Below are 72,089 nucleotides of genomic sequence, written 5' to 3'. Positions count from 1 at the left end.
GAACACTGAAAGATCTATGTGAATTCGTGCTGAAATCCCAAATTAAGCAAGGCAGTCTCAAGCTAGAAATTCGAAGTTAAAATAACAAAGTGCCAATCCATTATCAAAGTATTACAAATAACAATGGACCTAAAATCCCTATGGGTGCACTAGAGCAAATATCACAGGGTGGAACATTCATCTGCATTTGTTCAGTGATGCAGATCCCATCCCAAATTGTAGGGGCAAATTACATTATGGGGTACATCAATCATGCTTCAGCAGCACATGCCTCTGGCCAGAATGCCTGGTGAGCCCTAGCTACCCAAATGGCTGAGAGGGCCCAATGAAGAATCTTCCCTCTCAGCCTTCTGCTACCAATGGAGGTAATCTATCCCACTGAAATTAATTACTGAAATAAGCTTAGAATACAGGACTAGTTTCCTGTTAAAAAAAACAGTAAACTTTATTTACAGACTCCTGATGAGGCTACATGCTTGTTCCAAGACCAAGGCTGATTAGCTCTGCCCTTAAGATTCCCTGCGCTTAGGGCTGATTCATCTATACAGTCACATGATCCCCATAATAGTAAGAAATGGTTTAACTTACAATCATTACATTCCTCCCCCTTTAATTTTGTTTTGCCCTCTTATTTACAAAAACACCTTAACCCATATTATATACAATTATATACAGTTCCTGCCTTTATAAGTTTAGTCTTTTGAAGAGGTTTTCAGATTCGGGTAGAGCGACGCAACTCTACAACTGGAGGTTCTTCCATTGGATTGACTTGCACAGTAACTGCAGCATCAGGGACATCCTTAGATAATGGCAGTTCAGAACTATTTACTTCAGCAGAGACATCCGATATGCCTATTGTTTGTTGATCTGGCACCTCAGGGGTCGAAGTTCTGACTTCGATTTCAGGTGGATTAACTGGTTATCGGTTCTCCACTTCTGAGATGATCCACATGTTTCCTAATAACCCGGTTTTCCAATTCGACTTGATAAGATAAAGGTCCTATTTCAGAAATGATTTTACCAGAGACCAATCTCGGTCCAGTTGCAAAATTTCGTACAAAAACTCTCTCTCCCACATTAAACTCTCAATCTTTATTGTGAATGTCATGATTCACTTTCTGACTACCCTAGTTTCTCTCCACCTTCCTCTCTAAATGAAGGAATACTAGACTCAGTCTTGTATTAAGTTGGCACTTCATTAACAATTCGGAAGGTGTTAAACCAGTGGTTGCATGGAGGAGGAGTTGTGTGATAGCTGAACAGAAATCTTGAAATTCATGTTTCTAACATTCCCTCTGATAGTTTCTTCATGCCTATTTTAAAGGTTTGCTCTGCTCTTTCTGCTAACCGATTGGACGAGGGATGACACGGTGCTGTTCACACGTGTTTAATCCCATTTAGGTTAATGAATCTTTGGAATTCAGTACTAGTGAAAGCCATACCATTATCTGACACAATAACTTCAGCTAAACCATGAACACTGAAACTTTGGCGCAGTTTTTCAATGGTTGCAGATGATGTAGGTGATCTCACTTCTAACATGTCCATCCACTTTGAATGTGCATCAATGATCACCAGGAATATGGTGCCTAGAAATGGATTTACATAGTCTATATGTAGTCTAACCCAAGGTCGACCAGGTCGCTCCCACGGATGCAGTGGAGCTGGAAAAGGGCAACTTCTGCTGTTGCTGACACTGGATACAGTGTGCAACATGTTTTCTATATCGCTGTCTATACCTGGCCACCAGATATAACTTTGTGAGAGCATCTTCATTTTCGAAATATCAGGATGCGCACTATGAATTTCTCTTCCTTGCACAGGGATAACAACTTTTGCTCCCCATAACAAGATATCATCTTGACAACTCAGTTCGGATCTACATACAAAGAATTATTTTAATTCTTCAGGGGCTTGTGCATTTGACCATGCTTGTAATACTTGATTACGGACTCTTGCTAAAAATTGGATCCCAATTTGTCCAATTCTTTATCTGTCACCTGCAGACTGGTGAGGAGTCCAGGAAATTCAATGCAAGTACTACCTCTTGAGGTACTGGAACATGTATAATATTATCTGGTGAAGGGAGAGGACTGAGGGCGCCTGTATTTGTTATATGCACACCCGGACAGTGCATAAAAATGCACTCATATATGTCGACAAAATTAAAGCCCATCTTTTTCAATTTGCAAGTATCCTTTCTCGGCTGTAGAAAGGTTCTGGATACGTATCCTACTGGCTTCTCAGATTTGATTTATTTTTCTTCTTTCTCTGTTTGCCACAGGGTTTTTTTCTCATCCTTCATTTTGATTTCACAGTCGGCCAAATCTCTCCCTGGTGAAATCTTCACTTGGTTCAGTACGGGGGTTGAGTTACTCATTCGCATCTTGGAAATTTCCGTGACTTTTCCTTCTAATGCCTCTTTTGTCTCCATCAACTGATTCTTCTGTCTCTTGCTGGTATCTTTTGGCTTCCTCCTGGAACATTGAACACTTTTTTTTTTCTTCCAACTGTTTCTTCAGTAGGTTCAAAGTGGCACTGCATTCGTCTAGCTTCTTTTCATGATTTTCCCGTGGAGCCAACTCTGTCCTGAGGGATCCTTGCTTCCTGTGAAGGTCCTTTCGTTCTTCTATCTCATTCCAAAAGACACCATCATTTCCCCTTGTCACCTCAGCGTTTCTTCCTGCACTGACCTGAAAAATTTCTGACCAGTTTTGTTTGATTTCTTTCAACCAATCATGGCCTAGAAGGCTAGGTCCTTCTCCAGTTACAACAGTTATTGGCAACTGAGCCATCTGTTGCCTGTATGATACAGGTACAGAGGTGATGCCTTTCACCTGTATTGCTTCTCCTCTGTAAGTTTTTGACTGAGCAGCGGTTTTCTCCAAACTCAATGGCTGGGTACCTTCGCTGAGGTATATAAAGACGTGTTCTCCCACCACTGTGGTTGATGCTCCTGTGTCGACCTCCATGAGCAGAAACTTTCCATTTACTTGAAGTGTAACAGTGATTCATTCAGTTTTCCTGGCCTTCAGATTGTGTAGAGAATAAGCGTCAGCCTCAGCAACTTCTGCCTCTTCTATATTCTGCATTTCATTTAACTTGACCTGCTGTCTGAATGACTGCCTTGATCTAGTCCTGTACTGTTTAACAACATGACCTTTTTTGTGGCAGTAGTGGCATTTTGCCTCTTTAAATCTAAGACTTCAGGTGCATGATTTCCCCCACAAGGATAATACTTTAACTTCTGGATTACTGGTGAGCTGTTTCCAGTATTTATTTTTATTTTTCTTGCGGTACAGACCGTGTCCTGCTTCGCTGTAGCCTCCCTGGTCTTCACGCCACGCCCGGCAGCAGGCTCCCTCCCTAGCTGCAGAACGGTGCCATGTTGCACGCTCTGCAAAGCCTTTGAATCCCTCTCAGCACTCTCTATTGCTCGCGCTATCTCCATGGCACACTTCAGGTCTATCTCAACTTCTGCAAGTTAACGGCACTGAAAGGCGTCATTGTTTATGCCACAAACCAAATGGTCATGCAACACGTTGTTTAAAGCATCACCAAAGCCACTGTGCTCTGTTAACTGTTTTAACTTTGCAATTTACATTGCAATTGACTCACCAGGGGGCCCTTACTCGAGAGTTAAACTTCAATCTTTGCATGATCACTGAGGTTTTAGGCTGAAAATGTCCCTTCACGAGGTCCACTAGCTCGGTGAAGGACCTGGAATTTGACGCGTTCTGAGCCATCAAACTATGGATTAGGTTATATATTTTGCTCCCGCAGGCACTTAGGAGAATTGCCGTCTGTTTCTCCTCCACCGTTATTTCGTTAGCTACGAAGTAGAAACCTAATCGCTCTATGTATTTACTCCAGTCCTCGACGGATTAGTCATACGGGTCAATTCTGCCAAAGAGAGGCATTGCAGGTGAGTATCCTTCTTTCCTTTCTTCCCTTAAAATATCGGAATACTCACAGTCACGAGGCGAGGTGCTGCGTCGGCGCTATTTATCTTCGTCATCAATATTAATAAACTTGGAGTGCAGGACTAGTTTCTTGTAAGAAACAGTAAACTTTATTTACAGACTCCAGTTGAGGCTGCATGCTTGTTCCAACACCAAGGCTAAATAGCTCCGCCCCTAAGATTCCCCGTGTTTAGGGCTGATTTGCCTGTACAGTCACATGATCCCCATAACAGTAAGAAATGGTTTAACTTACAGTCATTACAATTATTTTTCTGTATTAAACATTTATGGCTTTCTAAGGCTGCCAACAGAGCTCAAGCCCACTATCAGCTTTCCCTGAAAACTTAGCAGAGCAGAATGACTAGAAGTTTATTGGAATGGGGGTACACATCTTGTGGGGAAAATCTGCCCATATTCTCTCCACCAGAACTTAAAAGAGCACATTATTCTGGCCCCCTGGGAGAGCCTCGCATCCTCCCCAATCCCAGGAAATTGCAGAACCAATGTTACTGGAATAAGGACTAGCATACGGCTGTAACAACAGGAGGCACCATGCATCCAATACCAAGTGGTGGGATTAGATTCAATTTATGCTCAGTATTGAGTTTATCATTTTCAAGCTCAGTTGTTTTGTGGCAAGGAAGCACAGAATAATGCCTGGCATAGAGAGAAAGGGCATGTCATCAAGTAGGCATTTGTGTACCTACTGGAAAACAGAAATACAGAGGTTTCAGAGCACATGGCACAAGGTCATGCGCCAGAGAGATGAGACAATGATAAAGTGGTGGGACAAACAGTAGCAGTAGACCATATACTCCAAACAGAAACTTCAGGAAACATGCATTGGGAGAATTGCTTTTAAAGCCCATCCTCTGCCATTTTGTGTTTTATATGTCCAACATTTGTAGCCTCTATAGCCCTGAGTACAGTATTTATGGTTAAGAGGTTTAGTTACATTTCACTCCGCCTTCTGCTCCTTAAAGGTAGTTCTTTCCATTGTGCCTCTTATTTATAGTCTGCAGAGGTTTGTGTATGTAAACTGGGTTTTGTTACAATAGTGGAAAAGCTCATGTTTGGAGAGGTGTATAATAGGCTTTATGAGGCAGGTGATCACGTTAAATTTATTTAGTATTCAGTAGCTTTTATGTTTTATTATTTTTTTCTATGCATTTTCAGGAATTTATTTCATACAAGTAGGCAGCAGCTGAAACACAGGGAGCAATGTGCACATTAATCACAAGTGTGATTGGGCTTGTCAACAGTCTGCACATTCACTCTTGAAGGAGACCAAGTGAAGTGAAGAAAAGCACCATTCTTGTTCCAATACATGGATTGCTTGTTTAATTGTTATTCACATTCTTTAAAAATCTGGATGTAATTTGTATAAAGATGAGTAACCTGTTCAATACAATGAGAAAATGGAAACAAAGAGAGGTTTGTGTGGTGGCATCGAGAGTGGTAGGAGTCTGGTGAAGCCTGACTCGGGAGCAGAGTGACAGAATGTATTTATGCAAACATGAAACAAATGATCCACAATGTTTTTTTTTAAATTGAGAGATCAGCAGTCAGTGTAAGTATGGCATAGGAAACAGAATTTACTGGAGTTGGACCACAGAGTCAGGATAAGGGGACAGCAATAGCAACAAGCATTAGAAATATTTGTGTGATTGACCCCTTTCACCTCCAAGGGAAATTATAGAAATTAGAAATTGGAAAGGCAGTAGCAGAACTAGAAAGGCATATTCCTGAGGTCCCAGTATTAAAATAGAACCGTGCGAACCTTCATTCAAATAATTGGCTCTGCTGACCTACCCAATATTTCAAATCTATCAGCCTGCTTTACACATTGGACTGGACTAAGAAAGAACAATGATTGATTAATTTATTGGAATTAAGCATCATTAATGTCCAGCCACAATAAAAATGCTTTCATTCCCCTTTTCCATCTAACATTAGCATTTACACCTATAACATAGTTACTCCGTAGTAACCTGATGCTTGATACCTGATACACCTTTAAGACAAGTATTGTAATGTAAGGTCACATGATCTTAATACCCACTAGCAGAGTAGCACGGGTTATCTCTATCTGAGAGAGTCTTGAGTTAGCCATTGATGAGTGCAGACAGAGTTTTATGTTGTGAGCACTCAAATGTAGCTGTAGAGTTTAGTTTGTAAATAAACAACATGTCTTTATTCTAACAATGGCTTCCTGATGTTCTCTGTCTCTGTACTAACTCGGTCACCCCAAACAAAACGAGCAACCTAGATCCTTTAGCCCCAAAAAGTCAAGGGCACTGGATCCAGCATACCCACACACCCCAACATGCACATCAGGAAAAAGGAGGGGGTTATGAAGTTAAAAAGCAACAACAGCAATCTCTCTGCTCCTCCAATTACAGGAGGAGCTGAGCCTTAGACATGATAATCTGATCAAGGAGATTAATACCGAGGACAATACACCATGACATTTAATTAGGCTCATTAAACATGACCTATCATTTGCAATGCTTTTATTATCTCTGGACTCAACTATTCCAATGTTCTCTTGAACATGTTCCCAACTACCACCCTTCATAAACTTAAAACACATCTATAACTCCTTCAGTCCATATCCTAATCCTCACAAGGTCCTGTTCACCCATTGCCCCTGTGCTTGCTGAAATGCATTAGCGGGACAGGAGCCAATGTCTTTATTTGGTTCCAGTACAAAGGAGGCCATTCAGCCCGTTGTGACTGTTTAGTGCGATTTTAAAATTCTCACCCTTGGGTTCAAATACTTCCTCTCCTTATCTCTTTAACCTTCTCCAGCCCTTCAATCCCTGGTAACTCTGACTTCTTGTTCATTTCCCATTTACTTTGCCCCATTATTGGTGGTTGTGTCTTCAGCTTTCTAGGCCCTTAGCTCTGGAATTCCATCCTAAAACATCACACCTTTCCTTCTTTAAACCCTACTTCTTTGACTTTTCTCACCGCCTATCTGTCTTTCTGTGTCCTAGATTGGCTTGGTGACGAGTTTTGTCTGGTTATGTTGCTGTGAAGCTCGTTAAGATACTTTACTGTGTCAATGTGCTACATTAATATAGCTTGTTGTTCCTATCGTAATGCTAATGTTAAAAATCTTATGTTATACATCATATTTTATGACTCTTATCACTTACAAATTAAAGAGAGAATTTTCCCGTCAATACCCTTTTAACAATGTTGCAGTGAATTAAAATTTGTATCTCTGTGATGGCTTCTGTTGTCTTGTGTGATTTTCATTCTTGAATGCATATATATGTCTCAATAGTACTGCCATCTCTGGAGGGAAAGTTGACAGGAGCTGGGTAGCTGGGTAGCAGAAAGAAACTGAAGCATAACCTATTTAAAATGGCAATCTCATTTAAGCATCGTGGGATGCCTGAACCTACAGGTATTACATTAGCTCTGTGATGCTTTCAGTCCTCCCAACCAGTCTCAGCAAGCATGTCATGAGCACTCACTCCTTAAAATTTTTTCCTCATCTTCAGTTCTGGGGAAAGTGGAAGCTGTACCATTGGGATGGTCTTCACCTGAACCATGCTGGGCCCAGTGGTCTGGCGAGTCATATAACTAGGGTGGCAGAGAGGGCTTTAAACTAAACAGTGGGGGCAAGGGATCAAGTTTGGGAAGATGTGATAAATTAAACAGAGAAGGAAAGGCAAAAGAGCAAGGTAGGAATAATGGAAATGATGATCAGAATCTGGCAGGAAGGGATAGAGTGTACAAACCTAAGAGTGTACCAGCCGATAAGGCTAGAGATTACAAAAAAAAGTTGAAAGACAGAACTAAAAGTCTTGTATCTGAATGCATGTAGCATTCAGAAAAAAATAGATGAATTGACAGGACAAATAAGATTTGATAGCCATTACAGATACATAGCTGCAGAATGACAAAGACTGGGATCTGAATATTCAAGGGTACATGACAAGGACTGGAAGCTAGGAAAAGGTAGGGGGGTAGCTCTGTTAAGGATGACATTGGTACAACAGAGAGACAGGGCCTTAGTTCTGGAGATCAGGATGTAGAATCAGTTTGATTCTCGCTGAGCCGAAAATTCTCCCCAAGGAGGTTATCATGGGGGGCTTAGAAAATTTCAATGCAATCAAACAGAGTCAACATGGTTTTGTGCAAGAGAAATCATGGTTGACTAATTTATTGCAGTTTTTTGGATAAGTAACAAGCAATATGGAAAAGGAGAACCTGTGGATGTGCTGTACTTAGATTTCCAGAAGGCATTTGACAAGGTGCCACATCAAAGGTTACACAAAATTAGAGCTCATGGTGTAGGGGGCAACATATTAGCATGGATAGAGGATTGGTTAGCTAGCAGGATGCAGAGAGTATGAATAAATGGATATTTTTCAGGTTGACAAGATGTGATGAGTAGGTCAGTGCTGGGGCCTCAACTATTTATAATTTGTATCAATGAGTTGGTTGAAGGGGCTGAATGTAAGGTTGTTAAATTTGCTGATGGCAGAAAGATAGGTAGGAAAGTAAGTTATGAAGAGGACATAAGGAATCTGCAAAGGAACATAGATAGGTCAAAAGGGCCATAATTTGGAACATGGAGTACAATGTGGGAAAATGTGAACTTGCCCAGTTTGGCAGGAAGAATAGAAAAGCAGCACATCATGTAATTGAGGACAGATTGCAGAACTCTTGAGGTACAGAAGCATCTGGGTGTCCAGGTGTATGGATCAGGAAAATTTAGTGTGCAGGTACAGCAAGTGATTAGGAAGACAAATAGAATGTTGTTGTTTATTGCAAGGGGAATGAAATACAAAAATAGGGATGTATTGCTACATTTGTACAGGACTTCGGTGAGATCACATCTAGAGTACTGTGTACAATTTTGGTCTCCTCATTTAAGAAAGGATATAAATGTATTAGAAACAGTGCAGAAAAGGTTCATTCAGCTTATATCTGGAATGGGGGAGTTATCTTATGAGGAAAGGTTGAACAGGCGGGCCTGTATCCATTGGAGTTTAGAAGAGGGAGAGGTGATCTTATTGAAACATATCAAATCTGAGGGACTTGACAGGGTGGATGCTGAAAGGGTGTTTCCCCTTGTGGGAGAGACTAGAACTAGGGGACATGGTTTAAAAATAAGGGGTCTTCCATTTAAGATGGAGATGAGAGGAAAGTTTTTTCTGTCAGAGGGTCGTGAATCTTTGGAACTCTGTTCCCCAGGCAGTGGTGGAGGCAGCGTCAATGAATATTTTTAACATAGGGGTTGATAAATTCTTGACTAACAAGGGAGTTAAAGGTCATCAGGGGTAGGTGGAATGTGGAGCTCAGACCATAATCAGATCAGCCATGATCTTAGCAAGTAATTAAGAAGGCTAATGGAATGTTATCTTTTATCACGAAAGGGATTGAACATAAAAGTAAGGGTGTTATGTGTTATGCTTCAGCTATACAGGGCATTGGTGAGACTGCATCTCAAATACTGTGTGCAGTTTTGGTCCCCTTATTTGAGGAAGGATGTAAATGCATTGGAGGCGGTTCAAAGGAGGTTTACTAGATTGATACCACTGTTTATTTTATAAAAGTGAATACAAGATCCTGAACGGACTTGATAAGGTGCACTTTGAAAGGATGTTTCCTCTTGTGGGTGAGTCTAGAACTAGGGGGCATTGTTTTAAAATTAGGGGTCACCCTTTCAGGACAGAGATGAGGAGATTTTTTCTCTCAGAGGGTTGTGTGACTTTGGAATTCTCTGCCTCAGAAGATGGTGGAGGTGGGGTCATTGAATATTTTTAAGGCAGAGGTAGATTGATTTCCTTGCCTAACAAGAATCTAAGGTTATCAGGGTGAGATGGGAATGTGGAAATCGAAACACAAGAAGATCAGCCATGATCTTATTGAATGGCGGAGCTGGCTCAAGGGGCCGAATGGCCTACTACCGGTCCTAATTTGTATGTTCGTAGTTCTCTGCCCAAGCTCAGGTCTGACTCACGGCGCCGCAATCTCCACCGTGGATAGGCCAAAATCCAGTATAGCTGGAATGGGGTGTGAACCCTGTGCTGTGGGTACCAATCAGGTCCACACCAGCTGTCCAGCCAACTGAGCCAACCAGTCCCCCACGAGGCAGCCATGAGGCCTCTTTCAATTCTCCCCTCCCCCCATCCCTTAACACTGGAGCTACAGCCATCATCAGTCTACAACTGAGGCCACAGGCCATCCTGTGAAGGGGTATCCCATGTACTGAAGTGGCCTGGCAGCTGTAGCCACTGTTTATTTCATAAAGTGAATACCACTTCAGAAGGCTCCCTTCTTACAGCAGCGACTTCGACTTGAACATCCTTTACCTCATTACTCAACACCCCGTCTGGCTCACTCTCAGGTGTCACCCCCAGTGCCGGGCAAAGTGGAAGATGCCATTCGACAGCTGAGAAACAACAAATCCTCTAGAGCAGATAGAAACCCTGCTGAAATTCTGAAACACAGCCAAGATACACTCCTGGCATGGCTGCACAACCTCATCTCCCTCATCTGTGGAAAGGAGTGAGTGCCGGGGGATGCTGTGATCATGACTATATTCAAGAAGGGAATCAGGTCTGACTGCAGTAACTTCAGTGGAATATCCCTGCTGTCTGCCCAAAGGGAAAATCATTGCAAGAATGCTCCTAAATTGTCCCCTTCCTGCGGTTGAAGAGCTCCATCACTGTGGGGCCACTCCAAGAAAAATGCAAGGTACTGCCCAACCACTTTACATCACATGAAAGCCTTTAACTCAGTCAATTGTGAAGGCTTATGGTGAGTATCCTCCTCAAATTTGGCTGCCCTCAGAAATTTGGCACCATCCTCCGCCTTCTCCACAATGACATGCAAGCCATGATCCTCACCAATGGGACCACCACAAACCCTATCTGAGTAGAGACTGGGGTCAAACAAGGCTGTGTCATCACACCAACCTTCCTCTCCATTTTGTCCGCTGTAATACTGCACCTTACCTCCAGCAAATTACCCACAGGTGTGGAGATATTTTGTAGAACAGATGGGAAACTGTTCAACATATGCCACCTTTAATCCACAACCAAAATTTTTCCAATCTCAGTCATTGAGCTTCAGTATGTGGATGGTGTTTGTGTGCGTACTCACCCAGAAACTGAGCTCCAGGTCATTGTCGACTCCTTCACCGAAGCATATGGGAAAATGGGCCTTTCACTGAATACCTGGGAAACTAAGGTCCTGTTCAAACCAGCTCCCACGGCACAACACCTCCCTGTATCGATTATCAATGGCAAGATCCTGGAAAATGTGGATCATTTTCCATAACTTTGGGAGCCTTCTCTTGACAAAGGCAGGCATAGATGCCAAAATTCACCATTGCCTCCAATGTGCCAGCTCAGCCTTCATCCAACTGAGGCAAAGAATATTTAAGGACCAGGATCTCAAACCCAAGATTAAGGTCATGGTTTACTGGGCAGCTGATCCCTGCACTCCAATATGCTTCAGAGACTTGGACAACCTACAGCAGGCACCTCCAAGCACTGGAGAAAAACCACCAATGGTGCCCTCACAAGATCCTCCAAATCCTGTGGCAAAAAAGACGTACCAACAGTAGCTTCCTCCCCCAAGGCAACATTCTCAGCTTTGAGGTGCTAATCACTCAAAACCAGCTCCGCTGAGCAAGACATCTCGTTCTTATGCCTGACACCAGGTCCCAAAGCTACTGCTTTACTTGGAACAAGGTCACAGTAAGGGACTGCAAGAAGGACAATGGAAACATTTTAACTATGTCCTCAAAGCATCCCTGAAGAGGTCAAACATCCTCACCAACTCATAGGAGTCCCTGGCTTGTCACTGACCACACTGGAGATGGCTCATTCAGGAAGGCACCGAACACATCAAGAGACTTTGTCAGGAACACACAGGGGCAAAGTCGAGGTGTCGGTGAGATGCACAAACATCCCAACAACTCATTTACCTGACCAGTCAAGCATCACCTGCCCCATATGTGGTAGAATATGCAGACTGCACATTGAACTTATCAGCCATTTCAGAACCCATCCAACCGGAGGGGAAGCACATCATCCCTGATCCCGAAGGATTGCCTAAGAGGAAGAAGACGACAAACGCAGCACCCACCTCTGGCAGTGGGGCTGCTGTCCTTCCAAGGCAATCCATCCATTCCAATTCCCAATCAGATGGCCTGTAATCTCAGGAACCTGCAATCTTAGGAACCTGCAATCTCAGGAATCTGCAATCTCAGGAACCCATCTGCTCTCCTCAGTTGGATTGCGCGTACTGAGGCGCCATCTTAATTGGCCATGTCAAGAAAGATCTCCCAGGCGGCTGTGCTAACAGAAAGAGCAAGGTCAGGACACAGAAATGGTCCCGACCCATGATTATTTTTAAAAAGGACAACATTCCATCCTTTTAGTCCGATCTCTCATGCCAAATATTACTATGATAGCAAATAAAGCACATCACCAACCTACTCTTTGGGCACTGAAGTCATCAACCAGGAAGTATTCAAGAAGTTGACTTGCCCTTTGATTTTACTGAGAGAAGGCGCTTCAGCTCTGCTTCCAGGAATGAAATTATACAAATTTGCTGGACTGTTCAGAGGACTGAGCAATGAATGAACACAAGAATAACAATGTAGTACATAGTGAAGCACACACAGCAGACATCTAGCAAAATTTGGGGCAGAGTTAAGGAGGTGACCAAAAAGTCTAATCAAAGAGGTAGGTTTTAATCAGGCTGTCGAATGTTAAAGGTGGTCTGGCAAGATGAGCAGATTAGAAACCAAATCCCAGAATGTGGAGTCATGATGACTGAGGTCTCTGCTGCAGGTGGTGAGGAGGAAATAATTCTAGGTTTTTTTAATATCATGCTGTTGTGGAATCTTGCTGTGCACAAACTAGCTGTTGTGTTTCGTCCATTAAAACAGTGAGCGGAATTTTCAGTGCCCACTGGCATTGGGCATGTTTGGCGGTTTGAGCGAACAATATGGCAAGAAGGCCAAAAATCAGTTTCAAGACATGGTGAAACCAGTTTACAATTGTCCGCTCTGCCCGTCAATGGCGGGCCGCGATTCCCGCCATCGGGCGTCGGGAACCTCATTGTAGTACATCTGCATATCATAATAAGGCTAGCTCGTTGGAATCATCCCTCCATGCTGGATCATCCGAGCACGTCGGCAGGAAAACATGCTGGTGCAGAACATGTCTTGACAAGTGTGACTTGCAGAAGTCGGGATTTACTGTCAGGACCTTGCTTACATCGTAGCCACCTGATGGAGCCCGACAGCAATGGCACACTGGAGGAACGTCCATGACATGCTGGGTGGATTCTCATGGACATGGCTCTGCCACGAAGCAGCTCAGGGAAGTTGGAAAGTCACCGTTGAGGGTCTGCTCACAACGGATGATAGTCAACGGGGTGGAGTGGAATGTCCAGCTGTGTTTGGGAGAGGAAGATGTACCAGGGTTGGGAGAAGAAGGTCTAGGATCGACTGGGAGAGGAAGATGTGTCGGGGGTGGGGGTGGGTGAGGTTGATGGGAGGAGAATGAAGGTGTTGGGTGGGTGAGGTTGGGGCAGGAAGGAGTGGGGGGGGGGGGAAGGAGGGGGTAACGGGGAGAAGATGGCAACTGGGGAAGGTAGGTGTAAGGGGGGGAGGAAGGTGTAAGGGAAGGAGTTTGGAGAGGGGAAAAAGTCCAGAGAGGGAAGGAGTCTGTGGAGAGGAAGGAGTCTGGAGAGGGGAAGGAATCCGGTGGGAGGAAGGAGACCGGAGAAGGAAGCAGTCTGCGGGGACAAAGGAGTCCAGGGAGGGGAGGGAGTCTAAGGGGAGGAGGGAGCCCGGAGAGGGGAAAGAGTAAGGGTGGAGGAAGAAGTAAGGCTGGAAGAAGGAGTCAGGGAGGGGGGTAGGAGTAAGGCTGGAGAAAGAACTAAGGGTGGAGGCAGGAGTTTGGAGGGGGGAAGGAGTCCAGTGGGAGGAAGGAGCAAGGATGGAAGAAGTAGTAAGGATGAAGGAAGGAGTCGGGAAGAGGGTAGGAGTAAGGCTGGAGGAAGGAGTCGGGAAGATGGTAGGGGTGAGGGTGGGGAAGGAGTCTGGGGGTGTGGAATGTGACGGGGAGGAGTTCCAAGAGGGAAAGATCCCAGGGGATTGAGATGTCCAGGTAAATGTGCGAGGGAGGGCTCTGCTGAGACCATGTCTGCCTCCTGGGGAGCAAACTGAGGGTGGGCACGGTATGAGGAAATGGTGAGAATGACCGAGGGCAGAGTGAGGCTATAGGGTGGGAGGGTGATGTTGCGACAGTATCGGTAGAACAGAGTGCAAGGGTGGTTGGTCGGGACTCAGAGGCAGACAAGGACCCTGGGGGTGGGAAGGAGGAGGTCAAGGAGGGTAATGTGGATGGGGGCAGGATTTTTGGGAAGGTAGGGAATGTGCACATCCACCTGTACATCCCTGAAAGAGAAGGGTTGCGGCTGGTAGGTTTCAGTGGGGAGGTGGAAGGAGATGCCAGGGGGCTCGACAGTGATGGGCAAAAGGAAATGGGTGACTGGAGCTGGGGAAAGGACAGGAGAACGCAAGACAAGCTGTAGCACTACCATGCTGGCTAAATCGAAAGAGAAACGAGAGCGGTGGTGGGCGAGAACAGGTGCTGCATGGGAGTGTGATCAGTGGGTGGGCGGAGAGGCAGATCAGCTCAGATGGACAACTGAAAGCGAACCCCAGCAGGCAGCATTGAAAATGCTCAGGAAAGTGAGATGACTGTGATGCAGGAAGGACCCGTGTGCTTGGGGAGAGTGCTTGCACGAGGCTCCAAAAGGCCCTGCAACACACACACTTCTCTCTCCAGAATCACTTGTGGGCTGCCTGCGTGCAGCTGAACTGCTAGTGGCGGGAGTGATGCAGTGGAAGGAATCGCTAAGCCTGTAAATGAAGTTGAAAGACGCCATTACACATTATTCAGTGAAAGTGAAAGTGAATATATTTAAATGTGCTCTCCCATGCAACCAACTGTGATCAGAATTTCTTAGCTTTTGAATGCCGTAGACTTCTAATTTCTGCCCTGACATCTGCAGCAGGGATGGGGACAGCCTGTGCAATGGTTGGCTCCATTGCCACTGATCTTCTGGAGAGCTGAGGCCTTGTGGGCCCCATTTGCTTTGGCTGTCCTCCTGTGGGCCAGCTGCTCCCTCTGTGGTGACAGAGGACGATATTGAGGGGGGTCACAGGCAAAGGGGACTGGGAAGGAGCGAACAGCCTCTGAGATTCCTGGATGACCCAGGGGTGTCCAGCTGCCACTCTTCCTCCCTTCGAATGCCCGAGGGCCCCAGTCTGACTCCTTGAGGGGAAGGACCACCAGATGGATGTCGAGGTGCCCCGTTTCCTGCTCATGTTGCCACTGCGGGAACTCACCAATGGCGAGCGCAATGAAGTGCAGGTCTGCGCGCATTTCCGCTTTCTGCTGGACCAGGGTCTCCATAGCATCTGCCATCCCCTCCATGGAATCCTCAATGCACCACGGGCATCACTTCATCCGAGAGCAGGCAGATGCACTCCTCCGGCTCGCATGGCACTTTGTTGAGGCTTCCAACAGCTCCGCGTGATGTTCCCCCGCCTTCTGCTGACTTTCCAGGATGAGTTGGAAGGCCGAATTCAGAGGCTCATCATCTGACTCGGACCTCACACATGCCTCTTCTCCAGCAGTCCTCTGAGTGCTCGGCTGAACATGCCTCCTCCTGCTGCGGACATGTGTCCATGCGGTGGCCACCAAGTTGTGAACCCAAGCCTGCTCTAAATCTAGAGATGGGTATCTCTGCGCTGGTGGAGGGTGTGGGTAAGTGATGTGATAGGTCTTCCGGGCTGCTTATTTCCAGCTCGTCAGTGAAGGAGGAGTCCTCTTGGCTGGAGATGGCGACGTGGATGGAGCTGAGGGACTGGCTGGCTGAGAGTGTCGGTCGCTTGGCGGTGCTCCCTGTGAACCAAAGTAGAGATAAGTAGTACATAGCAGCAGAGTCAAATTCAGAAGAAAGAGCATTCACAGTTGTGTTGAGAGGGGGGTGATGTGGTGCAGGATCCTCAGGCGGGTATTCACCACTGACCTCACGGTCACTCATGCACAGTCCACGTCCTCACCAGTCAGCGCGTTGGCACGCTCCTCAAATTGAGTGAGGGGCCTAATGGGGGCCACCCCACTCCCAGTCTAGGACCTCTCCCTGCTGTTGTGAGCAGGCTTCTTCTGCATGAAAACAGAGAGAGTGTGAGCAGGACACATGGCACTGTGTGGAACGTTTGTATGGTGAATGGAGACATGGACGGGATGAGGAAACGGGTTCGAGAGGATATAAGCCTGATGGAGATGTGAGGGTGTTTGTGAGAGTTAGTGGTGTTGTCCCTTGAGTTGTGAGATCCCTGTGGATGTGTGATGGGTATGTGAGTGCGTGAGTTGAGAGTGGCAGAACTGACGAGATCATTCATCCTCTTGCGGCACTGGTTCTTTTGCTGAGCGTTGGCACTGACGACTGCTTCCACCGCCTCCCAAGCCAGATTGTTGATGTAGCTGCCCCTCCTGAGGCCAGAGCGGGTAGAGGACATCACAGCGGGCCTCCACTGCATCCAAAAGGAGCTCAAGGGAAATGTCATTAAACCAGGGAGCTGCAGTCATATTGCCTTTCGGGGCCATGTCTTCTTTGCAGCAGTCCTGGGCTAGAAGCACTGAGAGGTATTCATGCCACTGCACTTTAAATATAGCGCCTGGCGTGATGAAGCAGCGAGGTGGTGGCATGGCGGGCAAATAAGAGCTGTCCCGCCATCGAAACGCCGCTTTTCCCAGGAATGTATAATTAATAAGGCAGGATTGGTACAATACGGTGAAAAGCCACCATTGTGGCTGACGGGTAAAACGTCCTTATTCCTGCCCGCTACCGCACTTAGTGCAAATCTGGGATGATTCCACTCAGTGACTCAGCTTAATTGGTTGTTAAGCACTTTGGAGTATCCTGAGGTTATAACTGGTAGTGTACAGGTGCAAGCCTTTCTTTTAGATATTTGAGGGGGGAGAATGTGGTGCTGAACCAGAAGATATTAGAGACATAGGGCGGAATCGTCCGCTCCCATTTGTGGTGGGCGTCATAGCGACGGGAGCAGGAAACATCGGGCTCCACCCAGCAATGGTGGGTGCGTTTCCCACCACCAGACATTGGGAACCCAATTTACTTTAGTGTCTCATTATAAGTCCTGGTCACTGGAATCATCCCCCCACACTGGATCGTCCGGGCCGATGTGTTTCACAATTGTACATAAGAGATGTGCACCTGGCAAGCTTCACTTTGAATGGGACTTCAAGATTAGTTTGCCTACCTCACTTCAGGCAGCACTCGCAGTCGTCAACACCAGGCTTCACAGGCAGCACCACATCACTTTTAGGGGAGCTCACAGGCAGGCGTCTACCTACCAGACCAGCCATAAGGCTTTTTAATGGTTGCAGGGCAAAGGCTGTACTGGGGAAGGAGGGTATCCCAGAGTGTGTGTTGGGGCACATGTTGATCTGTGCAAGTGGCCTCAAGGTGGCGAGGGCTGAGGAGGCAGTCTCCAGCAGAGGTGAGGCCATGGAGGTGTGAGGGTGTGTGAGAGAGTGAATGGTGATGTCCCTTGAGCTGGCAGTGAGTGAGATGCCAGTGAATGTGTGAGTGTGAGGGTATGAGATGGCTGTCTTACCCTGCCAGCACAGATGAGATCATTCATCCTCTTTCTGCACTAGATGGCCAATCTCTTGTTGCAGCATTGGCACTGACCACCAATGCCACCGCCTCCCAGGCTGGCATGCTGAGAGTTCTGGGCCTCCTGTGGCCAAAGCTGGGGTGGAGGACATCACAGCGGCTCTCCAAAAGGCATTTCAGTGTTGGGCCTCTGAACCCTTCTTGGCTTTCAGGGCCATGTCTTCACTGGAGCAGTCCTGGGCTGCAAGCATTGAGGACTGTGTACACGGATGCAGTTTAGATATGGCACCTGGAATGAGGAAACTGTGGGATAACAGCGTGGTGGGCGATTCAGAGGCTGCCCTCTAGCAAGAAGGTGTGTTTCCTGTCGCTGCATGATTAATGAGGCTGCAAGTGGACGATATGTCGCAAAAAACCTGCCATGTGGGTTATTCATGCCCACTACCCACCTAGTGCAATTCTGGGCCGATTCTGTCTGTAGGCTGGAATATGAGAGTGAGGATTTTGAAATCAATGTTATGGGGTCAGAGAACTATTGGTGGGTCGCTGGAAGTAGGATAATGGCTGAGCGGCTTTGGACAGGAATGAAATGCAAGCGAAATGGTCATTTTACCCATCAAAACTCACCCCTTGAGTTGCCTCCATCCCACAATCTAATATCCATCAGCATTTTGAACATGCTTAATGTCCGCACTGCCTTGCCTGGCAAATAATTGTTAAAAAAAAAAGAAAGCTTTGAGTAACATTCTTCCTAATATCTGGTTTTAATTTATTTTTTTACTGATTTGAGCTGATGCCCTGTGGCTATACAATTCTATTTTTTAAGTAATATTGTGTTATCTGTACTCTTTATAAGTTTATGTGCTGAATGAGGTTGCCCCTTAACTTGATCTCTAGACTGCAGAGTTTGACATTCTACAATCATTCTTAATTCCCTTTGATCATCTCCTTTACACTCAGTATCATTCTTACTGTGCTTTATGTTAATTGTACATACATTGCGTGTTTAAGTTGTATTTAGGTGATGGGCATTCATTGGGGATTCACCTGCTGAAACTCAGCAAGTTGAAATTGTGGTTGTTGGTTTGGAGGTGCACAAAATATATGTATGCCTCTGTGAATAAAATCGTGTAAATGTATAAAGAATTTGTTGCACTGTTCAATCCTTAACTGCTTGGCTTTCTGAGCTCTAGCCTTTACTGCACCCTTTCCAAAGGATCTACATCCTTTCTGTGAACAGAGTTGAACGCAGTGCTCCAAATTTGGCGTGACTAAGAAAATTAAAAAGTCCAGAGAATCCCTTTGTGAGCAATTTTGATAGAAGAGGAACAGCAGCACAGGATGAAGGAAAAGAGAGTGAGGCTGTATTTGAGGAGAAAGTGCCCTACAGGATCTTACTCACTCCCAAAACAATTTTACAGAGCACATAAAGCCTGTGGCAATCTCAATGTGCAGCACTGTGTTGTGAGACTGTGCTTCTCCCTGCCAACTACAATGCAAAAACCTGGGGCCATGATCATCTTCCTGGACAGCTCTAACTGTAGCTGTGAAGTGATAAGTGCAATCCGCTTTTATGCTGCAGGCTCATTTCAAGCAATAACAGAAGATCTGTGCAACATAGCCCAGATGATATCAAGGTGAACATCAAAAATAGGAGCAGGAATTGTAGACCACGTGGCCCCTCGAGCCTGCTCTGCTATTCAATATGATCATGGCTGATACTCTACCTCAACACCCGCCCACTCTCTGTACCCCTTAATTCCCTGAGAGATCAAAAATCTTATCCATCCCATCCTTGCATATATTCAACGATGGAGCATCGATGACCCTCTGGCGTAGAGCATTCCAAAGATTCACAGTTCTCTAATTAAATAAATTTCTCCTCATCTCAGTCCTAAGCGATCAACTTTTATCCTGAAGCTTTGCTTCTGTGTTTTGGACTCCCCAGCCAAGGGATACAGCCTCTCAGTGTCGAACTTTACACCCACTTCTGAGGGCTAGTGCTCGCAAATGGAGCACTTTAAGATATTTAACGTCGCTGCCAACCTTGGGTGCTCCTAGGTTAGGTATAGCGTAGTTCACACCATAATAAAGCTTCCCCTCCTCTGTCCATAGAAGAACACCTTTTATTTTGTTAATTGGAATCGTTGCATTTTTCACATCAACCATCCTTATCAGTTCTGTGGGAAAAGTTGGCAACCTTGTAAAAGTAGCATTTCAGAGAAATTGGTGATGTTTTGGGTTCCGGCACCATCCTTTCACATCCTGTGAGTCCCTTCAGCCCAGAGCAAAAGGTGGAATGCCTGTGCATTCTGCTGGTTTGAATAGCTCTACACAAAATATGTTGTGCACCTCTCAATGCGTATGGAATTTAAGCTTTTAATAAGCACAGCCTTCATTATACATGTATACCCATTGTGCTTATTTTAGAGAAGAAGTGGATATATTAAAACAGAAAGATTGACAGTCTCTCATTCCATTATCTGGATAATCCAGCTATTCTTTGTAGCGCAATGCTTCTCATGTTGTGACTAGTAAGAGGTAGATGGCATTCCCAGCTGGTTTTTGGACCACTGATAAGTTGGAGGGGTGTTGTTACACTTTCTCCATGAACACTACAGGCATCTACTTTCTTTATGTATTTGCTATGTATCTGAGCTCGTCAAGGTGAATGCTGGCATTGTTGGGAAATGGAACATCTTTTCCACTTTGCACAAGTGGCAGCATCAAACACTCTCAGGTAAGATGTAATCAGAAAATACATGGAAGAGCAGATGGCCAGATATGAATTACAGATGTGCATGTGCTCCCATGTTGTTTGGGGGCCAGGATGTGCATGAGTGGCACAGTAATGAGCACACATACAAATCCCAAAACCAATGAGAGACCCCAAACACGTCCAGAATTCAGCCCTGACTGTCTTGTTATCTTGTGAAATATAGAGAGGGTACCCTTACTCCAGCATGGAAAAGATACAACAGTGCATAGAGATAAGAAGACTACCTAGGAGGCCGTCAGTAATGAAGAATAATGAGCAACTGCTGTTTGTGTTGTAAAGTAATGGAAAAACTACATGCGTGTTCTGATGTATAGGTGAGTAATATGTAAGATTATGTATAAAGCGTATAAATTCCAAAAGAAATGTCAATATAAATGTAAATACATTTCTGATACATGCAGAGTAGTGATAATGATGACCTCAATTATCCTTATATAGATTGGCAAAATAATACTGTCATGGGCAAGGGAGGGAGGAATTCATGAAGAAAAATTCCTTGATCAGGATGTTTCAGCCCAAGGATTCAGGAAGCAGTGCTGGTTCTGCTTCTGGGGAACGGAGTCGAACGTAAGCGGATCATGTTTCATTGGGGGTGCATTTGGGAAACAATGATCACAATATCATTAGGTTTAGATTAGTTATGAAAAACACATGGAACAAATGTGAAAATATTCAAATAGGCGGGCTTTTAGTGTGTTGGCCGAGGTGAAAGATTGGCAGGTAAAACAATGGGAGACCTTCAAAGAGGATATATTTTGGGTACAGGCTAGATACATTCTTATGAGGGTGGAACTCAGGGCATACAGAGCAATAACTCTGTGAATGATTGAAGATTTGAAGAGTAATATGAAACAGAGAATGGATGCTTAAAATAAATCTCAGACTCATAATACAGACAGAACTAAGCTGAATGCAGAAGGTATAGAGCAGATGTGAAAAGGAAAATTAGAGAATATATGAGAACAGATTAGTGGGTAACATAAAAAGGAACCCAAAATTTTTCACAAACACTTGAATAGTAAAAGGGTAATCAAAGGAAAGTTGTGGGGTGGAGGGCTCGATTCATGACTAAAAGGGAGATATTCATGTTAAGGGAGAGGGCATGGCTGAGGCACTAAATGGGTGCTTTGCATCTGTCTTCACTAGAGAAGAGCATTCTGTCAATGTAGCAGTAAAGTGGCAGTGTCGACAATGGATGGGATAAAAATGCATAAGGAGGTGGAACTTATAAGATTGGCCGATCTCAAAGTACAAAGTCATGCAGCCCAGAAGGGATGCATCCTAGGTTACTGAGGGAAGTAAAGGTGGAAATATTGGAAGCTCTGGCCACCATCTTCCAATCTTCCTTTTATATGAGTGCGCACAGAGGACTGGAGAATTGGGAATGGCACCCCTCTTCAAAAAAAGAGGTAAACCCAGCAATTACAGGCCAGTCTGCCTAACATCGGTGTGGAGAAACATTTACAGACAATAACCTGAGACAAAATTAATTGTCTTTTGGAAAAATACGGCTTAATTAATGACAGCGCCGATTTGTTAAAGGCAATTGATTGAGTTCTTTGCTGAAGTAACAGGGAGGATTGATGGAAGTGTAGTTGATGTTATCTATATGGGCTTTCTAAAGGCATCTGATGAATAACCACATAAAGTGGTTAGCAAAATGGAAGCCCATGGGATAAATGAAGCAACGACAGCATGGATAGGAAATAAGCTAAGAGGCAGAAAGCAGAGTAGTGGTGAATGGTTGTTTTCTAGACTGAAATATTATTGTTTTCCAGGTGTGGTTATTCGGGCCTGTGCTGTTTTGCTGTTTTTATATCTATTAATGAACTGGACTTGGGTGGACAGGACATCATTTCAAAGCATACATATAACATGAAATATGGAAATGTAGAAAGTAATGAAGTGGATAGGAACAATCTTCAGGTGGACCCAGACAAATCGGCTAACTGAGCAGGCACATGGCAGATGCAGTGTAATGAGGAGATATGCAAAGTGACGCATTTTAGTAGGAAGAATGAGGAGAGGCAATATGAACTAAATGGTGCGATTTTAAACAGCTTGCAGGAACTGAGAGACCTGGGGGTGAATATACACAATCTTTGAAACTGGCAGGTCATCACTTACTTCCAACTCCATAACATCAGCTGTCTCCACCCTAGCTCAGCTCATCTGTTGTTGAAACCCTCATCCATTCCTTTGTTGCCTCTATTCCAATGTTCTCTTGTCTGGCATCTCATTTTCCATCCTCCATAAACTGGAGTTCATCCAAAACAAAGCTCTGAAGAAGAGTCATATGGACTCGAAACGTTAACTCTGGGCAGAATTTTGCCCTTGATGGGCGGGCGGGCAGCCGAACTCTGCCGCCGAAACGGGCCCTGCCGCCATTTTAAGTGGGCGGGCCAATTAAGGCCCGCCTAGAGGGCCGCCCGACGGGAAGCACTATGTGTTTCCTGCGCAGGGGAGAGGAGGGATTCCCCAACTATCAAAGTGCGCTCTTTCGCGCATGCGCATGAAAGAGCGCACTGTTCCCTGAGACTAAGTGCTGTCTCAGGGAGATGCTTCAAAGTTTAAAAATAGAAAAATAAAAAAATTATTAACATGTTCCCCTCATGACAGACGGAGTTCCGCAGGGGTCAATGTTGGGACCACAACTTTTCACTTTATACATTAATGATCTAGATGAAGGAACTGAGGGCATCCTGGCTAAGTTTGCAGATGATACAAAGATAGGTGGACGGACAGGTAGTATTGAGGAGGCGGGGAGGCTGCAGAAGGATTTGGACAGGTTAGGAGAATGGGCAAAGAAGTGGCAGATGGAATACAAGGTGGGGAAGTGTGAGGTCATGCACTTTGGTAGGAAGAATAGAGGCATAAACTATTTTCTAAATGGGGAGAGAATTCAGAAATCTGGAGTGCAAAGGGACTTGGGAGTCCTAGTCCAGGATTCTCTTAAGGTTAACTTGCAGGTTGAGTCGGTAGTTAGGAAGGCAAATGCAATGTTGGCATTTATTTTGAGAGGACTAGAATATAAAAGCAGGGATGTGCTGCTGAGGCTTTATAAGGCTCTGGTCAGACCACATTTAGAATATTGTGAGCAATTTTGGGCCTCGTATCTCAGGAAGGATGTGCTGGCCCTGGAGAGGGTCCAGAGGAGGTTCACGAGAACGATCCCAGGAATGAAAGGCTTAACATATGAGGAACGTTTGAGGACTCTGGGTCTACACTCGATGGAGTTTAGAAGGATGAGGGGGGATCTGATTGAAACTTACAGAATACTGAAAGGCTTGGATAGAGTGGATGTGGGGAAGATGTTTCCATTAGTAGGAGAGATTAGGACCCGAGGGCAAAGCCTCAGAGGAAAGGGAAGACCTTTTAGAACAGAGATGAGGAGAAATTTCTTTAGCCAGAGAGTGGTGAATCTATGGAATTCATTGCCACAGAAGGCTGTGGAGGCCAGGTCATTGAGTGTATTTAAGACTGAGATAGATAGGTTCTTGATTGGTAAAGGGATCAAAGGTTACAGGGAGAAGGTGGGAGAATGGGGTTGAGAAACTTATCAGCCATGATTGAATGGCAGAGCAGACTCGATGGGCCAAATGGCCTAATTTTTGCTCCTATGTCTTATGGTCTTATGTGACAATATCACACAAGATGGGACATGTTAATAAATCTCACAAAGTTTATTAAAGATTTTTAAAACGGACATGAAACCTCATCCCGCCAGTGGATGAGGTTTCATGTTTTTTCTATTCCCCGCTGGGGCTCCTGGCCTGCCCGCCAACCTTAAGGTTGGACAGGCAGGGCCTTTAATTGGGTTAATTATCCTGTCAATGGCCTCAATTGGCCATTGACAGGTCGGGGGGGCAGACAGCTGATTTCGCTGTGCACCCGCCTTCTGGAATATTTAAATGGACCAGGATGCCGTTGGGGGTTCCTCCCGACATCATCCCGTGTCATTTTCCTGTCGGCGAGCGGGCCCCGCCCCCAAATCGCCAACGGGAAAATTCAGGCCTCTGTTTTTTTCTCTCCACAGATGTTGTTAGACCTGCTGAGTTTCTCCAGCATTTTCTGCTTTTGTTTCATCCAAACCTCTGCTATTCGTGTCCTAACTAGCACCAATTCCTGTTCACCTGTTATTCCTTTGCTTGGCTCTTAGTCAAACAACACCTCACTTTAAAATCCTCACCCTCATTTTCAATTCCCTCCATAGCCTCACCCCATCTATCTCTGTAACCTCCTCTAGCCCTAGTATCTCCAAAATCTCTGTGCTCCTCCAATTCTGGCCTCTTGCACATTTTAATGACTCCCCTCGTGATGGTTGTGCTTTCAGCTGCTTGGGCCATAAACTCTGTAATTCCCTCCCTAAGCCTTGTTGCCTTGCTAACTCTCCCACCTCCTTTAAGATGCTCTTTAATGCATAGTTTTAGGTTAGCTGTCCCAATAACTCCTCAGTGTTTGATAACACTCCTGTGAAACACCTTGGGACGTTTTCTTTATTAAAACTGATAAATAAATGCAAGCTATTGCAGTTGTTGCTGGTAAAAAAAAGCACATGGGATCCTTGACTTTACAAATGGAGGCTGAGCACAAAAGCAAGGAACTTTCATAAATCTTTGATTAGGCCCCAGTTGGAACATTGCATCGAATTCTGGGTGCTGCAATTTAGGAGAATTAGAAAGGGTGCCAAGATGATTTACTAGAATAGTAGCAGGGCTGATCGAGGCTTCAGCTATCTGAAGAGGTTAGAGAAGCTGGGGGTGATTTCCTTAGAGCAGAGAAGATTGGGCTGAGATTTAGAAGAAATGTTCTAATTCAAAGGGTTTTGATAGAGTGAATAAGGAGAAACTGTTTCCAAAGCTGGAAGGGTCAGTAACAAGAGGGTACAGGTTTAAGGAGATTGGTAGAAGAACAAGAGGTGAAATGAAAAGATGATTTTTTTTTATATATATGCAGCAAATTGTTCTGATCTGAATGCATCGCCTGAAAGGATGCTGGAAGCAAATTTAATAGTAACTCTCGATAGCAAATTAGCTAAGTATTTGAAGGGGAAAAATCCGCAGGGTCATGGGAAAAGGACAGTGGAATAGGGCTGCAATTAGGTTGCTCTTTCAAAGAGGCCTGATCGGCCAAAAGGCCTCCTTCTGTGATGTATCATTCTAGAACTTAATGTAACAACATTATACAGTAGGTAGATATTATAATGCTCTCTTAACCTAAACCAACTTATCTGCTTTACTGGCTCTATCATATGACGTTTGTCCAGCTGGGAATTTAGTACAACGTGAAGAAATTTTTCTACAGCCAAGTGTTCACCTTTGACATGTCAAAGAGGAGAAACAAAGAGGCAGGCAGAGAAATAGAGCTCTACAGTAGCAACCACATGAGCAAAAGTCAATAGAAGAGTAACAATCAGCAGGGATGGGCTGGGCAAAGAGATAATTGGTTAACATAATGTGAGAAAAAGGGAAAATGGTTGACCTAAAGATTTAGGTCAGTTCTGTTTCATTAAAAAGATTATACTCCAGAAAAATTGCTCCCAATGATGGATTTATTGTCAAGTATTCAGGTGCAAAATCATCTTGAGTGGGTGCTGAAACATAACCTTTCTTCACCATGCTACTATGTGCAGTGGTTATGTTACTGAATTAACAATCCAGAGGTCATTAGTTCAAATCACACTATGATAAATTGTGAAACTGAATTTAATAAATCTGGTCATTTGCAGGCTATTGTTACAAAAAAAATCAGCTGGTTCATTAATGTCTTTCAGGCAAGGGAAGCTGCATCCTCTGCATAATCTGGGCTGGCATATATATGACTTTTCTCCAAACTATTTGGTTGACTCTTAGTGGCCATCAAAGCAGCCTAATAGTGAGAGAAAACAGTACGATATTTCACCACAACGGTTCAAGAAGGAGCTTCATCACCAGCTTCTCCTCGCATTACTATTCGCTAATGCTATTACAGGTCGAGTATCCTTTATCCAAAACCCTTGGGGCCGATTGCATTTCGGTATTCAGATATTTTTGGTTTTCGGTTGTGACACAGCATACACAGCACACCTAGACCTGCTTACATTACAATAGCCTAAGTCGAGGCTCGCTATAGTCTATAAATACCAGGTTGTTTCTCCATCTGCCAACTCTCACATGCCCTTCTTCTTACTTGTTAACACTTATTACACCTGCAATATAATATTACATTGCTTTATTAACATACAATTTAACTACATAGCTGTTCAAAAAAACATCCGGATTTTGGATGTGTTTGGTTTTCTGATGTACGGAGAAAAGATATTCGACCTGTAGTTCATTTACTGGTCCATTGGTTAGTTTATTTGCACTCCCTCTAGGCTTATGGATTCACTAATCTTAACCATGACTATTGACAAATGAATTACAGACTGATGAGCTGAAGTAACCTGACTATTAAAAACCCAGGACTAAACTCTAATCAGTAAACCTGTTTAGATTTAGTAACTAAGACTACTGGTCAGGGCACAGAAATTTAGAAATCCCAACAAATCAATTAAATAAACATCAATATTTATTACTTAACATAATGTAACAAAGACAATAGGGTTGATTTTCCATCAGGTCTCCCAATTGTTTGTCATAATATCAGCAGAAGATCCAGTAACATTACTGTGGAGGATTGGGAGAACCCCCAAAGAGATTATGCCCCTAAATATTTATGTTATGTTATAAATAGAATAAAAAATGTTTTCAGATTCAAGAATTAAATGATGTAAGTAAATAAAATGCAAATTCTGAAATACGACATGGTAAATCCATATCAACAGGATTTGATAGCTCCTCCTTTGCCCATGTGGATTGCGATATAATTATTAAACAGTTATTTTAAATAGTGAAAATGTTGCAACTATATGAAGAACTGACTTGCATGTAGTAATTGGATGCATAAACCAACATGTTTACCATATCATAATAGCAATCGGGCATTGTAATTTATTCCAGGTGAAGTGCATTGAGACATTTGAGAGGTGTGAGAAGGAGCAATATTCTTTATATTAAACGTAACAACAACTTGGAAGTGTAAACTCAAAACAAATGCTGGATATATACAACAGGCCCACCAGTATTTGAGAAGAATGGATAAGCATTTTGGCAATGAAATCTGGCACCAGGAAAGCATAATTGCAAAGCACAAGTGTTGCTGGGGAAAGAAGTTAGGAATATACACAAAGTGGTAAATGGTGTGAATGGTTGTCAGAAAGGTGTAGAATTTCGCTGAGATATAGGTAACCACAAATAGGTCTAACAGAAGGGTAGAAGTTCAAGCGGAATACACAGGCAATGAGACAGAGTCTGAGGCCAGTGCTGAAAAAAGGCAGCAAACAAACAAGGAAAGGGGAAACACTGTTGGTGAATTAAATTAGTGGGACAAGTGAAGACATTGACTGTTAGAAGAAAAGACTAACACGTGTGGATGGAAAGTGATAGTAAAAATAGGAAGTGTTATGGCCCCCGAGGGGGAACCATAAACCAAAATAACCAAATTTACCAAATGAGTCCCAAACAAAAAATTATCAACAAGACTTCACTTGCTGCAACTTTTACTTTAACACGAATCTGAATCAACGTAAACTAAATATGCTTTAGCAGGCAAGCGAAACTCCAAATGAAAAGGTAAATTTCATGTCAAATAGTCAATACCAAAAAGATACACCTTACACAACCACAAGCATTCAGATTACTCCCTGAACAAATGTGGCACTATGTAGTTAAACAGTTCAATAATATGATGCTCTTCATTCATGCAGGGGAGGTCAAGAGTTCTGTCCAACAACACTTCTGAGTTTTATAGATACGGTCATTTTTAGCAAGGCACTCTTCTACAAACCCTCTCTCCCTTGAATCACAACAATCCCGATGGTAGCTATGGGGAGGCGATGGCGTAGTGGTGTTTTCGCTAGACTAGTAACCCAGAGACCCAGGGTAATGCTCCGGGGACCTGGGTTTGAATCCCACCACGGCAGATGGTGGTATTTGAATTAAATAAAAAGCTGGAATTAAAAGTCTGATGAAGACCATGAAACCATTGTTGATTGTTGTAAAAACTTATCTGGTTCACTAATGCCCTTTAGGGAAGGAAATCTGTCGTCCTTACCTGTGACTCCAGGCCCACAGCAATATGGTTGACTCTGAAATGGCCTAGCAAGCTGCTACAAAGACACGAGAAAGGAATGAAACTGGACAGACCACCTGGCATCGACCTAGGTACTGGAAAAGACAGCAGCAATCGCAGCACTGTCAACCCTGCAAAGTCCTCCTTACTAACATCTGGGGGCTAGTGCCTCACAGGCATAGTCATCCTCATGGAATCATACCTTACCAATAATGTCCCAGGCTCCACCATCATCACCCTTGGATATGCACAGTAGTATACAGTCAGGAGGGAGGGAGTTGCCTTGGTAGTCCTCAACATTGACTCTGGACCCCATGAAGTCTCATGGCATCAGGCCAAACATGGGCAAGGAAACCCCCTGCTGATTACCAAGTACCACTCTCCCTCAGCTGATGAATCAGTGCTCCTCCATGTTGAACATCACTTGGAGGAAGCACTGAGGGTGGCAAGGGCACAGAATGTTCTTCAATGTCCATCACCAAGATTGGCTTGGTAGCACCACTACTGACCGAGCTGGCCAAGTCTTAAATGACATAGCTGCTAGACTGGGTCTGCGGCAGGTGGTAAGGGAAAAGCATACTTGACCTCATCCTCGCCCACCTGCCTGCTGCAGATTCATCTGTCCATGACAGTATCGGTAGGAGTGACCACCACGCAGTCATTGTGGAGACAAAGTCCCACCTTCACATTGAGGATACCCTCCATCGTGTTGTGTGGCAAAACCACTGTGCTAAATGGGATAGATTTTGAACAGATCTAGCAACTCAAGAATGGGCATCTATAAGGCACTGTGGGCCATCTGCAGCAGCAGAATTGTACCCGAACACAATCTGTAACCTCATGGCCTGGCATATCCCCAACTCTACCATTACAATCAAGCCAGGGGATCAACCCTGGTTCAATGAAGAGCACAGGAGGGCATGCCAGGAGCAGCACCAGGCATACCTAAAAATGAGGTGTCAACCTGGTGAAACTATAAAATAGGACTACTCGTATGCCAAACAGCATAAGCACCAAGTGATAGACAGAGCTAAGTGACCCCACAACCAACGGATCAGATCTAAGCTCTGAAGTCCTGCCATATCCAGTTGTGAATGGTGGTGGACAATTAAACAACTCACTGGAGGAGGTGGCTCCACAAGTATCCCCATCCTCAATGATGGAGGACCAGCACAGCAGTGCAAATGATAAGGCTGAAGAATTCACAACAATCTTCAGCTTAGCAATAACCTGTTCACTGATGCCCAGTTTGGGTTCTGCCAGGACCACTCAGCTTCTGACCTCATTACAGCCTTGGTTCAAACATGGACAAACGAGCTGAACTCCCGAGGTGACGTGAGAGTGACTGCCCTCCACATCAAGGTAGCATTTGACTGAGTGATGCATCAAGGAGCCCTAGCAAAACTGGAGTCAATGGGAATCAGGGGGAAAGCTCTCCGCTGGTTGGAATCATACCTAGCACAAAGGAAGATGCTTGTGGTTGTTGGAGGTCAGTCACCTCATCTCCAGGACATCAATGCAGGAGTTCCTCAGGGTAGTGTCCTTGGCCCAACCATCTTCAGCTGCTTCATCAATGACCTTCCTTCCATCACAAGGTCAGAAGTGGGGATGTTCGCTGACGATTGCACAATGTTCAGCATCATTCGCGACTCCTCAGATACTGAAGCAGTCCACGTCCAAATGCAGAAAGACCTGGACAAATGCAGGCTTGGGCTGACAAATGGCAAGTCAGAGTCACGCCACACAAGTGTCAGGCAATGACCATCCCCAACAAGAGAAAATCCAACCATTGCCCCTTTGATGTTCAATGGCATCATTGTCACTGAATTCCCCACTATCAACATCCTAGGGGTTACCATTGACCAGAAACTGAAATGGACTAGCCATATAAATACTGTGGCCACAAGAATAGGTCAGAGGCTAGGAATCTTGTGAAGAATAACTCGCCTCCTGACTCCCCAAAGCCTGTCCACCATCTATAAGGCACAAGTCAGGAGTGTGATGGAATACTCCCCACTTGCCTGGATGAATGCAGCTCCTACAAAACTGAAGAAGCTGGACACCGTCCAGGACAAAGCTGTCTACTTGATTGGCACCGCATCCACAAACATTCACTCGCTCCACCACTGACGCACAGTAGCAGCAGTGTGTACCATCCACAAGATGCATTGCAGGAATTGACTGAGGCTCCTTAGACAGCACCTTCTAAACTCGTGACCACTACCACCTAGAAGGACAAGGGCAGCAGATAGATGGGAACACCACCACCTGGAAGTTCTCCTCCAAGTCAATCACCATCCTGACTTGGAAATATATTGCCGTTCCTTCACTGTCGCTGGGTCAAAATCCTGGAACTCCCTTCCTAACACCACATGGACTGTAGCAGTTCAAGAAGGCAGCTCACCAGCACCTTCTCAAGGGTAACTAGGGATGGGCAGCAAATGCTGGCCCAGCCGGCGAAGCACACATCCTGTGAATGAATAAAAAATAAAGCTTTCTAGAGTTCCTTTTCAAGCGACCAACCAATAACGCCCATGTTCATGCTTTGGCCACTTGTGGGAAAACACCTAGCTCTTTAGTGTCTCAGAACTATTCACTCAGCTTTCCAGGTTTTAGACTTTTTTTTAGCCATCTCGCACAGCGCCTCTAAAAGTTCCTGTCTCCATTTCTGCCGGACAGAAAACTGACCTCTTCCTGAGAATGATTTGCTTCTTCTCCTCACAAGAATTCTCTACATTCCTCTTTCTGTCTCTGTCTGCTCTCTCTTTGTGCCTGCATCTGTGCACTGATTGCCTTACCTCCAGCTCCTCTGCTTTTAGCTCTCCTTTGTGTCTGCCAGCACACAGCTTCTTTCTTAACTGCCTTCCTGTTGGTACTGCTTCCAGGTCAAGGGTTGCCAGGTCACATGGACCAGTATTTCTTATTATCCAGGAAAATTACAATTGATTCATTTACCATTGATGCAAATGCTTAAAAGCCCTTTCCAAACATTCTTAAAAACAATTGCTGATTCCAAAGAGCTTCGAAAGAAATGACAAATTTCCCTTAATGTACTGCTTCCAGGTCAAAGGTTATCACAAAAGGTAAACCTGAAATAAAAGAAAGATATTAGAAATACCTGACATGAAAAGCTCAGGTTATTTTGAGTTAAAACCTTAATCAGAACAGGAAAAAAAGACAGGAGTGTTTTTAGAACTGATTGAAATAAAGGGAGAGGGGAAGTGGGTAAAAAGAATTATCTAGAGTGATCTGTGATAATTGCTTGTTCAAAGAGACAAATATTGTGTTAAGTAGTTCATAAACAGATTGTTTAAAACAGAAAACAAACTACCTTGAATGCTGGAAATCTGGAAAAGAAAACAGGAAATGCTCACAGGCTGCATCTGTGAAACACAGGGTTAATGATTCAGGTCGATGACCTTTCGTCAGATTCTTTGTAAAGCTGGAAAGAGGTTAAAAGGAAATGTTAAATGCTAAACACAGGCCATCTCAGTCAGGTCGTGAAAAGTTGTTTGAAAGCAAGCGAATTAAATAGCTCCAAAATGCAAAGGAACAAAGAGAGACATAAATGGAGGATCAGTCTTCATTCGACAGTGTTTACCACTTTGTGTCACACAATCATGCATGAGTTATCTGGCTATCCTCACTTGTGATAAAATATCAGGTTTGCTTTCTGCGCAAAATCCTTTAACGACTTGTTGTGGTAATATCTATTCTTTGAGATCTAATTACAAACAGCTTAAACCTGTGTCTGATTTGCTGTTAACATTTCTCTAATAGCTTCAATATTTATTCCTGTTCCAAAGGTTCATGCCTTGAAGCCTTTGTATTGCAGCATGAGTCCAAATCAATGAAGTGGATGCAAAAATTGTATTTGCATTGATATTCAGGGTAGAAAGGAGAGATTAGATGTTAAATATGGTTTGCCGATCTTTCTCAAAATGTCAGCTCATATTTGTGCTATTATTCAAGTTCTTGGTTTTAAATTGAATTAAATATAGATATGATAAATCAGGCTTTTTTATCTGGTAAAAAGTAATGTAAAACAGTTCTTGAATTCCAATGTAAAATTAAGTATGCAAAAATATCATCCACCTCTCAAAAGTTATCAGTGTAACCATGGTGATGTGGGTATGTTGTTTAACAGAAGTGTAAAATGAGATAAAACTAAAAAGATTGAAGAATAATAAAGACCCTGAAAGCCAGTATCTAGAAGTTTCCAATACCATCATGTCCTTTTATTTATCAGCATCCTGTACACATAATCATGAGATAAGCATTGATTTTAGTTCATCCATCCAGAAAGATTCTACATCCCTGAACTGCAGCATCCAACTGTTTTCTTAAATAATTTCTGGGTTTTTAAACCTTCATTACTTCAAAATTATTAAAGATTTTGATAGAGTAAATAGAAAGAAACTGTTTCCACTGGCAGGAGGTTTTGTAACCAAAGGAAATAGGTTTAAAATAATTGGCAGAAAAGCTAGTGGAAAGATGAGAAGATTTTTTTTCACTCAGCGAGTTGTTATGATCTGGAATGCACTGCTTGATAAGATGGTCGAAGCAACCTTAGTAGTAACTTTCAAAAGGGAATTATTTACAAAGGAAAAGTTTCCAAAGAATAAGGGAGTGAGACTAGTTAGTGACTCAGATAGCCAGCATAAGCACAACGGGCTGAATGGCCTCTTTTTGTGCTGTATCCTTCTAACTAGAACTCTATTCCCAGAAGATCCAGTTATCAGTCTTATATTTATCTTTTAATTCTTTGAACCTGCCTTCCCTTCTCCTACTCTTTTAACTTAAGCTAGATGCCTTCTTCAACTCTACATTTTTCATACTGTTAGTGCTTACTATGTTCTACACTTCTGTAAGGTTACCTCGCATTCACCTCCTTCCCAAGATCAAAAGCCATGCATCTCCAGTCTTTTCTCATACCTTAGTCCTCTAATTTTGTGTATTGACCTAGGCTCAGTGGTAGCACTCTTGCATCTGAATAAAAAGGTTATGAGTTAAGACCCACTCCAGAGATTTGAGCACATAATCCAGGCTGATACTTCAGTGCAGTACTGAGAAAGTGATGGTGCCGTCTTCCAAATGAGACAGTAAAAGAAAAAGCCTCAACTGCCTTCTCAGAGAGATGTAAAAGATCCCATTACACTATTTGAAGTACAGAGGTGATTGATTGTCTTTTATCACCAGGGGCGGAGTTTTACGGTCCCTCCCACTGGTGGGATTTTCCAGTCCTGCCGCAGTCAATGGACTTTTGAATGGCACGCCACATTTTATGGCCCCACAGCCGCCGCGATGGGGCTGCAAAGTTCCACCCCGGGATTGTAATCCTAACACAGGCAACTGAGCATTCCTTTAATTTTAAAAATAAGAGGAAACGCTGCAACAGTTAACAGATCAGGCAGCATCTGTGGAGAGATGAAGGATCGGTTAACATATCAGGGTTGCTGACTTATGTCGGAACCCAGCTGAGTGTTTCCAGCATTTTCTGTTTTCACTTCAGATTTCCATCTTCTGTGCCATTTTGCATTTTCATCCTTTAATTTAAATGTTGCCTCTTGCCTCAGTATTAGTGTGCACACATGTGGCAAATATTTAACAGATTCATTTTTCTGTAAACGTTAAGGAGGTTAAGTTGGTCTGTTCCGCGCCCGTTTTTTGGTGCGGCACAACCGCCTAACCCTCCAAAGTGGGGGCCATGACGTGTGGCACGTACTTCAAACAGGAAGTGCGTAGGGCCCCATCCTAGTGAAGAGGTTTGCATGCGCGCAGCTAACGACCACCAGCAGCAGGTAAAGCAGGAAGATCATGGTGCGAATCTGTGTACAATGGTGATTTCACACTAGCACTTCCACCCTCCAACTCCTTACTCAAGGCAATACCCTGTCTTAACCTCACACAGCTGAACATGACATTAAACAGAATGAAGGACCCCCCACCAGCACTATTTAAAAGAGTCCTGAAAGACGTACAGGCTAGTTGCTGTCTTTTTTTGTCTGGTTGCTGGTGCAAGTGTGCATATTATTGGAGCTTTCAAATACTTGGCTAAAGTTTGAATAGCCTACAGGGAGTGATCTGGCTGTTGCTGAAGGAATTTTTGTTTCATTTAAAAGATTGCGCTTTAACAAGTTGTTTCCAGCCAAGGGTCACCATGTAGGGCTTCCTCTGGGAATCATGAGTGCGAGAATAAAGAGAGGCCCTCCAGGGCAGAACAAGCTGCTAGAAGAGGGTGGAGGAGCTGGGGGAGACAGGATCTCAGTAGGAGGACTATATTCACAGAGACACTTTAGGGAAGAATTGCCTTGCCTCAACATCAGCAAGGACCAATGCATGAGATGCTTTCCTTTCACAAAAGAGGTTGCGCAAAAGGAATCTGCCAAATGCTGCAGCCACACCTACAATCGCAAAGCAGGGCAAGGGCAGTACGCCTATTGGTAGTAAGCTGGCCTTGGACCTTAACCTTTATGCACCTGGGGCAGGGTTTTACCCTTGGCGGGGGCGCTTGGTGGGGGCGGGCGAGGGCGTTCGGGAAGTCGACTGCCGCCCGTGATCGGAGCCGCACCGCGATTTTACGCGGGTGGGCCAATTAAGGCCCGGCCAGCATGAAACACGAATGGTAACGCTCAGCGCTGCCTGAGCAGGCAGGGGGAGGAGGGCGAGCGGGCCTAACGCAATCTTCGTGCATGCGCGCGAAAAAGCGCTTCAATCTCCCTGAGGCACGGAGCTGCCTCAGGGAGATGAAGCGCTGTTGAAAAAAAAAGAAAATAAAAGTGTCTCTATCACATGATCAGGGACATGTTTTTAATTCAAGTGTGAAATTTTCATTTTATTTTTATTTGCTTTAGGAAACCTCATCCCACCCGTGGATGAGGTTTCCTAAGAAGTGCAAAGGCCCCTTCGCGTTTTTGCCTGTCCGCCAACTGTAAGATTGGATGGGCAGTGTAAATTTAAATTTAATTACCTTTTTAATGGCCTTAATGGGCCTTTTAATTATTGGCGGGTGAACTGCTGACTCTGGTGTGCTCTTGCCAAACGAAATATCGCGGAACTACACCATGACGTCGGGACGCTTGCCTGATGTCATCACGCGTCATTTTATGCTCGGCCGGGTCAGACGCACGCTTGCCCACTGAGCTCAATCTTTTGCCCCTGGTTTCTTCCGGGCTGCTGCTGGAGATATAAGGTGCCTCTCACAGTTCGCAGGGCACTGCTGCATAAGGGATGTCAGTGAAGTTCTCTCTACACAGAGAGACAGCTTCAGCTCTTGCCCTCTTTCCCAACACAAGCAGATGGAGCAAGGACAAGGGTCTGGACAAATTGCAGGCATTCCCATGGTGCACGGTGCAAAAGTGACTGCGCACACATTGTCTCACTCATGCCTCATGTGAACTCAGCCATTTTCATGAAGTGAAAGGGATTCCTGTCTCTCGGTGTGCACCTGGTGAGCATCCAAAGGCAGAGCATCACTTAGATGAATGTCCATTAACCTCACAGCAATCATAATTCCTCCATTCTTCAGCAGTCCTCTGTGTCATCTGTATTTGATCCATCATGACAACCCTTTTTTTAATTCATCCATGGCATGTGATCGTCACTGGCAAGGCCAGCATTCATTGCCTGTCCCTAATTGCCCTTGCTGAGTAGCTTGTTCGGCCATTTTAGCGAGTGAAGAGTCAACCACATCATGTGGGCTTGGAGTCACATGTAGGCCAGACCAGGTAAGGACAGTATATTTCCTCCCCTTAAGGACATTATTAAGCTAGATGGGTTTTTAATGATAATCTGGTAGTTTCATAATTATTATTAATGAGACCAGCATTTTATTCCAGATTTATTAATTAATTGAATTTAAATTCCCCCAGCAGCCTTCGTGAGGTTTGAACTTACGGGGGGAATTTTTCCTATGGCGGGCACAGAGCTGCCTCAGGGAGATTGAATAGATAATAAAAAAACTTTAATAGATGATGTTAAAATTTATTTAAACATGTCCCCTCATGTTACAGCGTCACGTGAGTTGGGACATGCTTGTAAAGGTGGGGAAATTATTTTATTGATTTTATAAAGGCTTCAGGAAACCTCATCCCACCCGTGGATGAGGTTTCCTGAAAAACGCAAAGGCCACTTGGGCTTTTTGCCTGCCCCCCCGCCAACATTAAGGTTGGACGGGCAGCGTTCTTAACTGCTTTAATTAATTTCTTAATGGCCTTAACAGGCCGTTGACATTTCGGCGGGTGCGCAGCTGACTCTGGCGCGTGCCCGCCGAACAAAATATCGACATGACGTACGATGACATCGGGACGCACGCCCGACATCATCGCGCATCATTTTACGCATCGGCATGTCGTGCCCGCCCCCGCACGCCGACCGGAAGATTTAGCCGTATATCTCTGGAACATTGGCCTGGTCCCCTGGGTTACTCGTCCAGTAACTTTAGCACTATGCTCAAATGCTGGCTCCTGAGTGCTGGGCGTTATCCACTCATGGCGTATATCACAACTCAGGCCTGGAACCCACATACAGCTGCATGACAGGCCTACAATGAAAGCCATGCTGCAACATTAAACATTCAGTGTCCTTAAGCAAAGTTTCCACTACCTGGACTGTTCTAGAGGAGCTCTGTTGTTCTCAAGTGAGCGAATACAAAGATCTATATTAGTATTTGCATGCTGCAAAACCTGGCCTTTTTGAGGGAACAGCCATTGCCACCACCTATCAAGCCAAGGCACTGAGGACAGGAAGTGCAACAGGAAGTGGAGGAACAGGAAGAAGAAGAAGAAAAGCTGCAATGTGGACAATCCCTCTCTGCCCCAGTTCTTAGGTGATCAAATAGTTCATGTGCAAAAACCAATAACCTCAATGACAGGTCCCCATTCACCAACAGATATCATCCTTGGGGGTGGGAGGAGGGGAGGGGGTAGATTTCCCAGGCTTTTGGATGTAGGTTTAGAGGTGGGGAGGGTGCAGCAGGAAAGAAGACAGCTGCCCAGTTCTCTGGCATGTTCCCGCCTTCTCCCGCTTTTCCCAGAGGTGACTTGTGTGCGATGTCAGAAACCAGCTTGGTAGTGACGGGAAGCCAATTAAACTTGTTAATGAGGCAATTAGCAGCCATTTTCCCAACAGAGCACAGGACCCACTTGATGCCCATAACTCGTCAACAGGGGGCAAATGAACAGCAGGAGGTCAGAGTAACATGAAAATAACAAGCGATCTGAATGGCAAATGGGGAAAACAGTAAGTCTGAGGTCATTCATAGGCAGAGGCTTACCACTGCAGGAGTATATCTCATTGAGACTGTTGTCACAGATGGTGCTTGGGGTGGAGAATGCCTGTTGGCTCCATTTCTCTCTGCTCCCTTTCATGTCATACACCAGCAGTACTCTCACTGCCCTCTAAATCATGCCAACTGATTCACCCTCCCACCCCTCAACCCACTTGCCGTCCCTAATTGGACACCGATCCCAGAGGCAGCTGGAAGATTGAACCAGAAGGTGCATCACTCTCACCTCATGTTTATGGACCCCGAAATAAAACCACCTCCTGTTTATGACATTAAGTGGCAAACCTCAGACCACTATCTTTTCTCTATCATTGACCATCACGTTGTACTCTCCCCAACAACACAAAAATAAAAGTCAACAGAAAATGCACATTCCAATTCAAATTTATAAATTCAATCATTACATAATGCATCCTCAAATAATCACCCTTGTGCATTCCCTTAGTGCTTCTTCCTTGTGCTTTTTGCCTCTCCTACTACCCCCACGAGGTGCTTTGCCATTTGCTGCACTATTACTTGTGGAAGGCTGCTGGCTTTCACTTGAAGGCTGTGAATGTAAGATCGAGTGACAGAGTCTCTTTATCTTCACTATCATCCTCCTCTTCCTCCTCTGACTGGGAAGCTTCCAGTTTTTTGGATATCCAAAATGTAAAAAGGTCAAGATTTGGATTGTTGTGAGGGGAGAGGAGAAAGTAAGAAGCATGTGCTTACATTCAACTGCAGCTTGTGAGCCATAAGATTGTGGGATGAGAGGAGGAGAATTAGGTGTGCGGATACCCTCATCATCGACCCCTCCAGTCCCCACCAGTGGCTAGCACTGTCTCCACCATTGGGGTTAAAACTTGTGCAGGCGCATTTGTCCTCCTCCAGTTCTTTCTTGTTGATCCTGTAATGCACCACCTTCTACTGCAATAAAGAGGGAAGTATTTCCGTGAGGGTCATGCAATATGTTTGATAACTATTCAACCATCCCAGCCAGATCAGTGTGAGCTCTGAGCTGTGGGTTTGAGGCCTGCAATGGTTCTGAGTGTGTGAGGGTGAGATAAAGCATATAATTGAAGAGTGGAGTACAGGTTGATAGAGATTGTTGGTAGGTGAGTGATGGGGGTGTAATGAATGAGGCCAGTGGTGCAGTGGGGGCATTATGCCATCTGAAGATGAACTCACTGATCGTGACAACTCACACCAGGTTGTTAAGCTTTTTTTCTGCACTGCATCCTTGTTCTTGGAGTATATGTCTCCGAGCATATGCCCAGAGGGCCTCATTCCCACTCCCTCTACCCCCACCCCACCTCCCACCACAGATACGGGATCCCTCTCTTGCTTGCCATGTCTGGCACAAAGACTTCCAGTGCACTGTCAGAAAACCTCAGTGCATGCTTCCTCACATGTCCTGCTACTCCTCAAAGCATTGCAGCCCAGCTTCAGTTTTCAAAACGTCCAGTCCGGTCCGGTCCGGTCCGATCCGATCCGATCCGAACAGATCTGATCCGATCCAATCCAATCCCTCCTTTAAGACTGTCTTTAAGTAGCCCTGGTCACTCTCAATTTCGAACCTGCCAATTATGTGTTCAGCCAATGAACAGTGAGGAGAGTGCTGGCTGCACGCAGAAATGATTGAAATCAGCAGACAGCACAAACTATCTGCAATGCAATGAACAGGTGAAGTTTAATCATGCAGTGTGATACTCGTGCTCATGTTCAGAGGTTAACCATTACTGTCCTTATTATTTTAACCCTTAATATAACATTCACCATTTCATTGTACCTGGCCGAATCTCTACTTTCCTGGGAAATGTCAAATTAGTAGGGCCGCATGAAGCTCAGAGCATTTGGAGCTGCAGTAAGATGACCTTTGATGATGGTGGGTAGGTCACAGGATTGATTCTGATGAGCCATGCTTTTTAAGCCAGTAACCTTTGTGCTAACCTGAACAAGCAGGCTGGTTAGAAAACAGCCGGAGTGTGAAATCTGAAATGACACCACTATTTATACACTGTCTGGTTACGCAGAACATTTACATTAGATGCTTATGGGCGTTAATAGTTGCAACACAAACGTAATTCAATTAGTGGATTACTGGCGGTGGAAGAATGGGGATGCTGTTTGTTAATCTACGTAATAGTGGGAAATAAATAATTTGTTATATTGACTCATTTCAGGGAGTGCAGAGAACGTGACTTGAATTAAATAAGATTGAACTCAAAGTTCAACATTAGTGGTGTAATTCTCCACATTTGTCCAGGTTTTTACCTTTAGGCGCAGCGATGGTGGACAGAGAACAGTCAGAAACTGGAACTGATTTCTTATTTGCTATCAGGAGCGGTGTGTGGATCAACTAATGGTGTTGCTAGTTTAATTAGCTACCAATATGCACCAGTGTACACTCCTCCAGCTATATAAAATGTATTATTGGACTCATTTATAAACCTTAATGGGTTCTGGCCATTTGCCAAAAGCCCAGCTGTTTCACAGACAGCGAGAAGGTGGTAAATGGCTCCTAATCTGTTTAGAAACAAATGCCATTGATTGTTGGGCCTGTGCACAAAAGACGACATGACAACCAGCAGAATATCAAACACTATCCATACATCATTTATTTTGCAGTGTTAGAATGAATTTCTGTTTTGTGGGCGGCACTGATTGTTTCCCCACCTTGTTCAGGTTTTATTCTCAAAAAAAAACTCCTCAGTTATTTTAAAATGTAAACCAGGGCAATCAGCACGTGTAAATAAATAATGGTGTACATTCTTGTCTGACAGTACTGTGGAATAGTGAAGAGAAGATGCTTCAATCCCTGCTTCTTTAGATGTATGCTTAATAATTAAAGAGGGAGCAGTGCTCAGTGGGCTATAGCGGGTTACTGTGAGCAGCTCTTCTCTGTTTCCCAGTCGAGCAATTTTTATCTCGCAGCTTCAGGGTTTTAGTTTCAGCTGAGTGGAAGGCCACAAACAAAAAGCAGTGCTTAAGCTGCCTGTTACAACTTCCGAGCCAGGGTCAGTGCCGAATATGTGCCAAATAGATGACGCTGGCAACAAGGGCTGAGAATTTTCTATTGGTGGCAATATTAAAGTGGATTTAATAGCCATTTGTATAAATGTTTTATAATGACAAGTCCAAATTAGGATGGAATTAATACCAAAAGATTGTGGTTGCTGGAGATCTGAAGTAAAGCAGAAATGATGAACAGTTCTAATGAAAGATCACAGACCTGAAATGTTCACTCTGTTTCTTTCTCTACAGATGCTGCCTTTCAAGTATATTCCAGCATTCTCTGTTTTCTGCTTTGGATTAATACCAGTTCACAGATACTACCCTTGATTGTTATCGCAATCATTAAGGCACAATTGGTTGAGTAATTAAAGGGTGGGCAGTGAGAGAACAGTTTTGACACAATTTCCAAATAGGAATAACAATTATAAACACATGAGTTGCGTAACTGAAAACAATAGAAAGATGTAGCAGGTCAGGCAGCAACCATGGAGAGAGAAACAGGGTTAATGTTTAATGCAAACTAGGCTTGCTCATCAATGGCCTTTCATTAGGACAGGAATATTTTAGAGACGAACAACCTTTCAGCAAGTACACACCCAGGAAGAACGTGAGCAGGAAAAGAGCAAAGGGGCAAGGCGCGTGATAGCCTGGAGAGGCCGTGTGATTAAATGACAAAAGCAATGATGGTGTAAACGCGAGTAAACAGGATAAAAGAGACAAACAAAAGTCCTGCAGCGGAGAAGAGCAGAACTTCTCCAAGGTGGGCATTCAAAAGAGAAATAGCAGTGAATCTAAAGCAAAATACTGCGGATGCTGGAAATCTGAAATAAAAACAGAAAATGCTGGGAAACTCAGCAAGTCAGGCAGCATTGGTGAAAAGACAGAGTTAATACCTCAAGTCGATGGACCTTTCATAAGAACCGGAAGATGGTCTGTCAAGTAGCCAGCTTGAAATAGTCCTCAGTGCCATGTTCTCTATGTGCAGCCAGCAGCCTTTGTAAGAATGGTTGTACAAATATTATTGGAACTTTTACAGAGAACAACAGCTTATTTAAAACTTGAGCAGAAATACAGAGCAGAAACATTGGTTAAGAGCTAATCATCTAATTCTTCCTCAACTTCAGTGCCTTTTTTATTCATGCACAGGATGTGGTCGTGTATGGCAAGGCCAGCATTTATTATCCATCCCTAATTTCCCTTGACAAGGTGGTGGTGGTGGGGATCTTGTGGTGCAGAGGGTAGCATCCCTGCCACTGAGCCAGAAGCTCTGGGTTCAAGTCCCACTCCAGGACTTGATGGCCAAGGAAGGTACATTCACAACACAGCCAAACAAGTTGAACATCAACTTGTAAGTCTTTCCAACATACACCAGCAGGAGAGATTCCTAGTCAGCCATGTCCACCTTCAATATCCATAGCTTCACACTACAACATGCATGTAAAAATGCATGTTGCCATAGCAACTTGGACTCCATGGTGGGGCCCAGTTGGCTGGAGAGCCAGTGTGAATCAGATTGGTACCAACAACATGGGGTTCCATCCCCATTCTGGCTGGGGTGGATTGGGGCCTGCCTCCTTGCCCTAGCTGTGGGGGAAATCATGGCACTGTGGGTCAGACCTGCCTTCAGGTAGAGAACTGAAAAGAAGGTGGTGCTGAGCTACCTTGACAACTGCATGGTTTGCTAGACTATTTTAGAGGGCAGTTAAGAGTCAGCTACATTGCTGTGGGTTTGGATCACCTATAGGCCTGACCAGGTAAGGGCCAGCTTGTGGAAATTGAAATGCCATTGAGTCTTGAGCTTCTACAAATATTGAATTTCAGAGGTGCAACTGTGGAAGAATTCACAAATGTATTTTTCCTTGAACTAATACCGACCACAAAGGTCACAGCAGCTATTAATTTATAGGCTATTTCCTTCTTCTGAGCACCTTCATAAAGTTATGCAGGTAACATCCAACCTTGTTAAACTGCATGACATGTCCCACATGTGCCTTGCTTAGGAGTTGTTACAAGTCATCAGCAGCAACCGGAATTACAGTAATTATTTTATACCAGTGATAATGTTGGTCTGCTACCTTCTTTTAGCTCCACTTGCCTCATTTATAAAAATCAAGTGGCTGATTTCTAGGTAATTAAACTGATTAATTTTAATTGCAATTTCCATTTGATTTGATGCCTTACTGCTGGCGGTACCTTGCCTATAAAGAAGCAGTGAGTTCCACATTAGTGGGCCTGTTTTAGCATTGAAAAATCATTAATACTCACTCAGAGCAGGATGCAGTCCAGCATCGCCACGAGGAGAAATGAAGCAACATCATCATGGCTACGTCCGGGGAAAAGTCATTGAGTCGAGTTTGTTTGAACTGGATGAAACTATATTGAGGAGTGGATTTATTCTGCTTGCATGCCTTTGATGAAAAAAAAAATGTTTTCAATAGCTATTAAAAAGGAAACACTTAAAACATATGGGGCAGGGTCTCCCCCCTCATCGGGCGGGCGTGGCAGGGGGGCCCAGGGAACGGCCACGAGACGGACCACCACCCGCGATCGGGCTCCGACCGCGATTGCACACTGGCTGGCCAATTAGCGACCAGCCGGCGTGAAATGCGCGCTCAGGACCTCAGCGCTGCCGGGGTGGGGGTCGGGGGGGGGCGGGAGGAGAGCGAGCGCTGAAGTCTGCGCATGTACGGGGGGAGCGCGCACTGAAAGCTCCCTGAAGGCACAGCGCTGCCTCAGGGAGCTGAAGAATTTTACAATGAAAAAAATAAATATTTTACAAATGATGTAAACATGTCCCCGCATGTGACTGAGTCACTTGAAGAGGGACATGTTAAAAATGATGTTCAAAATTTTTAATTTTTTTTTTTTTAGTTACCATTGGAAACCTCATCCCAACCGTGGATGAGGTTTCGCAAAAAATGTCAAGACCACTTGGCCTATTCACCCACCCGCCAACTGAACAGTTGAACGGGCAATGAAAAATACAAATTAATTGCTTGTTTAAGGGCCTTAATGGGCATTTTAATTGTTGGCAGGCGCGCTGCCACCAACCGAAAGATCACGAGCGTGCATGATGACATCACCCGACGTCACCATGCACTATTTCACTCCCATTTGGGTTGAACACGCACTTGCCCACGGGATGAAAAATTCTGCCCATGGAGTATGGTTCTTAACACTTAGTGCTCACTTTCATCTAACTGACCTTCAATTAATATGAGTCAATGTTTCTAATTCCTCAATTGCCCAAAGAAGCAGGATATGATGACTTGTGTGTGGTACAGACCTTGAAAATTGCAGAAAAAGGAGACATGCTGTTGAAACTTTTTGTCTTGCACTCAACAGGCACAAGAATACCAAGTTGTTGTTCTCTTTGAGATTTGGTATTCTTGCATCAGTCCTGATGAGTGCTTTGACAGCATGTCACCTTTTTCAGAAATACCGATGAGACTTTGGCCGGAACTTTCCGCTCCCATTGGCAGTGGATGAGTTTGGTGGCATGAACAGACAACATGACGAGAAGGCCTTACATCATCGTGAAACCAGTTTGCTATCGTCCTCTCTGCCCTTCAATGGCGGCTGCGTTTCCCGCTGCTGCACATTGGGAACCTAGGTCAGAACATTTCCGTTGGCGAGCTGGGGGCAAGGCCTGCTTGCTGATGCTAAAATGACGTGGGATGATGTTGGGGGGAACCCCCAGACGTCATCCTGCCCCATTTAAATATTCAGGAAGGCAGGCGGACAGTACGATCAGCTGTCCACCCGCCGACCTGTCAGGATAATTAAGGCAATTAAAGTCCCTGCCCATCCAACTTTAAGGCTGGTGGGCAGGCCAGGAGCCCCAGCAGGCTTCTGAAAAAACATGAAACCTCATCCACTAGTCGGATGTCAGTTTTAAAAAACTTTAATAAAGTTTTTGTGAAATTTATTAATATGTCCCATCTCGTGTGACATTGTCACATGAAGGGGACATGTTAATAATTTTTTTATTTTTCTAGTTTTAAAGTTTCAAATGCTGTCAGTGATCTCCCTGAGGCAGCACTTAGTCTCAGGGAGATGTGCGCATGCGCAAAAGAGCGCACTCTGACAGTTGGGGAATCCCCCCCCACCCCACACAGGAAGTGCTTAGCGCTTCCCATCGGGCAGCCCGGTGGGTGGGCCTTAACCCACTTAAAATGGCGGCGGGGCCCGTTTCGGCGGCGGCGATCGGCTGCCCGCCCGCCGCCAAGCTGGTGGGGCCTGCCCACCAACCAAGGGCAAAATTCTGCCCCTAATTTCAATACTTCAGCATCTCATTATAAGCCCTGCTGACCAGAATAATCCCCTCATTTTGGAACATTTGGGCAGGACGGTGTGATTGCACCCTAACGTGTTTCACAACTGTATATAAGCGACATGCACCTGCTGAGCTACACTTCACTCAGGACTTCAAAATTTGTTTGCTTAGCTTGCTTCAGGCAGCACTCGCAGTCATCAGCGCCAGGCTTCGCAGGCAGTGCCACATCACTTTTAGTGGAGCTCACGGGTAGATCTCTACCTACCAGACCAGCCATAAGGTGGGTGTGGCTTTTCAACGGCTGCAGGGCTAGGGCTTGCTTGGGGAAGGGGGAGAAGTGGCCTCAGGCAAGGGCGAGGGCTGTACTGGGGAAGTAGGGTATCCCAGGGTGTGTGTGGGGACACATGTTGATCTGTGCAAGTGGCCTCAAGATGGTGAAGGCTGAGGAGGCAGTCTCCAGAGGAGATGAGGCCGGATGGCGATGCAAGGGTGTGTGTGTGAGAGTATGAATGGTGATGTCCCTTGAGCTGGCAGTGAGTGAGATGCCAGTGAATGCTTTGTGAATGTGTGAGTTTAGAGTGATGAGATGGTTGCCTTACCCTGGCAGCATGAATGAGATCATTCATCCTCTTTCTGCACTGGATGGCCAACCGCTTCTGCGTAGCATTGGCACTGACCACCACTCCCACTACCTCCTAAGCCAGACTGGTGAGATTGCTGGACCTCCTGCGCCCAGAGTAGGGGGGTGGAGGACATGACGGCGGGCCCCCAAAAGGTGTTCCAGTGACCGGCCACGGAACTATTCTTGGCTTTCAGGGCCATGTCATCACTGGAGCAGCCCTGAGCTGCAAGCATTGAGAACTGAGTGCGTGGCTGAAGTTTAGATATGGCACCTGGAGTGAGGAAGTGGTGAGGTAAAGACATGGAGGGCGATTCAGAGGCCACCCACCAGCGAGGCGGTTGTGTTTCCTGTGGCTGCATAATTAATGAGGTGGGAAGCGGACGATACAGCGCAAAAACCCGCCAGCCTGTCGTTTTTCAACGCCCACTACCTCACTTCGTGCAATTCTGGGATGATTCCGCCCTTTGTATGGTATATGACAGGAATTGTTCTACAGGCAAGGTGCTAATCCAGGCAAACTGATCATTATGGCAAAGGGTTCAATTCCCAGGGATGCTAGTTTAAAAATTGGGAAGCGAGGAATAAGGAAGAGACACAGAGAGTTTTGATGTATAGAATAGGTCGGAGAGGAATTGCCTCACAGGTGCTCCCCAATCAATCAGCATAATTCAGGCACTAAGCCCCCCTCCCCCACCACCACCACCTTGTGCTCAGGGTTTCTGCCTGTGTTCTGCTGAACTTACAACAGCTGACCAGCAGTTCTAACTCACTAAAGGAATTTGAGTAATATGGTGGAAAGGGGCAGTGATTTATCAGAAAGGATGGTTTCTCTGGATTCAATGGCCTTTTCCAAAATCCAAAACCTCTCAAGACATTCTTTGTATTTCCACTTATGCAAATAAGGCACTGAATGTGTCCAATTACAAATTCTGCCACACATAATAGAACATTACTTCAAAATAAATTTAAAAACTGATTGGAAAATCATTTTTACTAGATCAGTAGGTAGATAGCCAGCGAAATATTGACCAAATTGGGTTACGCCTTGTCCAACATGTGCTTTGGATGGATTACAACATATATTTGCTATACAAGTTTTATTCTACTTGGAATGATCCTAATTGCAGTTGGGAGAAGGTGTCAGCTTTAAGACAAGCCTTTCCATGAACTTCCACAGATCTTTAATTAAGCCAAGTTTGAGTCCGAATTTAGTTTCTTGAACACTGACCTGTTATCTTTGTAAACATGCGTTAACATTGAAATAAAGCTGTTCTCTTCATCTACGTAGATCACAGGATTAAAGTTTTTCAACTGTATATATGAAATCTTATACATACATCATAGCAGAGAGCACAAACTAACAGGTTTGTTTTACTTAAATTGCAAAGTCAAAATATCAGTTTTCTCCCAATCCTTCAAGCACAGCTTTAGCTGATGGAATACATCAATCACTCTGGATGTGTGTTCTTTGGAGCCTTGTGAACTAACGGCCTCTTCCTTTTGAGCACTGATCCACACACTCATCATCAAATAAATATTTACCTCCATTTGCACCTTGCAATATCCCCCACTACAGCATCCACTAATGATCATCTTTCATCGGAATTATTTTTGGCATGTTGTCACAGAGTGAACCACTGCTGTGGAGTGAATACTGATTAATACACACCCCTGCTGATTGAAAGACTCTCACAATTGAGCTCTTTCATTTATGAAGGAGACTCTTTACTACAGTTCTACCAAGTTTAGCATCAGTACAAAACTATTCCCAGGAGTGCAAATTCAGTGTCAAAACTGGACCTCCTTCCCAGATTAAGGAGCAGTGAATCTCCTTGGAGTGTAAATCTGGTGTGGCAGCATCATTGCTTTGTGGAGTCCTCAGTGGATCTTTTGCCACCCACACGAGCTTTGCAAACACAACGGATTTTCATTTACATTCTCCTTTCCCTGCTCTCTAAACATTTACATTTCTAACTTTTGGGAGACAATTTACAGATACTGTTATTCAGTCAAGCACAGAGTTCTCTCCAAAACTGGATAGTTCAAGCTATGGACAGGCATGAGTCAAGCATTGTAAACAGGGTCTGTTCAGTTGGAACACAATGACTGGTCTCGGACTGGAAGCATCGGCGTAAATGCACTTTAAAAGGAAGCTCGAGTAGGTTTTGAACATATGTGCAATGTCACAATGACTTGCATAGTTCCTGTTCAGAAAGTTACTTTGAAAGATCATTGAACAACCATGCCAATGTGACCACCCTTAATGCCACCATTAGCACATTCCTTAGATAATATCACCACCGTCAACACCCCTTTGTCCTTTTGTCCATGACATCTTTGGCAATCTCTTCTTTGCCTCCACCTATCACTGGCCCCCTGTCCAGCTCTACCTGTCCCATCCCTCTCAACCAGCTTATATTTCACCTCATTTCTAGATTTCTTTAGTTCTGTTGAAGAGTCATACAGACTTGAAACGTTAACTGTGTTCCTCTCCGCAGATGCTGTCAGACCTGCTGAGTTTCTCCAGCTATTTTTGTTTTTGATGCCAATGTGACTGCTGTATTCAATGAATATTTTAAATCATGCATAAATATCACACCATATTGTTGAAAACTGGGAAGGAATAACAGGAATGGCTCGTCCACCGTTATAAACGATACAAACTATCCTCATTTCCAAAAAGTACATAATAATACTTTTACTAAGCTCCAGTAATAAAAGTTGATAACATCTAATTTCCCCAAATATGGGCTGGTTTTACACCCTTTTTTTAAAATTGCTTTCCACTCTGTTCATCTGAGCAGGAAGGATGGGACAGTTTGTTCCGCATACCTTGTTCTCAGGCGTACTGGCATTTAAAAGTTATCCAAGTTGCTGCTCCACATTTCACTGTCTGCCTCACTCACCGTTGCAAAACTTTGAATGTTGTGAAGTTGCTGTATTTGTGTGGCAGATACAAGCTAGCTCATCACAAAAATGTGATGTGATTAGTAGTCATGTGAGTGGTAGTATTAGTACCCTGTTAACGATGGGATAATTGTTAATTAATGGTAATCAACCTTTCATCAACTGGAAGTGTTAACTCTTGTTTTTCTCTCCACAGATGCTGAATGACCTTCTAAGTGGTTCTAGCATTTCCTGTTTTTATTTCAAATGACCATCCTGAGCCAACCTATTTTTCTGGGTTGGGCCAGGGGAGTAGTGGTGGTTGTTGGCCATTCACCAAACCCAGTGGGAGCCCCATCACAAAATGTTGCCTGGCACTGCTGTAGTGGAAATTGTCCGTGCTACTGTAGTGGCATAGCCAATGTTGGCAACACCTACTTCAATGGATATGCTGGAGGTGAACCGGGAAACCCATGTTTTCCTCCTTCCACATCTCCCTCTCCTGCATAGAGAGGTGCAGAAGTGGGTTAACTCACTTTGAGAAAATCATTCATCCAACTCCAGATCTCTCACTGTGGCTCAGATGTCACTTGTTGACAGGTATATGGCATGAGCAGAGCACAGGACACCAATCCGAATCCACCCCTATCCCACTGTAAATTCCTTCCAAGGCCCTCATTTACCATGGAGGCTACATAACACTGCCCCTGATAGGTTTATTGCCATTGAGAGGGAGGAAAATACAATTCTGCTGCAACCAGTTAAGGGAAAACATCACATTGCTACAAGAATTACAGGAAGAAGCACCATAGGCACCTCGGGGATGTCTGTAACTGGAAGGTCTCCCAGGTTCTCACCCAATGCGAAACAAGAGCAACCTGGCTGAGAACACCAAACTGTGAGTCTACCAAGCATGCTTTCTCAGTACACTCCTTTAGAGTGGTGAGACCTGGACAAAATGTGCATCAAGGCAGGAGAAAGGGCTGAACAGTTTCCACCTTCGCTGTCTCAGTTGTATCCTCAGCATCTCTTTGCAGGACAAGTTCGGGGGTCTGCTAATTCCGTCAGCATGCACTCATTGCTAAGCCAATGACATCCACGCTGGTTCGGCTACATTCATCAGATGGATGATGGCCATATACCCAAAGACCTTCTGTACGGTGAACTGGCCACTGGCTCAGGACCTTCTGGACATTCACATCTCCACTACAAGGATAATTGGAAGCTAGATATAAAGAATAAAGATAGTGAACATTGACACTGACAGCTGGAAGAAAGTCACTGATGGCTACGACCTCTGGAGGTTGACTGTTTGGAAGGGACAAGCAGATATGAAAACCTCAGCTGGCCCATGGAAAACTGAGGTCAGTGAATCATGCACCTTTTCAGCCCACTGTCTTCCTCTGCAGCAAATGTGGCAGATACTGCCATGCCAGAGTGGGGTTCCTTAACACAGAGTTGACCACCACAGCGCAAGCCATCATTTTATGAGTTGGAAGGCTGCCACCATCTTCTTTGAAATAGTACCACAGGATCTTTCACATTCACCTAGGGGGGCAGCCGGGTCCTCAATTTAATGTCTCATCCAAAAGACAGCACGTCTGACAGTGTAGCACTCCCTCAATACTGCACTGGAGCGTCAGCCTTGTTTTTGTGCTCAGGTCCTGGAGTGGGACATGAACCCACAACATTTTGACTGAGAGGTGAGACTCCTGTCAGCTGAGCCATGGCTGACACACAAAGCTGGAGATATAGTCATACAGAAAACTGGAGCTAAGAGTAGAAAATGAGGGCAAGTCTATAATAGATTGGAGGAGCTCCCCAATAATTAAATAAATTACTGTTTTTAGACATTGCGTGGAAAACATTCTCTATGCAAATAAGCAACATAAAACATTTGAACTGGTGAAAAATTGGCCAAAATCCAAATTGGGTGGAGAATTTACCAAAACCAGAAAGTAATCCGATGGATGTTTGAAGGATGCAATAGGAAGGAATAAATGAGACTGTAAAAACATTGTATTCACTGTTCTCACATAAGAAAAAGGGCTGGACCACAACAATAAATGTTGCATTTATTGATGAAACAAAATATGTTTTGTCAATTCATGCATCAACATAGGTTAAAACAAAGACTGCAAGACTGTTAGGTACAAAATATTTTATTTATTTTATCCCTAAATAGATTGTCTGTCATAAGTGTGATCTATCCTAGTGTAAGGGCTATGGCTTTCAATCATATACAGATCCAAGATTCAGTCGACTCAGCTAATTTATCAATCCAATTGTACAGTTGAAAAATAATTTGCATAACATTATATAACACTGAAATTTTACTTAAAAGTAAGAATTCTTGTATATGTTACTAACTATCTGAGTATCACATAATTAAGCCTCTATCGGCTTGCACCAGATACAAATCTTCAATTAATGTAGAAAGCTGAGGAGCACTGCTGATTGAGATTGAATTATTTATGCTCAACCCTTCCTGCCTCAGGCAGGTCATGGGGCCTTTTCTGCACTTAAAGAAAATTACTCCAAATTATTTCTTAACATTTCATCTAAAATAGGAGTCACTGAGAAGCACAACTGGTTGTTTCTGTTACTAAAGAAGAAAAATTATTTTTATAACGATGAAACCCTTACATATAAAATGCAAATTGCACCATCCAGGAACTGAGAGATGCAGCCTGTTAGATCATTGCAATTTTAAAGTTCTACATTGCCACCTCTCTGGACTCTTGACTACTTCTTGTGCTGCCCAACAACTGCCTAGCAATATGTTCTGGTGAGTCACAACTTTTATAGCTAAAAATCAGGACAACATAAGCCATCCTTTTTGACCTCTATCAACCTCCCTCTGCTGAAATCCTCATACTTACCTATGCCATCTTCAGACTTGACTACCCCAATGCTCTCTTTTTTGGCCTCCATTCCCCAACCCCCATAAACACCAAATTAAGACTCAGCTCCATGTGTTTTGTTTAGAACTAAATCCTGCTCATCCTTCAACGTCGCTCATCTATATTGAGTCCGGATCTTCTACTTAGAATCATTGTACTCATCTAATTAATTCCATTATTCTTGTGCAATTTCCTACAAACCTCTTTGCCTCAGAACCTATTTCTTTAACTTCAAAAAGACTCTGAAAACTTGATCAGAGAGATGGGATTTCAATCACACACCCAAATCTCTTTCTTTCCTTTACATTCATTTTGTTCCTCCCACCTTTTCGTGAAGCATGCGGAGAATGTTTCTTTGTGTTAAGGTACTCCGTAAATACAAATTCTTTACTTTTCCCCTGCCACATAAAATTCTGAAATACAAAGGACTTGCAAGCAATCCACCTCCGCATCGGGCTACTTTGCCCTTTTACTGACCACTAGGATGGGTTGGCCCAATTACAGCCTGGGGTGATTAGTTCTGGAGAAACATTAGTCTCCACATGGCACCTTCTGCCATCAAGAGAGGCGTGGATTCATGAGATGAATTAGTAAAGAGATGCAGTAAGATTCCTGCCAGGTGATTTTCACTTTGCATAAACATCGGGCACCGAAGGTGGTCATGCCACCCACCTGATGTCCTTGGTGAGGGGCCCCGGGTCAGTTTGAGGGCTAGGCCTGGCCTTATTTTCATTTGATTGGCAACTGAAACGTTGCTCACAGGCAGCTGTCGATCAATGGTAGATGAATAATCCGGCAGCCCCCAGAAGTAATGAGTTAAAGGAGGGAAGGTAGAGTGGGCTTGGGCACAGGTGTCAGCAGCGCATAACTAAATTTACCTGGGGCCAGAAGAATTCCATGAAATAAGCAATTGCAGCCTAGGCTTTCTGGCCATCATTATTTTAATACTAGTGATAATCCAATCTATCTTTGCAGAATTGATTTTATGGGTTTCATGGTATTGTTTGAGCTGAGGAGGGGGAGGGGGAGGAAGAGCTTAATCAAGCTTGTGCTACTCTTTTAACACTGAGCCAAGTAAGTGCACAAACAGGGACTGCCACTGGTCTGCAGCCTGCTCTGTTATTATTGGGGAAAGAAAAGGGCCAGTAAATAAGTTTGGAAATTATTTTTTCTACAAGAGCAATTAATTTGCCTTATGTAATAAGACTTCTTAAGAAAGATCCTTATGTAACAAGCTGTTAGCAGAATGCTGTGCAATAATTGCCTTTTACTAAATTCATTCTTATTTTGAAATCTTTGGCAGCTATTAAATATGTAGAAAGGGAACCCAAGTGCAGAACTCCCACACAGCTTTCCCCACCTACCATTGCAATATCATCAGAAGGTTTTCTGACTTCCCACGGGAATGGGCCATTTACGACATCCAAGCTTGAGTGGAGTTTACAACAAACGGGAGAACCCACAAAAATTCCATGCATCGATCTATGAAATTAATGTATGTTGCGCATGAATGATCTTGTCTTTGATAACTTGATCCATTACTAATTTTAATTTTCTGATTTTAAACTTCCCTTTAATTTTTTCATGTATTTTGTTACAGATAACACAGAAGTAAAAACCTAACAGAAATTGATATTATAGATCATGCAAATTTACTGTTCGGGTTACTTCATCCTAAGAGATCTGTGCTTTTATTTCAGTTTATGTGTTCAATAGCTTGCAGCAATGTCTAACAACAGTTATAGAGTCTTAAACAAAAATTATAACTGTGGATTCTTTTCCCCTCTTACGGCTCCAGAGACCCTGCTTTTGCTTTCTTTATCTAGCCTTACTGCGAAAGCTGTTTTAATTTTCCCGCACCTTTTGTGTGTCTCAAGTAAAAAACGCGCTTGAGCATTTGCAGAAGTTTCCAAGTGCAGAAGTGAGTTCTGTTGACACTCAGATTCAAGGAGTAAGATAACGTGGTGAGTGCAGGCTGACTAAGTAGTAGCTATGCGTTGACACCAGTGCCCTTGTGAGGTAAGTGAACTTCTTTCTGCACAGTGTAGCAGTTCCAGGGTGGTGGATGTAGCAACGTACCATGGACTGTCCCTGACACTTCCTTCCATCCAGCTTGCACCACTCAGTTCTGAAGCCTCCTGCCCTCAGCATCTACCAATTTTCTTCTGGCCCTGCCTCTTCCGGAAGGACACATATGTGTCTCTTACTCAGCTTGGACATAACAGCTGCAGCTTTTGCAACGCGTGTGTTGATTTCAGCGTCAAGTGACAAATAATGCTGGTGATTGTGGAGCCTGGATATGTGAAGCTGTCAACAGCCTCCAGATCACATTGTCAACGTTCATAGATGGCAGTATGGCAAGGTCTTGGACCATGACATTTGCCTTCCAGATGATGATGGTCAAACCAAACTCTTTACAGGCATGAGAGAGTCTGTCTATTTGCTGCTGAAGGTGTTTCCTGGTATGGAGTCCTAGAGAACAGGGGAGTTATCCCTCGTGTCCTGGCCAATACTTATCCCTCAATCAACATCACAAAAAACAGGTCATCTGGTCATGATTGCATTGCTGTTTGTGAGGATTTGCTGATCACAGTTTGGCTGCTACATTTTCTACATTACAACAGTGACTACACTCCAAAAAAAGAATTTCATTGATTGTAAAGTGCTTTGGGATGTCAGTGGTCATGAAAGGTGCTATATAAATGCAAGTCTTTCTTTCTGCCTCAATGAAAACAAGTTCCAAAACCCAATGATGTTTCAAGTAAATAATAGGGGTTTTCTTTTCTTAAAATTTAGCTTTGATTTATAATGTGACACTGTGTATACCTTTTGTTTCTTTATAAATAATAGCAGCAACTCCAACGTTGCTAAGTATTAACATAACATAAATCTTGTCAGTACTGTGCATTATGAGGAATGCGTATTTGCAAAATGTGCACATGAAAATTTATAGGTGTGACAAATAAATTTCTATATGCATGAAATGGCCCCATCCAAGCCAGACGCTACAGTATAGTAATAAAGGTAGGAACTATGCAGTGAAGGAGAATCAAGGATCATTACACACACACATCAATCGCAGTGACAGGCTAATAATAATGCTTCTTTTAATTGAGTTGTGAAAAATATTGCATAATGATGGGAAAAAAATGCAAGAGAAGGAAATGATGGATTCAACCCAGAAGTCTTTCTCGTTGAAAGAAGTACTTGTTTGTATACTGATTTAAGGTTAAACACTCATTTTACTGATGAATAATGTGTCATGCCCCAATATATTCTGAACTCAAAACCAATTGTTGTATTTTTAAAACTGACTCAAAGGACTGCAAAATAGGATCACCTGACTTCCTTTCTGGATTGAAACCACTCTCTTGTTTCAAGAGGGAACAAAAGGAACCTTCCAAACTGATGTTGAATGAAAGCCTTTTCCCGAAACTAATACAAAATGGTCATTTCAAATTGAATGGGTCATTCAAACACAAAGACACTGGCTGTTTCAAACTTTCAAGGTGTGAAACTCACAGCACAGGATGTATAATCCAACTAACTACTCACTTTATTTAGAAAAGGACTTTGAACTTGTAAAAGTTCGCAAGATGAGACAGCCATTTTTGTTGCCTACCTTTAAATCAGCAAGCAGCTGCTTGGAGAGACAGAGAATTCTACCAAAAACTTTCTAACCAGCTGCAAGCCATTCAAGCAGACAAGGAAATAAACAGAAGGGCTCCTCCTAACCTGTTCCAAATTCAAAATCATCTGAGAACCAACCTCATAGAAATTTGAATCCAAGAAACTGCACAGCTTACTGAGAATCCTTTGCTTTATCAGACTTCCACTTGGCGTTAAAGCCTCCTCTCCATCTTAGAAACTACAGGCCTGCCACAAAAGGGGCTGAGTTAATTATAAGTTGCAACCATATTGCTTTATTTTCATCTGTATCTAACCTTTGCGTGTGTGAGATACTGCGTTTTAAATTCCATGGCAACTGTGTGATGATAAATAGCCTCCTTTATTTTTAAATTCACAAAAAAACTTGCTGATTTTTTTAAAATTTGGGATTCTCACCCTGAGGGTAAGAAAACTCTTACACAAGCATACTGATTATGGGCAGTGAAAGGAAACTCATAAATTCTGTCCGTGACAAATGACTATAATAAATACTGATGTGGAAATAACACTTTTTATCCCTTACAGCATCATCCGATCCAGGGAATTCCAGGCTCCCTGGATCAGCCATTGACTAACACTTTCAGCTTTCGCAAATTGCTGTTAAAATGTAAACTTGGAATAAAGTGTTAAAACTACTCAGATGTCAGAGGTAATTATAATATTTAACCCAAAACTACTAAACTAAACAGCTAATCAATTCTAAATACAAAAATTCAATAACATACTTCACCTGATCTAATTCTGTCTTCAACTTATCCCCAGTCTGTCCCTAATCACTTTATTTTACTTTTTGCTGATGTGACCCCTTATGATGTCATTAGTTCTTTCTTTTCAAACTTTAAGTCCTTTTTATCTTTTTCTTTCTGAGTTTTCTAGAGGTGAAATACATGGGCCTGAATCTTGCATTCCCAGTTCAGGTGTGCACCCGACCTGAATGCACGTGAGATTGTGCAAAAAGATGTCAGGCATGCGTCCCGATGTCATCGCGCATGCGTGCAATATTGAGGTCGGCGGGTGCGCGCATAAGTGGGAGCAGCGTCTGCCAACAATTAAAGGGCCAATTAAGGTCATTAAAAAGCCTGTTGACCGCAATTTTATGTTGCCCAATTTTTAGCTTGCCGCACGGGCAAAATGGGTGGGTGGAATTCACGTTTTAATCATTCCCTCATTCACGGGCAGGATAAAAGGCCCCCTTCAGCAGCAGCACTTTCTCTGTCATTACCAGTTCTTTGCTGTGTGAGTACAGAGTTGTCCAAGAGTTTCTTGGCAACTCATTTGATTGTTAAGCCTGTCTTTCATCGTTTCAGCTCCTCATCTTACCTGGAAGGTTCCCCTGAGTATTGCAGCTCAGTGCTCCTTCATTTTCAAGGTACTGCTCCTCTGCATCCCATCTAATGGGGATAGTGTATTCTGCTGGTGGAATCTCCTCTGAAGAGGGAGGGAGGGGGAGGACGGAGAGGAGGCCAAGTGGGAGCGGGCAACATCCCAGGGTCAGACCTTTAAGAGGAGAGACACAGGCTCACTTGGTGCAGGGTCAGCAGGGAGGCCAAGGTGGGAGAGCACACCAAAGACACTACTACCCAGCGTCTACAGTGTTCAGGCAGTGCTCCAACTACCTCCAGATGTCCGAGGTCCAGTGCCGCAGGAGACTCCGCCTCTCCAGGGACACAGTGATGGCAATATGTCACATGATAGGTCCGGAAATCACCACCAGCTGTGTGGGCAGATACCCCATGTCAATGGCTTTAAAGGTCACAGTGGCCCTCAAGTTCTCTGCCTCCGGTTCTTTCCAGGGACTCAGTGGGGGATCTGTGTGGCATTTCTCTATCAGCTGCACACAGTTGTGTCAAGCTCGTGACTGATGCTATCTTTAGACACGTCCACACGTTTGTCCACTTCCGGACAGACGAGGCGAGCCAGACAGAGAGAGCACGAGGCTTCGCTGTGATGACTGGGTTCCCCCGTGTCCAGGGTGTAATAGATTGCACTCACGTGGCCATCAAGGCGCCAGCAGGTGAGCCGGGAGCTTTCGTAAACACAAAGGGCTTCCACTCAATGTTCAGATCGTCTGTGACCACAGGACACAGATTCTCCAAGTTTGTGCCCGTTACCCTTGGAGCTCACACGATGCTTACATCTTGTGGCACTCACTTGGTGACTCCTGCACGAGTGGATGGATGGCTCCTGGGTGACAAGGGCTACCCCAAGATGAGGGACTGATGACCCCACTCGATCACGCAAGAACTGAGGCCGGGGAGAGATACAACAGGAGTCATGCCTCCACAAGGGTGGTGGTGGAGAGGACCATCGGGCTGCTGAAGATGAGCTTCAGATGCCTGGACTGGTCAGGGGGAGCATTGCAGTATCCTCCAGAGCATGTCTCCCTCACAGTTGTCACATGCTGCACCCTGCACAACCTGGCTCTGACATGGGGGCCCACTGAAGGCTGAGGAAAGTGAGGCAGCTCCACAGGCCACAGAGGATGGCTCAGCAATGGCTCAGAAGAAGAACCTGGGGAGGTGCAGGGTGAGGACCTCGAGGCAGAGGACAGGAACCCTCATGGAGGCAGAGACACCAGGGATGCTTTGATCCAGCGAACCTTCTGCCAGGCATCCAAGGGACTGATGCCTCGTCAAGCCAATGGCACCGCCTGCTTTGCTAACAATCAATAAATGAGAACCCAACCCAGTACGCGAGCACCACACAACGCCATACTTTTACAAGCCTGTGCTGCATCTGGCACCAATTCATACCATCCAGCCAACTCAGCCCATTTAAGCTAAATAAATTTTTATTTTATTTTTATTTCACATGAACAAAGAACAAACAAAGCGTCCATCCCTAACACAAGAGTCAAAATAATTAATACAAAAAATGTCATTGGCGACACACCCTACGGGTGCTGCGTCTGGGTGTCCCCCCCATTCGCTGACAGTGGCGTTGGAGGCAGTCTGCTGACTCTGCTGTCCTGGTGACCCTGGTGACCTTGGCAGTCATCCTCTGACTGCTGGAGCCTGAGCAGGCTCCGCCTGGGAGGGTGCATCCAGCTCGATGGCTGGGCACTCCTCAGTCGTCGTGGCATCATCAGATGCAGCGGACACTGGCAGACGGGCGGAGGAGCTGGTGCCCTCGTCCAGAGCGCCCTGAGAGAAGCTCATAGAGATGACAGGCAGCTTGTCTGCCAGCGTGAGATGCGATTGCACCTCCCTGCTCACCATTGATGGACAGGGAGACTAGGTGCCTCATCCATCTCTCGCTGGTGGAGGCTGTGCGCTCAGTGTTCAGGGTCAACACAGAACACATGCTCCGCAGACCCTCATGGATCTCCACCAGTTCTCCCTGTGCATCCCGCTGGACATCCAGCATCAGCCGCTAGATGGAGGACTCCAGAGGCTCGCCATCTGCCTCGGACGCAGCATTGTCCTGATCTGCTGCTGTGACCCCACTGTCGGCTCCCTGGGACCTCTCTGCCTTTACTAGCTCCTCATGTGAGTGTGATGTGCCTTCACCGCTGTCCATTACCTGCGGAGCCGAATAGCTAATGCCCACTGACGTGTGAGTATTTGCGTTGATAGCTGGTCCTGGGAGGCGGTGTGACACTGCTGCAGGTGCGATGTCTTCCTCGGAGCTCAATGGGGGGGTCCTCGGGGTCGCCGGCAGCCCCTGTGGATGGTGCGCCTGAGGGAGGAAGGCCAAAGATTTAATCGTAATAGTCACTATGCATGTTAGACAGGCTGAGGAGACAGTGGAGACCTGCGGCATGGTGCCATCTGCATTGGAGCTTCAATGGGCGCTCTGGCTACGACAGCTCAGTTTCTGATGACAGGAGACCGTTATGTTTCCAGTACTCACTGCACACGCATCTGTCACCTGCACTCTCACCTTCATCCGAAACCCCCACCTCACCGCGACCGGAGGAGTGAGCTGGCCGGTGGTGTTCCAGCTCCAGTGCCCCTCTTTTGTGCTCCGTGAGGATGTACAGATTTGGCACTCCTCCTGCGGCACTCCGCAGCGTTATGACTGATCTTCTCCTGACAGGGAAAAATAGCCTCATTATTGATCTGTCTCCCTGAAGGTCCTTTCCTGGTTCCCCCCCCACCCTCCCACTCAGGCATTAGGTGGGCCATGTCACTGTGGCACATCTCACCCTGCAACGCACTGAGGCTAGTTGTGCTGACATCCCAGCCGTGGCAGGGCAGGCTTAAGTGCCAGTTGGCATCCACACTCTTAGGCCCCTGAACGTTGCACACAGGTCCGTGCCATCTCTGCACTTACCCTTGCTGAACGCAGCAGATCATTGAAACTTTAGCGACACTGAAGCCACGTGTGGCGAACCACGTCATGCCCACTGACTTGGGCAGTGACCTCTGTCCAGACCTTCTTTGTCAGGTGGGGCGGCCTTCTCTTGCTGTTCATGGGCCTGGCACTGACCTCCTCGACCAGAACTTCCAGGCACACATCTGAGAAACGGGGGGGGATGAATGCCCGACTTGGCCTCCGGCCTTCCATGACATCACTGCAGGAGTTCCCCAGGGTAGTGTCTTAGGCCCAACCATCTTCAGCTACTTCATCACTGACCTTCCTTCCATCATAAGGTCAGAAGTGGGGTTATTCGCTGACGATTGCACAATGTTCAGCACTATTCACAACTCCTCAGATACTGAAACAGTCCATGTCCAAATGCAGCAAGACCTGGACAATATCCAGGCTTGGGCTGACAAGTGGCAAGTAACATTCGTGCCGCACAAGTGTCAGGCAATGACCATCTCCAACTAGAGAGAATCCAACCATTGCTCCTTGACGTTCAATGGCATTACCATCACTGAATCCCCCACTATCAACATCCTGGGGGTTACCATTGACCAGAAACTAAACCTGACTAGCCATATAAATACTGTGGCTACAAGAGCAGGTCAGAGGCTGGGAACTGTGCGACAAATAACTCGCCTCCTGATTCCCCAAAGCCTGTCCACCAGCTTCAAGGCACAAGTCAGGAGTACGATGGAATACTCCCCACTTGCCTGGATAAGTGCAATTCCTACAGCATTGAGGAAGCTAGACACCATCCAGGACAAAGCAGCCCACTTGATTGGCACCACATCCACAAACATTCACTCCCTCTACCACTAACTCACAGTAGCAGCAGTGTATACCATCTACAAGATGCACTGCAGGAATTCACCAAGACTCCTTTGACAGCACCTTCCAAACCCACGACTACTACCATCTAGAAGGACAAGGGCAGCAGGTAGATGGGAACATTAGCATCTGGAAGTTCCCCTCCAAGTCACTCACCATCCTGACTTGGAAGTATATCACCGTTCCTTCACTGTCGCTGGGTCAAAATCCTGGAACTCCCTTCATAACAGCACTGTGGGTGTGCCTACACCACATGGACTGCAGCGGTTCAAGAAGACAGCTCACCACCACCTTCTCGATGGCAACTAGGGATGGGCAATAAATGCTAGCCCAGCCAGCGAAGCCCACATCCCATGAATGAATTTTTAAAAAATGACCACCAGGTGCTGAGGCCATGACTGCACACCAGGGCATTTGTTGGATTGCTTCCAAACAGCTCCCTCAGCCTCCCCCACAACTCCTGGCAGCCTTCAGGGAGCTGCCTCTTCGTTTCTTGAACACCCCGCTGGGTCCCCATTGGGCCCGGCACCTCACGAGCTCCCACCCTGGTGCACAGAAAACACACCCGGCCTTAACTGGCCACCCAGTGTGAGATCGCGCTCACACTGCGAACTAGGCAGGGAGTGGGTTTTAGATCTGCTTTCAGCCGCACCAACTTCGGGCGCACCCCGAGGGTAGAATTCAGGGCATGGGTATGATTAATAACTTTTCTTCAGCCAATCAAGTGCGAGGCATCTGGGGTGGAATTTTTCGGCAGCAGGATTTTATGTTCCCGCCTAAGTCAAATTAGCTTAGAATGGCTCGCCACATTTTACTGCCCCGTCCACTGCGCAACGGGACCGTAAAATTCCAGCCCTGAGGTTTGACTTAGTCAAAAAAAGTTAAAAGGTGCTAAGTATGAACTGGGCTCAGACGGTAGTTCTCTCGTTTCTGAGTCAGGAGGATATGTATTTAAACCTCTCACAGATTCGAACACATAGGCCCCATTGTGGTGGGAACGGGGCGGTAAAATGCGGCGAGCCATTCTAAACTCCATTGACTTCGGCGGAACCGTAAATCCCGCTGTCGGAAGATTCCACACATAATCTAGGCCAACACTTCACTGCAGTACTAAGGGAATGCTGCATTGTTCAAGTGCTGTGCTTCAAGTGAAAGGCTGAACCAAAGCCCTGCTTATCTGTTCAAGTGGATATGAAAAATTGCATTGCATTATTCACAGAAAAAGAGGCTATTCTTCTGGTGTCCCAGCCAACATTCTTCTCACGTTCAGCGCTACCTAAACAAACAGTTTATCTAGTTATTCATCATTGTGCTGCTTATGGGACCGTGTTATGCAAAACTAGCTGCCGAATTTGCCTACATAACAATAGTGACTGCACTTCAAAATGGACTGGTTGCAAAATGCTTTGGGACATGTTCATGTCATGATGTGATGCCATATAATGCAATTGTTTTCTTTGAATGTCAAACCAGAAAGCATGGCCACTGGACAGGCTACCACCGAAAGGCTGCCCCTAATAACAACCACGAGTTCACACCTGGTTAAGGTAACTAATTCACAATACTATTCAATTAAAGCTCTAAGATACTGGTGGTAGCTTTCACCATCAGTATCTGCATGATAATCTGGTGGAACAGATTGTCCGCCTGTTGTAGATCCCGCCTGATATTATCACTTGAAATTATGGGTTCTACAACAAACAGATGATTATCTTCCAGATGATGAAGATGAAAATTAAACCCATTATTTCATAGATTGGTGAAACATTAATGTTTGTAAAGATGTAACTTAATATTAAACTGTGGAATATGGCTTTTTTGAAGTTAATAAGCAAAAGAATATGGTGAATTTATGTCTAAGTTTTTCTATTCATGCCTGACTTTGTTTATTGAGAGAAGACTTCAAAACTATAGAGCTCCTAACCAAGATATGCTGCACCAGGTCATTCCAGGTTCCAGTAAATAATGCCCTGATATTACTCTGAAGGTGATCTTCAACTGAGTGTATAAAGGTTTGAATGGTGATATTCTGGCATAGTGAAACAGGAGATGCAAGATTCTTATGTTAGCAAGAGAGATGAATTGCTAACAATGCTGCCCCATAACACTGCAAGATATTTGCTTTAAAGCTGTAAGCCCTTTTACCCTTTCTTGGGGCAGAAGGCAGGAAAGCATTCTTACTGAGCATGTTTGGTGGAGATGGTGGTGTAGTGGTGCTGTCAATGGACTAATAATCCAGAGGCCCAAGCTAATTCTCTGGGGACATGGGTTCAAATCCCACTACAGCAGCTGGTGGAAATTGAATTCAATTAATAAATCTGGAATATAAAGCTAGTCTCAGTAATGATGATCATGAAGCTATCTTTGATTTGTGTAAAAACCCAACTGGTTCACTAGTGCCCTTTTAGGGAAGGATCCTTACCTGGTTGGCCTACATGTGACTCTGGATGTAGATGTTAACTGCCCTCTGTCAATGACCTAGCAAGGTCAGTTCAAGAGCAATTAAGGATGGGCAACAAATGCTGGCCTTTCAAGAAAAAAAAGGATCCAGTATTATAGAGCAAAAGTTTTCGTGATTGGTTGATGCGTTATCACTTGTTTTTTTACTCTACTGCCCAAGGTGGATTTCATTCCAACAGGACTTTCCTGAAATTTGTGGCCTGACTTTTACAAGTTGGGAAGATGGTGGCATAGTGGGAGTTCACTAGAATAATAATCCAGAGGCCTAGGCTAACACTCTAGTACACAGGTTCAAATCTCACCACAGCAACTAGTGAAATTTATATCCAATTAATAAAAAATCTGGAATTGAAAACTATTCATCACTAATGGCGACAGTGAAATTGTTGTAAAAACCCATCTGGTTCACTAATGTCCTTTAGGGAAGGAAATCTGCCATCCTCATCTGGTCTGGCCTATATGTGACTCCAGAGCCACAGTAATGTGGCTCTAGCAAGCCACTCAGTTCAAGGGCAATTAGGGATGGGCAACAAACATTGGCCTTGTCAGCAAGGCCCACATCCCATGAAAGAATAAGTGAAAAAAAAGACTTTGAAAATATAAAGAAACGTGATTGAAGTAGCTTTGTCTTTGTGGAAACAATGAAGGACCTAGTCATGAGCATCTCCTAAGAGCAAGGATAGCAAAAGCTTATATGTATATAGTGCCTTAAATGTAATGAAATGTCCCAAGATATTTCACCGGAACATTATAAGAAAAATTGTTTGGACAGGGATTAGCCCCTATGTATACAATAATCACAAAAATGAAAAGCCTGGTATTCCAGGCACTCCTCTGTCAGGCAATGAATTGGCCAATAGTCAGTTGCCTCATGACTATCCACACATCAATGCATTTTACTTTGTGTAGTAGTGTTCAGAAGGGGAGGCTCAAATAAAAAGAGTGGGGTTGTGCAAAGAACATGCTGGACAATTATGTTTTCAAATAATTTTTGGACAACTCTGGAAAAAGTGTTAATATGATTCAGATGAGCATGAACTTAACAGGATGCCTAAATACATTTTTATAATAATGCCTTAGCTTATTTCCTACCATCAGACTATTGCTTCCATCAAAACGTGACTTGTCTGGACAGTTGGATATTTTGCAGCACACAGAGAGACAATTTTGAAACAGTACTTCTGCCTAGTGAAACACTTATATCATGCACTTGAAATGCAGATATAGAGTACAACACACTCGACTGTATAGTGAGATTAATGACCCAGGTATCACAATGCAGGGAGCTGTGACATTTGAATATTAAACAGATCAGTGAGAAGAATATTCCAAGGAGAATAACACACTTGTTTTATTCAGGGCTGTAGGCTCAAATCCTGCTACAAATATCAGTTGCTTTGACAAATATTTCAAAAACCAAAATATTTGATTGTTTATGAGAAACACATATCTTTTAAAGAATTTATTTCCTTTATTCTAGTAAGAGTCTAAGCATTTACCTATGCAGTAGTAATCCGCAGGGATTCTAGAAATGTTTTCCATCTAAGGCTTGTATTCAACATACTTACTGCATTGTTAGGCTTAAGTTCTTTTTGCTTGTAAAAAAGGGGATATATATTGGTACATATTATTTCACATTTTTATTTTAATGTTGAATATGTGAAGCAATATATAATAATCTACATAATAAAATATCTGTAACAAAAAATATATTTTAAAATATAAAAAAGAAAGGAAATAATGAAGATATTATTTTCAAAGGAAAATTGCAGACAGGAAATAGACCTTCAGCTCTGTATCAACGTTCATGTGACTACATAAAATCATTGGCACTCTCAGTTTTCTCTCCCATTTTTCCTACGACTTCTCCTCAATCCCCCACAAAACCCTACTCTTTTCAAGCTTATTTCATCCAGGAGACCTATTCTCTGTTCTCTTTACCCAATGCCTATTAACTTCCTTTCCTGTCTGATGTCCATGCCAGCTGCTATCCTAAGTGATCCCCTCTCCTCAGGCATCTTCCCCTTTCCTTTCAAATCATTAGCCTCTTCAAAAACCCAACCTCAAGGTCTTTAACCTTGTAAACTGCGACTCTGCCTTTAATCTCCTTTCATCTTCAATGTCTCCAACAACTCCTTGTCTAATTCTCTCCAATCAGGTCTCCACTTGCCGCACAGCAACAACATATTCCAAACCAATTACATTCTTTGTGACTGTGGTGCTTTGAGCCTTCTTAAAGTCCTTGGCTTCTCTGCAGCTTTCAACAGAGTTGATCGCCCCATTCTCCATCTCTTATCTGATGTTGTTTTCCATGAGACTGCATTGATTAAGTTCCATTGTTATCTATCTGATTGTAGATACAGCTTCTTAATCAACGGCTTCACTTCCAACCCCTACATTATTATGACTTGAGGCCCCTAAGGATTCATCTTTGGTGTCTTTGGTGACCTGATCTACAGTAATGAGGTCAGTTTTCACATGTATGCTCTACCTCTGTATCACCTCTCTTGACTTTCTTTATTGCCTCTGTGTTGTCAGGCCACTAATCCAGCATAATATCATGGATGAGTTGTAACTTCTTGCAGCTAAATATCGGGAATACAGAAATCATCAACTCACCGCATACACTGTACCCTCCCCACAGTCTCCATCCATTACCCCAACCATCGTATCAGGCTGAACCAGACCATGCATAACTTCACTGTCCTGTTCAATAAGAACAGACCATTGACCCCATATCTTCTCCATCACAAAGACTGCCAAGTTCCAGCTCTGTAACATAGTGCACCTCGAACCCTACCTCAACCCAACAACTACTCTCCCTTATGCTCCAATTCTTCCAATGGTCACCTGGCTGGCCTCCCATCCTCCACCTTCATAAAGTTCAGGTCATCCAGTGCACCATATTGAAAAGGCATGACAGTCAGCAATAGATTGATAATACAATGTATGATAGATGTGACCAATGTAGTTTCTCCTCCGTTTCAAATTACATACATTCTACCTGTTATACCTATTGGGGTAAAGGTGAAGCTATGTGGTCATCCCTATAAAATTTTCAGTATATTTGTATGGCATGGAGTTTTGAACTAGTTAAGGTGGTAAGTGGAAACATGCTTGTCCACATCAGAACGCTCACTGAGAACAGGGGCAAGCTATCTGGAGCGGACTCCTATACTCAAGAGGATGTCCGTTACTGCTTGTATGTTGGTTACTGATGGTCTGTCCCCTGACAGGGCTTCTTATTTCCTCATAAAATGAAAGTGAGTTTGCTTCAGAGGAATCAGATCAGGCCATTAATCAGATAAAAAGCTAAGTATCTTGTCAGCTGGACTTGTCACAGTTTTGTTTGTTTGGAAGTGTTGAGAATCACTTGGGATGGGTATCTGAGTCAATCTTTCAAAGCTGATAAATATAGAAGCTTCTGCTTTCAACCATCGGCTCCACTCATAGCAGTGAGATGGAACCTCATGGTGCTTAAATGACCACATCTGGTACTCAGTTCAAGGGCGCCAAGGAAAGAATGAACTACAAAACACAAAATGTATTGTTATATTGAAGGCAGAAGATTGTTTATTAATATGGGTGAAATTTAAATAATGTAATTTTCGATAGCAGTAAACAGTCTTCTGCCTTCAGTGTAACAAATCACTGACTTATTTTTGCTTCTGTATAATTATAAATGTTACAAAATACAGTATTGATTAGTCATTCTAGCCTGAGCTGTGCAGTGTGTTAGTTTGATGCCCTTCCATTAACTTAGAGGGATCATATATACTGTAACGTTCCATATTATTGCTGGTGCACACCCTAATGGTTAAAAGGTTCATTTTTTCACGCTGCAGCGGGTTAGCTCAGATATTTTGCACATAAACTCAAATTTTGTATTATCTGAAGCACAGGATTGCCGTTAGAAACTAGATTTTGTAGAGAATAGCCTGACTTGTAATACAAGGCATCGGGAAAAAGGCAGTGAGTGGCTTCCGGAGCATGAGCCTCGTAGAGGCAAGAGTAAAGACTCAAGAGCTTTAGATATCAGAGATGTGATTATAAGGAATACCTCAGACGTGACTGAAGGTTTCAAAGACATTCGAGATGGAAGTACGAAAGAGACATGGAATGACTTGCAAAGGAAGTAATAATGTATTCTTTCATTTTTTTCAAAAATAATTTATCCGAATTAAATAAATTGCCAAGTTCAAACATTGCATTTTGTTATGGTCTCATTAAGGGCTACATGCACTATAGCACCAATCTTCTTCAGTTCTCTGCCCAAAGGCCAATCCAACCCATTGCACCACAGTCTCCATCATGGGTAGGGATGTCCCAAATCCACCCCAGCAAGAATGGGGATTGAACCCCACGTTGTTGGCACAAATCTGATCCATACCAGCTGTCAAGCCAATGAGCCCTCCTAGAGGTTTGAGTTGCTATGACAACATATACTTTTACATGTAATGTTGTAGCCTGGATGGCTCCAACTTCTTTCCATCACATCATTGACCAGGATTTTTTCCTGCTCTTGCCAGCTACCATTGGCATATAGCAGAAGCATTTACAGGTTGATACTCAACTTGTTTGGCCACATTACGAATGCATCTTCCTTGGCCATCAAGTCGCAGAGTAGGACTTGAACCCAGAGGTTCTAGCTTAGAGGCAGGGACGCTACCCACTGCATCAAACACCTCCTCCTGTTGTGATAGGAGGCCACAAATTACAAGCTGGGCTTAGATAATCACACTGAGATGCTAAAGTAGTGCTTTTATATAGATTGTGTAGGGATCTGAACCAGGAACATAGTGCTGCACTGGAGTATCATCAAATGGATATTGGCACTCACAGCAAAAAGGTATGCTATGTTTGACTTAAGAGCTTTGAATTTTTGTAATTCCCAGCAGTGATCAAAGAAAAAATGTATTTGCAGGGGAAAATCCAATACTGGAGGGATATTCTACAAAACTAACTTAATGATGGTCAAAAATACAACAATAAAGTAGGAAATAAACTTTACCTGGAACTGAATCCTCTTGTCTTTAATGCCTACTTGAGCAAGCAAAGTCTCAGGACGTGAGCTGCCTAGCTTTTATCTCAACAGGGATGCAGAAGGAAAGAGAAAGAAAAGCAGGCGCCTTGCTAAGGCATAGAAAGCCTGAGCAGCTTGGAGGTGCTGCGGGGAGGGAGTACTGTATTATGTGTAAATGAGGATGGAGGCTGAAAGAACAGAAAGTTGAGGGGAAGATCAACTATGGGAGTGTTCCATTCGGTGATATGAGTATCTGTACCTCAGATTGCTCTGCTTCTCTGAACCATTTAGACATTTATTTTCCAAGGAGGATGTGACCTCCTTATTCATCCTACCAAAATGAACTTCTCTATACTGAAGTCCTCTTGCCAATAATATACCCATTCTGCAAGAACATTAACACGTTCCTGTATATTGTCACACTTCTTCTCTGTATTTACTTTACCTGAATTTGGTGTCGTCCACAGATTTTTAAATTGTACTTCCAATTCCCGAGTCCAAATTGTTTATGTAAATGTTGAACACCAGCACCAACTTTTGTGGAACATCACTTTTGCCAGTCTGTGTAACGATCTTTAAAACCTACTCAACCCAGGTTAGGAAACCCAACGACTGGACATTTCCAGGTCCTGCCCTGCTTCGCATCAGCTTCAGTAAAGCGACAGAATTTTAAAATGCAAAGGTCCTAATTGGCCTGGTGTGACTATTTGAGTGGCGATGGGGTCATTCAGATGTGAATGCTTGCTGGATAATGTCTTTTTCTGCTGCAAATTGTGTTTCGATGTCATCTGCCATAGGACTGAGAGTCACTCAGGCAAATTGGTGATTGCTGTGAGGCCTGGGATGGCCTTGGCTGTCTTTCTCCAATGCCTGGGCATTGGGTTCCACAGCAGCTCCCCCTTAGTCCTCCTCTCCCTCTCCTTCCCCCTCCCCATCCACCTGTGAGAAAAAGAGGCACTTCAGGTCCTCCTCTTCATCCAGCCGCAATCCTCTTTATATAGTCATATTTGGCAATCTGCAGCAAATGACTATAAGATGAGACAGCCTGGTTGGCTCATACTGGGGTGGGGGGAGGGGGATTGGGGATCACCTGAGTGGTCAAGGCAATGGAAACACATCTTCAAGATGGTCTGTTCAATACAGTTTCATGTTAGTAGATGGCTCTGGTTATAGTGTCTCTCTCCATCCATGTCTGGGTACCGGACTGGTGTCAGGAGCCACCTCTTCAGAGGATAACCCTTATCTCCAAATAGCCACCCACAGAGCCTGGATGTTGGTCTAAAGAGGTTGGGTGCCTGGGGCCTGGATAAAGGAATCATGACGGCTGCCTAGGCGCACGCCTGCGCGATGCACTTCCAGCTGGACATTCAGTGAATGGAGCCTTTGCTGTTGAGGAATGTGGTTGGCTGGTCTGTTGGTGCCTTGATAGCTATGTGGGTGTAATCAATGATTCCCTTGGACCTGAGAGAATCCATGGATGGCAGCAAACTCCAATGTCCTCTATACCTGCGCTGGCTCAAAATAGATGCAATTCCCCTCTGGAATAGGGCATCCATGACCCACCTGATGGTGTGATGAGCTGCTGACTGTGAGATGCCAGCCTGGTCCTCAGCTGACCCCTGGAAAGATCTGGAGTGTAAAAACTCAACACCACAATGACTTGGTGGCTGCAGGTAGGGAACTACCATGGTCGCTGCAAGACATCAGGTCATTGTGGACCAGAATGCAAATATCCAGGACCATCTGCCTGAATAGGTGCAGCCTCCCATGGAACTGATGCTCTGTCATTTGGAGGTAACCAACTCTGGTTAGTGCCTTCTTCCCTTTGCAGTCCCTCGCTGTGCTCCTCTAGCCTCCTCCTGGCCATCTGCTGAGGCTCCTCCTCGCTACTCTGTCCAATGTCAGAGGAGCTTGCTCTCATTTCAACTCCCTCAGCTGTCGGTGGTTCATTCAACAGGACTTCCGCTGCCAACCTCTCCTGCCAAGTGGAACCAGCAGCCTCATGTCCCTCTCAGGAGTCCTATCACTCATTGCTCAATTTTTGAGCCTCGCAGTACCAATGACGGCCACTGGTTGCATAGCTGAGCATCATTCTCTGCTACTTAAACACGTTGACCATTGTATCTATTAGATCTCATGGCCCTCCACTGTGTTCTGCTGCACCCTGACGTGTCCCAGACACTGTGTGTTCCCCCGCACCCAGTTGAAAATTTAAGGCCTGTTGACGAGCTCAACAACCAGTTAATTGGAGGAGCCCAGGTTCCTGCTTGCTACCTCCCACCCTCCCTTTGAAAATCCTGTTTTCGAGGCACTGGGATCCGGTGACACCCTCCGGGAATACAATCTACAATGTGCATCCACACCCGCTCTTGTCTCCAAAATGTGAAAATCCAGCCCTATGTTTCCTGTTTTATCCAGGTTGCTATCCAATCTGCCACTTGACCCCTGACTCCTCTTGTTCTGAGTTTAGTTATGTGTTTTCTATGCAATGCCTTATTGAAGGCCCCTTTTGAAAAGCCCAAGAATGTTATGCTTACTGCATTACCTCTGTTCATCGTTTTTGTTGCATCTTCAAATAATTCAATAAGGTTGGCAAGCGTTATCATAAAATCAGTCAGTGTTGTATGATAACACCCTACTCTAGTCTTCAAGTGCAGAGGAGATTGATTTTAAACCAACATTTCATCTATCATCTGCCCACAGTTGTGATGGAAAACTCACCTGGGTAAACTCAGTCACTTTTTAATAATATTAACAGTCTGCACAGACTGCCTGTGGGAACATTTGCCCATGGTTCACCCATAGGCACGTTCATAATGTGTTGTGCAAAGGAGCAAAATTTGCTTTGTTCACATGCGTCCAATCATGCCAATAATAACAGATTTTCTGAGCCCAAAATCTTGTTTTCTCTACTGAGCTTGTAGTACCAGAAATAAAGTTTGCAATGTAATAAAAACATCAAAAAGTTCTAAAATTTACAAACAAATGATTAAACTGTACAATTGCAGCTAGTGTCTGAAATTCCTGAACAGTAATTTCCATTGAGAGCCTGTTCCTAGGTAAGAAGCCTAAGCTCTACTTTAATACAGCTTCCTCAGACTCACCACCATTAGCTGAAGAGGTTCAAGCCAGCAGGCCACAATTACCAGTACCTGTGTTGATGGCTGTTAACGTAATTGTTTGAAGATTGACCACAAAAATGACCACCTTGGGGGGATCTAGCACTGTTTCAAGATAAGGGGTCTCCCAATTAAGAAGGAGATGAGGAATTTCTTCTCTACCCCAAAGAGCAGTGGTCATTGAATATATTCAAGGCTTAGTTAGTGTTGGATCCTGGTCACCAGTTTGTTGGGACTTGTGGATCCGGGTTGCACGCTTGTTTTGGGATGGCCAAGTTGGTACAATAGACAGAGTTGACCAGCAGACAGATCTTAGGTGAAACGCATTCTGCTTATTTACAAAGGTACACAGCAACTACACGTGTGTGCTTTCAACTCAAACCCTGCCTCCATACTTCTGCCTACTAACTCAGGCTACTCACTACAGAGGTAGCCCGCGCTACTCCGCTATTGGTTACATAAGATCATGTGATCTTCCTTTATAAAATCCTTCTTAAAGGTATACTACACATTACATAAAACCAAAATTACCACATTTAGACAGATTTTTAATGGACAAGTAAATCAAGGGTTATGGGGGTTGGCAGGAAATTGGAGTTAAGGCCACAATCAGATCAGCCATGATCTTCTTGAATGGTGGAGAAGGCGTGAGGGGCCAAATGTCCTACTCGTGCTCCTTTTTCTTATGCTCTTATGTTCTTATTAACAGAGCATGCCTGGCATTGCTGGTCTCACTTCCCCTTAATACTGAAAAGTGTGAACACTTCAAATTTTTCTGAGGCAATTTTTCTGGAAACAAAGCTATTCATTTCAAAAAGCTCTTTGCAGAATATTATTGACGTCATAAATAACATTTCGAAGTTGGATTTTATGTTATTATGTATTTTAAGTGGTTACTGCAAAGCCTCCTTTTGCAGTTCATACTGAGAACATAAAAATGATTCTTTATATAAACAGCAATTGCTAGAAAGAATGTGCCATTAGTCAAGTGCCTTAATTTGTTCCCCATTAAAGGCACTGTATAAAATGTAAGTTAATGCTATTGTGATTATGAATAAAAGACCTGAGTTTAATTTTCTTATGAAATGGATCCGCCTAAATATAATTAAACTATTG

Source organism: Cetorhinus maximus, chromosome 17, assembly GCF_964194155.1.
Source record: "Cetorhinus maximus chromosome 17, sCetMax3.hap1.1, whole genome shotgun sequence".
NCBI classification, from domain to species: domain Eukaryota; kingdom Metazoa; phylum Chordata; class Chondrichthyes; order Lamniformes; family Cetorhinidae; genus Cetorhinus; species Cetorhinus maximus.
This window is presented reverse-complemented; position numbering follows the sequence as displayed.